Source organism: Protopterus annectens, chromosome 2.part0, assembly GCF_019279795.1.
Source record: "Protopterus annectens isolate FY-2018-M chromosome 2.part0, PAN1.0, whole genome shotgun sequence".
Taxonomy (NCBI): Eukaryota; Metazoa; Chordata; order Ceratodontiformes; family Protopteridae; genus Protopterus; species Protopterus annectens.
The window spans coordinates 774,313,305-774,385,393 of NC_056728.1; the positions used below are offsets into that span (position 1 = coordinate 774,313,305).

A 72,089-nucleotide genomic window follows, 5' to 3' on the forward strand; every position below is an offset into this window, starting at 1 on the left:
CAGCTGTGCTATGGTGAGAACTGAATTCACTAAATGGTAAAGTTTCAGTCTTCCTCTTTCACAAAACAGCTGATTTGCCGTAGTGGTATGTTGCTTTGACTTTTGCATGGGGTCCCCTGGGTTCAAGTCGTGGCAGTGAAATGTATGGTGGTAATGCAGCATTTTATTCTAGCAACTTTCAACATTATACAAGCAATGTTTAAAATGTGTCCCTGTTGTTTGCCCTTTGGCCCCCCCCCCCCCCAATAAATTTCGACTTTTTCCAGATTTCTTGTGCTGCAAAGTTCAGAGATACAGCTGAGTGTCGAGTAGATTTTACAAGGAGCTGAGAGCTGCAGGGGAGCAAAAGTTTAGTGCTGATTATGTTTAGTCTGCTTACATTAATAGCACAACAGATAGTGTACTTGCTTTAGATGCTGAAGGCTGTGGGTTCAACTCCCGCAGTAGGTAAATGCATTGCTGGTGTTGTAAAGGGGGTGGATACTGCAGTCCTTTTGGCAAAGATACCTAGTAACTATGAACCTGTTAACAGTTTGCTATCCATTCTCTATTGCGGTATTACTAGCTTTTCATTTTACTGCATGCAACAAAGGCAATTTATTCTTCAAGGGTAACGGGCACTTTATTTGTAGATTAAACAATGACATATAAAGTGTTTGCTAGCAGCAACCTCTATTAGTTACAAATTTCTTCAATGTGGATTTTACTACAGAGATTGTGTATTTTTTACTGATACTGGTGGACTTGAGTAGACTTTATGATGAAAATGTTCTGAATTGGGCAATTTTGTCATTGGTGGATGCTTTTTGTTTCTTTGTTTACTGGAAACATTTTCAAAACAATAAATTTAAAATGCCCTTTAACAACTGTATTGTACAAGGAATATAATGTAATACAGTCAGGAAGGTGTATCAAAGAGCATGTGTATGTTATGTTCGAGGGGCCTATGATTTTGAAGACAGCCCAGAGTTAATATTTGCAATTGGCAAAGTGTATTTTCTCTGAAAGTGGGTTTGTGCTGTTTCAATGCATGTGAGTTTCAAGGGCAGAGAAGTATTAATGTCAGTCTATTTTCATTGAGACTGCATTGCTTTAACAGATATGTATTAGGGTTTGTGCTGTAAAATGCAAAATAACTTTCAAATGAAATCCTAAATCATCGCAGAAGTAAAGCAGTATGCACATTAGTGTTTATGGTAAATGGGGCAAAATAACCAAGGAATGGGACATTGGAATGGCTGCAGGGGGGGGAGGCTCCATTTGACCATGATTTTGTGAGGGGGGGGTAGCAAACTCAGACAGCCCGGTTGAACTATACCTCTCAGTTGTCCATATCTTTGCAGAATTAATAGATATTTGCTGCTTATTTTTGGTTTGTTTCTCAAAATTTGTGGTTTTCTAGCAAATCATTTAGGAATGAAGCCATTAAATGACAGACATTGAGTTTCAGATGTCATAACCTTCAGAAAAATGCATGCTAATGCAAGACTGTCTAAGTTTATACAAGAGCATTTTTAGTAGTGTTTCTGTTCCCAATATATTTGGCCTTGTTCAGATTTCCTGCATTAAGAGGTTGAGAGGTGCAAATCACTTTGTAGATTAGGAATATCCAAACATCTCAATTGTCCCCAATTCTGGCTCAAAATGTTGCTCTCCCTAATAATGCCTCCTCCAAAATGGCAATTTTGAAAGAAAATGTGGAGGGTTTACAATTATAACTGTAATGATCAGTTGTAGATTACCTTTATTTCAGAAATGCATGTGGATGCTCTTATTTTCTGCTTCAAGTTAACTGTTAATATTAAAAGGTGTCCTTTTTGACAGGTATTTTGCATCACATTTTGGTCTGTTTTTCATAAAATTGTGGTTTCTGGCAAATTAGTGGCAAGTCATTAAAGATTGAAGTTAGAAAATAATGGCAGACATTTGAGTTTCAGATTTTATACCCTTCAGAAAATTTGTACTAATGCAAGATCTACCTGTTCTATTAAGTTAATAAGAGCAATATTTAAAAATTGGCCTTATTTTTGGGCCTGTGTCCCACTTCTAGTTCTATGTATGGCTTTGTCCGGATTTCTTGCTCTGAAGTTGAGAGGTAGGAGTGTCAGAGCCTTCAAATTATGACATACTTATTGCACCCCAGCCCCCATTGTAGTGGCTCGATGTGTCCAAGGAAGGCAAGAAGCAGTTATGCAGTATGTGCAGAGTATTCCCCCATCCAAGGTAGATCACAAATATGACCGTGGCTTTTCATCTGTCCTTGATTTTGCAAAATGTTCTGGTTTTCTATCAGATTTTTATACTGTTGATTTATGCTTCTTATTATTCAGGAACTGCATGCTATCACAGTGCCCTGTTGCTCTGTTTAAGTAGCCATGGTTTAATGAACATCAGGTAAGCTTGTCGGAGATTGTAAGATGCAAGTAAGCTTTAGTAAGCATATTGTTAAAGAATTGCTAGCATTGAAAGCCTTTTCGTTGCCATGCAGAGAATATTTACATAGCTAGATAATGTATAAGCCTTGGGTATTGAAATGCATATGACAGTATTTGTAATAAAAGGACAGGATTACAGTATTTTCAGAAGCTCATTACATTTTATTGGAGACCAGTGTCTTATAGCAGTGTCTGTGTGTTAGTACACTTGTAGTTGGGTGGCTTTAATGGCATATGGTAAATAAGCATTGCTACCTTACTTAAAAGCCAAGCCCTGCAACAACTAGCTCCACAATGAAGTCAAAACACAATAGCTCTGGTGGGTAAATATACTCTGTAGTAATCAAAAAAAGGCAAATGTTTGAAATTACTACAGCTTATGTGCAAACACAATAGGTAGTGATGAAACAATGCTCTGCTAAAAATGCTTTAATGCTCCACATTGCTGAGCTGCAATCACTAGCTACCAGGATTTCACCCACTTCAGATCAAGCACGGTGCCGTTCAGTGCAACCTTCCCAGAACTAATTCAAGTCTGACCAGAATTATTTGGTGTGTGTATAAGAGGGAGGTAGCATACCCCTCAGCTGTCCAGATTTTTGCCCCATATTCCTCTTAAAAAGGATTGAAGTTGCTAAATAATGAGACATTTCAGTTTTAGATGTCATGTCATTTAGAAAAATGCATACTAACACAAATCCTGTTACTCTTGCAATTTTCTGAGAGCCATATTTATAATTTGTCCCTATTTATTTTAGGCTTTGTCAAGATTTCTTGCACTAAGGGTGAAGCCTTGAGGGGTGTGGTATCTTTGTAAGAGAGAGAGAAAGTGAGATGCCCAAGTTAGAGGTAGCAGGTGGAATTTTCAAGTGCATTTTCAAGGAACTGTGAGTTTTAAGGGAAGCAAAGTTCACTGCTGCTCATGCCAAGTCTATTTACAATGTGCAACCATTTTGTTGAGCAAATGGTATCTCTATTGTGGTATAAAGTTTTAAAGCTATGTTAGTAGCACCACAAGTAGAATACTTGCATCTTAATGTAAAGGCTTGAGGTTCTATTCCTACAGCATATACATTTGTATGCTGCAGTCCTCAGGATGTCCTCCTTTGGATGAGATGCCTAACTATGAACCTGTTTTTCAGCTTGTCATCCATTTTCTATTGCAATATACCAGCTTACCATTTTTTAATTTAACATAGGCAATTTATTCTTTGGACGGCAGCAGGCACTGAATTTGTAGAAACACTGAAATATACAAGTGTTGCTGTATAATACAAGGGATATAATTCAATTATATATTATAATTAATACAATCAGGTAAATCAAATAACTTTTGCATGGCCCTAACGGTGCAAGGAGCCTATTGCTTGAAAACAGTTCAAAGGTAAATAACCTGCCACTGGCCAGATGCATTTTCTTTGAATGTGGGTTTCAATGCCGTTTCATTGAATGTGAGTTTCAAAACTAGAGAAGCTTTAATGCCAAGTCTGTTTTCATTGCAAGACTATTGCTTTGTTTAGGTTTAGTAAATGTCTCAGTGTTTGGGCTATAATGTTTGAAATAAAAGTTGTAAATTTAAATCCAACTGCCTGTAATCATTGTAGAACTAAAGCATAACACAGTATGCACACAGATTTGAATAGTGTCTACAGTAAATGGGGAGAAATAGCCAAGAAATGGGACACTGGAATGGCTGTGTGGGCGGGGCTTGGGTGGGTGGACTTGGGCGGGGCTGTGTTGGCAGGGGGCGGGGTGAGCTATGTGGGTGGGGCTCTGGGTTTGCACCCCCCTGCAAAAAATCCTGCGGGCTCCCTTGATATATATATATATATATATATATATATATATATATATATATATATATATATATATATATATACACACACACAAATAACTGCGGTGGTGGTGCTGCGGTAGCATTGTTGCCTCACAGTAAGACGTTGTCCTGTTCAATTCTCAGCTAGAGCGTCTTCTGTGTGGAGACATTTGTGAATGGGTGTATCTTCATTGAAGGTTGTGCGTCAAAGCTGGCAACTTGGCACGTAAAAATCTTCTGCCAATCATTAGCAGACCGGAGTTCCACCGTGGCGACCCCTAACCGGGAAAAGCCGAAAGACACAACAACATACATATATAAATACATTTTCCCTACTGTTGAATGAATGTGATGCATGATATGTTGGAGAAAACATCACACATGCTTGCATCTCAAATGGCTTAGTGGTGACTTATTATGCCAATGGTGTATACCATCCTGGGTTTGAGTCATGCAAGGGCTGATTATTTTGTTGCTGGGCAGAACAAGGGCTGTTGGATACAGAGTGATTAAGGCACTTTTAGGCAGTTGTAAGTGGGTTTGCACTGCGGTAAGCAATTCTAACTTCTGGTTAGATATGCTTACAGACAGTTAGCCTGAAAGTGCTTAATCTGTGTAGGCACTGCTTAGCGCCATGCAAACAGGCTTAAACCCACTTATTACTGCTTAAAATTGCTTACTTCCACATATCCCTGTGCTAATTTCTTTAAAAGAAAAGAAAAAAGGGGTAATAGGAAAGTAGTGAAAAAGGGGGCACAAAGAGGGAAAGACAATAGGGAAAGTAGCAAGGGATGTGCAGAACAAGTGTAGGGAAGGTCCATAGCTGTCCATTTCTTCTACAGCAACAGTTGTGCATATATACTAAATTTGGAGGTAGATTTGGACACTCAAACCCCTGAGAGAGGGGTGAGGGCAACAATAATGTGTTGTGAAGCCAATTAGACCAGATTACGTGTCCAGTGGACACGTGTGCAAAATGGACAGCTATGTATGGGCCAAAATTTTTTGGGGGGAACAGATTGCCCTTTTTTTTTAAGGTGAGAGTGGGATGTTGGGGAAGGATAGCAGGTATATTTGTGGAGGTAGGTTGGGTAGGAAGACAAGACAGACAAGACAGCATACAGGGGCGGTATATGACACATGTGGGGGGTAAACACCTTGGACGGAGAGGAGTGTTTGGAAATCAAAGGCCCATGAGCCCCCAAATGGAAACAATGGGACTGAGGTCCCCACCCATGGGCAGTCACCACTGCAACTTCACGGCCCCAAAGGTGGCTGTGCTGGGAGCTGAGTAGGAGAGGCAGGCTGACCCTATAAATGTGACATGCAGCCGTCAAGCTGGGGTAGAAGATCTCCAAACTCCCTTCAGAGCTTGCTACGCACCAATCCCTGGACCTGACTTCAGGTGACAGGATCCTGTCTGTGCCCACTCCCTGGGGGAGGAACAAGCTCCATCCCCTGAGGCGGTTCCACCCAAAAGTGGTGCAGGACCAGTGGATGAGGAGGTCTCTTGGTGGGTCCCAGACATGCTGGGGCCCAGTGCCCCGACCAGATGAGGTGGGAGAGGTGGGTCCGCTAGGACCAGCCTTCCCAAATGTGCTATGGTGTTGCAGTTTTAGACCATATGTAGGTTAGTAATAGTCAGCAAAATCCTGTATTAGTTATAACAGCATGCATAGATTTTCCCATTAACCCAAAACACCAGATTTGGAACAGTTGCATAGCAAACAGAACACATGCATATATGGAACTACAGTGGCCATTGCAACGACATGCACGTTACATTGATAGCAACAGGCCACCGATGATAGTATTTCAGCATGGAACATTAATAGAAACACATTTCAATATTTGTTGAACAATAGGACATATGTCACAATAGGACTTATGTCCCAACAGTAGGTTTGATGTAAACATACCCATTGATTTGTGTGTTTAGATTATTGTTGCAGATATGCTGGGGGAGGAGAGAGATGTCAATTAACAACTTATATATCCTTGCAGTATTCACAACTTTAATGATTTTTGCTCTAATCATTACTCTACAGGTATTCTTACAATACCCTATGGCCTTGGTTTGGGCAGTGGTATGTTTGTACTCAGTGTATATTTCAACTGCCCTATAGCTATACATCTCTTACCTGGTAGACCTATGGAGGGAATGTTTGTTAACACTAGCTGACTGTTTCTACACATATTCCCAGATTCCGAGTTAATATTATGCAAATACCTCTCAATCTCTTAATGCACACACTCTGGACAAAGCTTGACAATATGGGTGTACAAATAGGGAAATATTTTGAATATTGCTCTCATAAACTTGAAGAGTTGCTAGAGTAACAGGATTTGTTTTAATATACGTTTTCTGAAGGGTTTGAGGTCCGAAAATTAAATGTAAGTCATTATTTAGTGACTACAACTCTGAGTTCATCCCACTGATTTGCCAGGGGGACAGAGGAACAGGCAGAAAATATGAGCCAATTATCTGGACATTCTGCAAACATCTGTATAGTTGAGAGGTATGATTATGCATACAGCTTACTACCACTGCCAGGTTTCGGACGATAGCTGTGTCTGCTAAAAGTACAATTTAAGTTTCATCGGAGTGTGCTGTTTGGATATTGCTGTCTATTTCTTTGGTGTTTTCTGTCTAAGTCTCTCTTGGTTATACAATCTGACATTTTAATTACAACAGTCTTATACAGACATTGCTAGACATATTTTTATGTAGCTCAATGTGAGAAACAGTGGTTAACACAACAGTACTATTCTGATATCAGATGTTGGTGAATGCTACATGTCAGGCCATACAATACCAGAGTAAACACTACCAGTCCAGGATTTAAATCTTTATTGCCAGGCAGTTACAGTTTTCATATCTAACAGACCTCTGGGGAGAATGTTTGTTAACACTACCTGACTGTTTCTACACATATTCCCAGATTCCTAGTTAATATTATACACATACCTCTCAATCTCTTAATGCACACACTCTGGACAAAGCTTGATAAAATGGGGGTACAAATAGAGACATATTTTGAATATTGCTGTCATAAACTTGGAGATTTGCTAGAGTGATACGATTTGTTGTAATATACATTTTCTCAAGGTTTTTAGGTCTGAAAATCAAATGTATGTCTTTATTTAGTGACTAAAATTCTGAGATCACCCCACTGATTTGCCAGGGGGACAGAGGAACAGGCAGAAAATATGAGCAAATTATCTGGACATCCTGCAGAAATCTGAACAGTTGAGAGGTATGATTATGCATACAACTTACTACCACTCCCAGGATTCAAACCATGGCTTTGTCTGTTAAAGTTAAAACAATTTAAGTTTCATTAAAGTGTGCTATTTGGATATTGCTGTCAATTTCTTCAGTGTTTTCTAAGTGTCTTTTGGATGTACAATCTGATCTTGTACTTACAACAGTCTTACAGAGACATTCCTAGACATTTTTTATGTAGCACAGTGTGGGTAAAAGTGGTTAACACAACATTACTATTCAAAGAATGCAACTCTAAATTCCATACAATGCCAGAGTAAACAAAACCAGTCCAGGATTTAGAACTTTATTGCCAGGCAGTTACTGTTTTATCTAAGTATGACCTATATGGGACTAGTACTATCATATTGTCTAGTTTATTCAGAACAACCCATACACACTTTTTATACTGCCAGGTGACTTTCTACTGCTTTATGTTTATTTGGTATGACTACTACAAGCAAGATTGCTACTCACCAGCCTTGTGACACAAACTTTGCAACCTACCAGCATGGGCTTCCTGATTCACAACCCACTCAGCTGCAGCTGTAATGAAAATAAAGAAATATTTAGGCATACCTATTCATCACATGCACAGGCTGAACATTAGTAAACAGTTATTGGTATGACTACTTACACACTGCTGGGACATCACCCCTCTGCCTTGTTTCTTGGACCCACTCATCCAAGAGCTCCCTCTTTCTCCACTTCAAGTTGGCATAATGGTGCCAGATTTGCTCACCAGTCTGAGGGATACCAGAGGCACTGGTGAGAGCCCTGGTACTGGCCCTGCAGCAGTCTCTCTTCATGGTTTTGTACCAGGAGTCCTACCATGACCTTGGACTCCTGTATGCCCCAGCACTGTGCCCAGAAGCACATGCCCTCACCAACTCTTGCCATACTGTCTACAGTGGGAAACTGCAACTAGTTATGAGCTGTATTCCTGCATGTGGGGTTTAAATACGGCCAATTTCCAACCCTTTGCTGCGATTGGATGGTTTTGAATATGCTGAGGTAAGCTAAGCTATGGGCAAACCTACTTAGCTAAGGTTGGCAGTGCTTAAAGGGGCAGGTTCAGCACTGCCTACCAATGGGCAAATCCACTTAACTGGGCTACTCGCTGCTTAGCAGTCATATTTACACAATGCTTACACCTGGTAAGCAGAACTGTGCAATGCTTAGCATTGCTTATTTTTTATTTTATAGACTATCTGCTGTATGACATTGATTCATCATTCATTACATATTATAAATTTGTTTACTGTCCCTGACATCCCCCAATATGCTTTCATTACATTTATTCATGTGTGACTATACTGTATGGGGCACTTGTGTTTATATGGGGGTTTCACAACTTTATTAAACTGACACCTCACATCTGGACCTACTACAGTACTCTGGTTGACAAATATATGGTATTTAGTAGCTAATTATAAAAAAAATGTCTGTGTACTGCTTTCACATGTAAAATGCAAATTGGTTACAGTAGGGATCTAACTGGAATGTCTGTTTACCAAGCATATGCACTAATCACTACACTATTACAATACTGCTTATACAGGATGTCACTTGCTATTTAACTTATTGTGCTGTTTAAGCTGGACTAAGCATCGCTAAGCAACGAGCATACCCATGCAGCTATGTTTAAACTTTATTGCATGTTTCAAAAAAAATATTTGTTATGTTATTTTATTTGTACCCTTCAGAATATCCATGCTAATGCTGAACCTGTTATTCTATCTACTTTCTGGTTTGTGGGAAGGTTGTCCATTTTGGCTTTGTCCACATTCCTTACTCTGACGGGTTGGGAGGTGTGCGCTATGTACTTATGCTAAATGTGTTACTCAAACGACATTTGTCTTGGTAGGGATGATTGTCCCTTATGGCTTTGACCAGATTTGTTATCCTGATGGTTTAGAGGGGTTAAGAGCATACTTGCTCATTTTAAATTGCCAAAAGGCAATTCTGGAGTGCAAGGGGCATGTATATTGTGAGAGCTCTGCTCTCAAACACCCCCCCTGTGCTAGTACACTTAACCATGTCCATTTTACAGCATGGCAATGTGCTTTTATACATATACAAGGTGTGCTGCCATGCTGAACAGGAATGGTCCCTGCCATGCAGGAATAACTTATTCCTGCATGTCAGCTTGCTGAATCGGGGTGATTATCTCATGGAAAGTTTTCAGAAAGTAACATGGACTGAGGTTCACAGATGGAAGAAAGGTTTAAACAAATAGTGGCAATAACAGTACAACTCCTATTATGGACCCATTACCAGCTATCCCTGTATAGGTAAGATGGAATGACCCTCTCACCCAAGGCTAATGAACTTGCTGCTATCATTTTAGTGTTTGAGAAGTGATGCCTAGAAACTTGCTGAGTAAGGACTGGCTTGATAGTTGGAACCAGTGAGTTTATTTCTGCATTTCTACCTACTTGACATGTTAAAAACTCAAAGAATGTAGACAGGGCCAATTAAACTTTCAAATTAGACATAGCTAGGGTCGCTTTAGCTGTTTAGACTAATTATCTTTTTTAAGAAACCCAGCTTCTCAAAGTTATTTTTGTGTGTGTGTGTGTGTGTGTGTGTGTGTGTGTGTGTGTGTGTGTGTGTGTGTGTGTGTGTGTGTGTGTGTGCGTGTGTGCGTGCGTGTGTGTGTGTGTGTGTGTGTGTGTGCGTGTGTGTGTGTGTGTGTGTGTGTGTGTGTGTGTGTGTGTGTGTGTGTGTGCATCTATCATTAGAATGTTTAGTGCTTTCACGTTGTACATTCCCTGTGGTAGACGATTGTTCTGCATGGTATGTTAAAAAAATCATCCCAACGTCTTGCAGCTGAAATATCTTACTGGTAACTTGTTGTGGAAGACTTGCACATGTTGGTTATTTTGTTGCAAGGCAGATCAGTTCAGCTGTGGAGGAAGGGATAATGGCAATAATTACAAGCGATCCCTGTTTTGGGCCCATTCACTCCCATTAACAGTGCCTTTGGTCAGAGACACAAATAACTGCGGTGGTGGTGCTGCAGTAGCGTTGTTGCCTCACAGTAAGACATCCAGTTCAATTCTCAGATAGAGCGTCTTCTGTGTGGAGACATTTGTGAATGGGCATATCTTCGTTGAAGGTTGTGCATCAAAGCTGGCAACTTGGCAAGTAAAAATCTTCTGCCAATCATTAGCAGACCAGAGTTCCACTGTGGCGACCCCTAACCGGGAAAAGCCAAAAGACACAACAACATACATATATAAATACATTTTCCCTACTGTTGAATGAATGTGATGCATGCTATGTTGGAGAAAACATCACACATGCTTGCATCTCAAATGGCTTCTTGGTGACTTATTATGCCTATGGTGTATACCATCCTGGGTTTGAGTCTTGCAAGGACTGATTATTTTGTTGCTGGGCAGAACAAGGGCTGTTGGATACAGAGTGATTAAGGCACTTTTAGGCAGTTGCAAGTGGGTTTGCACTCCAGTAAGCAATGCTAACTTCTGGTTAGATATGCTTACAGACAGTTAGCCTGAAAGTGCTTAATCTGTGTAGGCACTAATTAGCGTCATGCAAACAGGCTTAAACCCACTTATTACTGCTTAAAATTGCTTACTTCCACATATCCCTGTGCTAATTTCTTTAAAAGAAAAGAAAAAAGGGGTAATAGGAAAGTAGTGAAAATTGGGGCACAAAGAGGGAAAGACAATAGGGAAAGTAGCTAGGGATGTGCAGAACAAGTGTAGGGAAGGTCCATAGCTGTCCATTTCTTCTACGGCAACAGTTGTGCATATATACTGAATTTGGAGGTAGATTTGGACACTCAAACCCCTGAGAGAGAGGTGAGGACAACAATAATGTGTTGTGAAGCCATTTAGACCAGATTACATGTCCAGTGGACACGTGTGCAAAATGGACAGCTATGTATGGGCCAAACTTTTTTGGGGGGAACAGATTGCCCTTTTTTTTAAGGTGAGAGTGGGATGTTGGGGAAGGATAGCAGGTATATTTGGGGAGGTAGGTTGGGTAAGAAGACAAGACAGACAAGACAGCATACAGGGGTGGTATATGACACATGTGGGGGGTAAACACCTTGGATGGGGAGGAGTGTTTGGAAATCAAAGGCCCATGAGACACCAAATGGAAACAATGGGACTGAGGTCCCCACCCATGGGCAGTCACCATTGCAACTTCACGGCCCCGAAGGTGGTTGTGCTGGGGGCTGAATAGGAGAGGCAGGCTGACCCTATAAATGTGGCATGCAGCCCTCAAGCTGGGGTAGCAGATCTCCAAACTCCCTTCAGAGCTTGCTACGCACCAATCCCTGGACCTGACTTCAGGTGACAGGATCCTGTCTGTGCCCACTCCTTGGGGGAGGAACAAGCTCCATCCCCTGAGGCAGTTCCACCTGAAAATGGTGCAGGACCAGTGGATGATGAAGTCTCTTGGTGGGTCCCAGACATGCTTGAGGCCCAGTGCCCTGACCAGATGAGGTGGGAGAGGTGGGTCCGCTAGGACCAGCCTTCCCAAATGTGCTATGGTGTTGCAGTTTTAGAACATATGTAGGTTAGTAATAGTCAGCAAAATCTTGTATTAGTTATAACAGCATGCATAGATTTTCCCATTAACCCAAAACACCAGATTTGGAACAGTTGTATAGCAAACAGAACACATGCATATATGGAACTACAGTGGCCATTGCAACGACATGCACGTTACATAGATAGCAACAAGCCACCAATGATAGTATTTCAGCATGGAACATTAATAGAAACACATTTCAATATTTGTTGAACAATAGGACATATGTCACAATAGGACTTACGTCCCAACAGTAGGTTTGATGTAAACATACCCATTGATTTGTATGTTTAGATTATTGTTGCAGATATGCTGGGGGAGGAGAGAGAGATGTCAATTAACAACTTATATATCCTTGCAGTATTCACAACTTTAATGATTTTTGCTCTAATCATTGCTCTACAGGTATTCTTACAATACACTATGGCCTTGGTTTGGGCAGTGGTATGTTTGTATTCAGTGTATATTTCAACTGCCTTATAGCTAAATTCTACATCTCTTACCTGGTAGACCTATGGAGGGAATGTTTGTTTACACTACCTGACTGTTTCTACACATATTCCCAGATTCCTAGTTAATATTATACACATACCTCTCAATCTCTTAATGCACACACTCTGGACAAAGCTTGATAAAATGGGGGTACAAATAGAGACATATTTTGAATATTGCTGTCATAAACTTGGAGAGTTGCTAGAGTGACACAATTTGTTTTAATATACATTTTCTCAAGGTTTTTAGGTCTGAAAATCAAATGTATGTCTTTATTTAGTGACTAAAATTCTGAGATCACCCCACTGATTTGCCAGGGGGACAGAGGAACAGGCAGAAAATATGAGCAAATTATCTGGACATCCTGCAAAAATCTGAACAGTTGAGAGGTATGATTATGCATACAACTTACTACCACTCCCAGGATTCAAACCGTGGCTTTGTCTGTTAAAGTTACAACAATTTAAGTTTCATTAAAGTGTGCTATTTGGATATTGCTGTCAATTTCTTCAGTGTTTTCTAAGTGTCTTTTGGATGTACAATCTGATCTTGTACTTACAACAGTCTTACAGAGACATTCCTAGACATTTTTTATGTAGCACAGTGCGAGTAACAGTGGTTAACACAACATTACTATTCAGAGAATGCAACACTAAATGCCATACAATGCCAGAGTAAACAAAACCAGTCCAGGATTTAGAACTTTATTTCCAGGCAGTTACTGTTTTATCTAAATATGACCTATATGGGACTAGTACTATCATATTGTCTAGTTTATTCAGTACAACCCATACACACTTTTTATACTGCCAGGTGACTTTCTACTGCTTTATGTTTATTTGGTATGACTACTACAAGCAAGATTGCTACTCACCAGCCTTGTGACACAGCCTTTGCAACCTACCAGCATGGGCTTCCTGATTCACAACCCACTCAGCTGCAGCTGTAATGAAAATAAAGAAATATTTAGGCATACCTATTCATCACATGCACAGGCTGAACATTAGTAAACAGTTATTGGTATGACTACTTACACACTGCTGGGACATCACCCCTCTGCCTTGTTTCTTGGACCCACTCATCCAAGAGCTCCCTCTTTCTCCGCTTCAAGTTGGCATAATGGTGCCAGATCTGCTCACCAGTCTGAGGGATACCAGAGGCACTGGTGAGAGCCCTGGTACTGGCCCTGCAGCAGTCTCTCTTCATGGTTTTGTACCAGGAGTCCTACCATGACCTTGGACTCCTGTATGCCCCAGCACTGTGCCCAGAAGCACATGCCCTCACCAACTCTTGCCATACTTTCTACAGTGGGAAACTGCAACTAGGTATGAGATGTATTCCTGCATGTGGGGTTTAAATACGGCCAATTTCCAACCCTTTGCTGTGATTGGATGGTTTTGAATATGCTGAGGTAAGCTAAGCTATGGGCAAACCTACTTAGCTAAGGTTGGCAGTGCTTAAAGGGGCAGGTTCAGCACTGCCTACCAATGGGCAAATCCACTTAACTGGGCTACTCGCTGCTTAGCAGTTATATTTACACAATGCTTACACCTGGTAAGCAGAACTGTTCAATGCTTAGCATTGCTTATTTTTTATTTTATAGACTATCTGCTGTATGACATTGATTCATCATTCATTACATGTTATAAATTTGTTTACTGTCCCTGACATCCCCCAATGTGCTTTCATTACATTTATTCATGTGTGACTATACTGTATGGGGCACTTGTGTTTATATGGGGGTTTCACAACTTTATTAAACTGACACCTCACATCTGGACCTACTACAGTACTCTGGTTAACAAATATATGGTATTTAGTAGCTAATTATAAAAAAAATGTCTGTGTACTGCTTTCACATGTAAAATGCTAATTTTTTACAGTAGGGATCTAACTGGAATGTCTGTTTACCAAGCATATGCACTAATCACTACACTATTACAATACTGCTTATACAGGATGTCTCTTGCTATTTAACTTCTTGTGCTGTTTAAGCTGGACTAAGCATAGCTAAGCAACGAGCATACCCATGCAGCTATGTTTAAACTTTATTGCATGTTTCAAAAAAAATATTTGTTATGTTATTTATTTGTACCCTTCAGAATATCCATGCTAATGCTGAACCTGTTATTCTATCAACTTTCTGGTTTGTGGGAAGGTTGTCCCTTTTGGCTTTGTCCACATTCCTTACTCTGACGGGTTGGGAGGTGTGCGCTATGTACTTATGCTAAATGTGTTACTCTAACAACATTTGTCTTGGTAGGGATGATTGTCCCTTATGGCTTTGACCAGATTTGTTATCCTGATGGTTTAGAGGGGTTAAGAGCATACTTGCTCGTTTTAAATTGCCAAAAGGCAATTCTGGAGTGCAAGTGGCATGTATATTGTGAGAGCTCTGCTCTCAAACACACCCCCTATGCTAGTACACTTAACCATGTCCATTTTACAGCATGGCAGCGTGCTTTTATACATATACAAGGCGTGCTGCCATGCTGAACAGGAATGGTCCCTGCCATGCAGGAATAACTTATTCCTGCATGTCTGCTTGCTGAATCGGGGGGATTATCTCATGGAAAGTTTTCAGAAAGTACCATGGACTGAGGTTCACAGATGGAAGAAAGGTTTAAACAAATAGTGGTAATAACAGTACATCTCCCATTATGGACCCATTACCAGCTATCCCTGTATAGGTAAGATGGAATGACCCTCTCACCCAAGGCTAATGAACTTGCTGCTATCATTTTAGTGTTTGAGAAGTGATGCCTAGAAACTTGCTGAGTAAGGACTGGCTTGATGGTTGGAACCAGTGAGTTTATTTCTGCATTTCTACCTACTTGACATGTTAAAAACTCAAAGAATGTAGGCAAGGCCAATTAACCTTTCAAATTAGACATAGCTAGGGTCGCTTTAGCTGGTTAGACTAATTCTCTTTTTTAAGAAACCCAGCTTCTCAAAGTTATTTGTGTGTGTGTGTGTGTGTGTGTGTGTGTGTGTGTGTGTGTGTGTGTGTGTGTGTGTGTGTGTGTGTGTGTGTGTGTGTGTGTGTGTGTGTGTGTGTGTATATATGTATTTCTTGCATTTTAACTGTACTGTACAACTTCTTTTTGTAAACATTTCTTTGATTTATTTACCTTTATTTTGTTTTATTATTTATTAATTGATTAATGGGTACTTACTTTGAATGGTGACTAGCTGCTGGTATCCTCTTCTGGTTTCCTCTCGAAGAATCTTCACCAAAACTACTTTCACTGATAATGGTGTATTCCTCTTTCTCTACTATTGTTCAAACTCAGAGTTGGTATGTATAAATTTGGGGGATGTGACGGTTTCCCTTCACATCGAAGGTGCAGAACAGTTTGCCCCAACCCCCCTTCCCTACAAAAGAGAGTTCTGCAGAGGTTCAGTGAAAGTAATTTTGGTGTACATTATTTGATTTTTTACTGCTTGGGTGACTCCACATGAATCACTACTTCTGACTGACCAGACTGCTCTGTTCTACATTACCATTTGTGTTTATAATCATTGTCATATCTCTCAAAACTGGAACAGTTGTTCTTCAGTCAGATAATCTTGAGGGGTGGCTGTGGCCTACATTGTACCAGAGCAAAAATCTGCACTAATGGGGAGAATTATCAGCCTTCCCTGGAAAGTATTTTGTGGGTCTGCATGTAATTTTTACTCAAAGTACTCTTACTGTGAAAAGGATGCACTGGAAGGCAATGAATTCAAAGGGAAGTGAGAAAGGGTCATGGGTAACTAGACCAAAAAAAACTGATCTGGCAGGTGTTCAATGCAAAACCTATTCTTGGGTATGGATTATGTAGGCCAATGGCCAGGGCAACAGTGCATATATCCAGCATGCTGCCAAGGACAAGTTTATATAGTGTGCTCTTCAGTTATTCATTTGTGTGTACATTTTATTTTTTTATTTGCTTTGTGCCAGGGTTATAAATCATGACACCATACCTGCCTACATGCCATCAGATTATTTTAAGTGATACAGCAGATCTGAGGAACATAACCCCATTCCAGGATGTGACTTGTGTATCTCAAGCATTTGTCTTCTCAACTGATGGGGAATGATTATTTTGTCAGGTTTGAACATTAGGCCTTAGACACATCTACTTCTTTCTTGAAAGAAAACAAGGCTGTCATTTCTTTTCTTATAACTGAATTTTGCTTAAACTAACCTTTTAAAGTAATGATTTTTTTCAGTAGCTGCATTTTGAATTTGGTATCTATATACTTCTGGCATTTGTTATTATTTCTTCTGTTATTGGTAACTGTGGAGTTAAATAATTTTTAATTCTTCTACTAGTTCATTATGCTTCTTTAGTAAATATTCTCTACTCAGAGTATCTGTGTGTAATCACTTACCTGGTCTATATAAAACATTCAGATCATACTTCTGTTAAATAAGTAGCATATTCTGTAATCTAACAGAGAATCAAATTACTAATACATTTTTGAAAGTAAATTATAAAAGAAAAGCACTTAAAAATTAAGCATTGATGAGTTTTCCCTGGACCAGTATGTGAGGATATTAGATATTGTTATCTCTGCTAGCATGACTGGCTGAAATTTTGTAAATAATTGCAAATTACCCTGTTTCACATATGCCAACATGACTAGCTATATTTTTGAATATGTTTATGTCTTTTGATAGTCACTCTGATTTATGCAAGATGTTTGAATGTCTGGCTGACCAAATGTTCGTGTTTTTTTAAAGATAATTCTGAATGTATGTTATGCCAGAGTCAGCTGACCTAGATGTGATGTCATTGTGTGCCACAGATAGGAGAATAGAATCTTCACTACAGCTGTTTGGTTACTTTTCAAACTCTGATACGAGAGAGTAGAATTCTCATAGCAGCTTCCTGTTACTTTTAAAAAAAATCAGCTATAAAAGCAGGTTCTGTGTCAGTTAATGAGTAGTTCAGTTATTCAGTTTGGTTCCAGAGCTGCTCAGCCATAGTAGTCCAATTGTTTTCAGAGTAATTGGCTTAGTTGATCCAGCCACTGAGGACAGACAACAGCCTGGAGTGTGGACATAATTCCTCATTTTGCCTTGCAGAAGTAAGAATGTAGTCTTGCCTTGCAGAAGTAAGAATATAATCTTGCCTTGCTAAGTTATTTAGATTAGACAGGAACATTTAACTTTCAGACAGTTAGGGAACTACAGCTTATTAGTTAGAGGTTTTCTAAAATTAATGTGAGATCTACCCTACATTATTATTTCATGTTTTCTGTGTGTGAAACTCTGATGTTTATTGGAATCAGTTATTCAGTATTTGTATGTTTTAAATCCTTATATTTATTATTAAATGTTTTACTACCTCTCATTGTGGCCAGTTATTTAGTGGATATTTTAATAATTTGAGAGTATTTATGGTTATTGTGATAACACCAGGGCTACTCCAAAAAAACTTTACTGCTTGGGATACATGCTACCATTTCTTTCAATATCTATTTTACCCAATATAATTTAACACCCAATTTTAAGGGTATTGTGGTATCTGACTGGTGTCAGCCATTACCTTGTAATTTGGGCAAAAGAACACAGCAGATAAATCTGCATCAGTCTTTCCAAAGAGTGTGTGCATGTGTCGATATCAGATATTTAAGAGTGAGTGTGTCAGATACCTAGAACTGGGACACAGTGGTCTGCAGTGGTTAGTATGGATACTCATTTGGGGACCTGGAGTGAAACATATAGTCCAATCCCAGATTTGGAGCCTATTTCTGGTGTACTCTTGGGAGAATTTGTGTATTTCTATCCTGCTTTTAGTGACACCCGTTACTGGAGACAGTGGTGAGGATTGAGACTCCTTATTTACTGCCTCATGGGTAAAGAGGGCTTGACACACAGTAATATTAAGTTATAATTGTTTAAAAGAACTTCCAGTGTGTCACTGGTTGATTCTTTCAACATTAAGTAAATAACACACTCCCTTACCAATCTCTGCATACCTGCAGAAAGTTGTTGATCTTATAATGGCAGTTTATATAAAGAAAGACATCATTGTTCATTTGCAACCACCATGTGTTGTTTATCATTCACCTAAGATTCCAACAACTGAGACAGATGTTAACTCAGATTAGCATCTCATATGAAAAAGTATACCTCACAACTGCAAACTCCCTTAGAGTTGTGCTACAGTTTCAGTACATCATGACAGCTGTTCCATTGCTGGACCAATGCCTCGTGTACCATGAGGATTGCTGCGTGCCTAGGTTAACATCATGTACACCACACTGCTGTCCTGTTACTGGCTGAATGCCTTGTGTACCACAAAGTTTGCTCCATGGCTGAGTGAACATCATCTATGCCACACAAACACCTTGTGTACCATGAGGCTCTATCAGGAACATCACATACACAACACAGCTCTCCCGTTATTCGGAGAAAGCCTTATGTACCATGAGGATTGCTCCATGGCTGTGTTAAGGTCATTATACCATAACAGCTATCCCATGGTTGTGTGAATTTCTCTATAAAATAAGGACAAATTTGTGACTGGATAGAGGTTTCATGAGGACTATCCCATGGCTGCATAAGGACTCTGTATACCATGAAGACTGACTTATGACAAGCTGAATATTCTATATGTCTTTATTTAGGAATGTATCATGGCGATTGAAGGGTCTATATGTCATGTGAAAGGGATAGTCCGAGAACTGGGTGGCAGTCAGACTTGGGTTCCATTCTACAAACCTTTGGTACCTAAGAGCAATCAACTGTCAAACATTATACAATATACTTTTCTATGCATTCAGTATTGCACCTATATGAACTTCATATGTTTCAAAACAGCATTAATGAAACTGAATATTAGTAATGTATTTTAAGGTACCATTTTAATCAAACTTCAGTTGCTTTGAAAGTTTTAATATGTATGCCTTTGATTTTAGGGCCGTTTCTAAATAACACCATTCTATTATACATAGCCATATGATAAGCACTAGCTGAGCTTAATGATTCTGTTTGTTTCCAGTGCTGCAAACAAAAGTTAAGCACCTTAAGGTCTGAGGTGCAACCACCATAATTACCAAGAAAGAAATCATTCAGCTGTAAGTTTGATTAGGGTCAATTAGTTATTGCTGATGAAGTGAAACAGACATTTGACATAACAGATTTAATGGCAACAAGCTTTTTACCTTGTTTACCTGGTTTTATATGTGGTTTATACAAATTTATTTCACAGTGATATGGAAGCATTTATTTATATTATACCAGGTGATATGAACATTGGCTATAGATGATGGTCACTGTTGATGTGACCCCTGACTCCATGTGCAAAAAATGGGGTTATGGATGGATATCTATAAGTAACTAACTATACACACACACACACACACACACACACACACACACACACACACACACACACACACACACACACACACACACACACACATATGTATATATAGTGAGATACAGATAGTGAATCTGAATTTTTAATTGCTTAGTAGGTTGTGTTTGTTTTATTGTGTGAGTATGGTGAAGTTCTGACACAGCAAGCTGGGGTGCATTTACGAGTTGCATTTCAAACTGGTGAAGAACTGACACATATGACAAAAGTTAATTCAATATCTTGTCAGATACCTTTTATTCGATATCATAATGGTTGCATAACATGCAGTTGGTTGCATGTACACAATGTGCAGTTTTGCATTTGACCTAACACAAAAGCAGGTGTCCATATGACTAGATTTTTTTCCACATATATGATGGTGATTTTTTTGAACTGACATGTAATACATATAAAAATAAAATATACTGCCAATTACTAGAACTCATTGTACATACATTAGCTACCTACTAGCTTACAAAAATACCAAAGTCAGCATTTAAATGGAAAAATATAATTAAACTGCTTATTTTATTGCTTAATGAAAAGAACAAGTCAAGTTTCCATAACTGCAATGGAAACATTTTGAGCAATGCATTTGCGTCAAAAGTCTCAGGCTAAGATACATTTCCATAGTATAAATTGCACACAGCTACTAGTCACTATAGGAAAAGCACACGTAAGCTGAAACAGACTATTATATGGAAAGAGCTATATTGTTAACATGAGACCAAAATGTATTTAATTCTGAGAGCATGAAAGCTGAAAAATACTATGTATTCCTAAATAATGGATGTATTTAAAATTAAGAAATTAGCAAGCACTGGTTAGTTCTTTTTCAGATAGTTCTGTCAGCAGCATATTTTTCAGACTTTCTGGCAGGTCACATCTTGTTTCTGTAAGAGAATAAACCTTTGAATTATTTTTATTTAACCATTTCCATAGGTAGAGCAACCGGCAGTCACAGATCCAGGGATTAAGAGATAGGTCTATGCCTTGCTGAAATTCTAATCCAAGCTTTTCCAAATGGTCAAAGAGCCCCTCGGGTATAGAAGATAGATAGTTTTCATTTACTTGAAGTGTATCTAAGTTTTTTTGTTTTTTAAAAAGTTCTGAAGGTAATTGTTTCAACTTATTTTTTTCCAGAAATAAGTACTTCAAGTTATGTAGGTGAGCAAAGATACCAGAATGCAATGAATGCAAGTGATTTTCTTGGAGACTTAATCGTTCTAAGCTCAGCAAGTCATCAAAAAGACCATATGGTAACTTTTCAAGCTTATTTTCTGACATGTCAAGGGTTTTTAGGTTATGTAAACTAGAGAAAATGTTGGCTGTAACAGCCCTTATAATATTATTAGAGAGATCTAAGGATTCTAAAGATTTGAGATTGGTGAACCACTCAGATCTGATGTGTTGCAACTGGTTCCCTTTCAGAGTTAGAAAAGTCAAGTTGAATAAAGTGCTAAATAAGTCCATTGGGAGGTCATGGAGAAAGTTATTAAACAAACTCAAGGTTTTGAGTTCACTGAGATTCCTAAACACACCGGACGGTATACTTTTCAACTTGTTATCAGAGAGATGAAGTTCTTGCAGCTGCAAAAATCCAGAGAAGTCATTTTGCTCCAGCTTGGTTATGTTGGTGAATTCAACCGTGATAAAGACTGCATTTTTGGGCATGTTCTGTGGCATGCTTGTTATTGTTTCAGAGATACAGTTCACAGAAGTGTTGTTGTTTGTGTAGCAAGTACATCCTTCTGGGCAATCATAAGCTACACAGCAATAAAACAAGGCATATGTAATCCAGATGATGTGCAAATATTCCATGATTTTGTGCCTATAAAAGAAATCCAAAACATGCATTTACATATTCCATATTTATCAGATCATTTATGTCAATGCAACACATTTTTTATGGTACAACAATGTAGTGTATCAGCAATACAGTAGTTAGTAACAGATGCAGAGCAGCTGTTTGTTTATCCACACCACCCTGCACCATCACTGAATGGTTATTCTAAAACAGTAGTGCAATGCCTTTATTTACACAAATGCACAGGACACAAAATTTATCAAAACTCTGTGACATTTTGGTTACTATGTTTTAATTAACAGAACAGAAAATGACAAATTTTACTCTGCCTGGTGTCACAAATGTGAGGTTTCTCTTTATAACCAGAAATAACCCAGAGACTGCCCATGCTATATAGACTTCCCCATACATGTCAAACAGAGCGCCTCACTGGCCCTGTTCAAGAGGAATCTTGATGAGTGGATGGGAAATAGAAAATTCACCCCAGGGATCACTCCAGTGGTTCTACTCGACAGAGACACTGGGAACTAAGGTCAGATGGCACGATGCCAGGGTAATCCTATGGGCTAGGCTTGTAAAGGCTCCAGGGCTATTAACCTAGTACACACCCTAAACAAGAGTTCAGAAGTGAACGTATGTCATCAACAAGGCACAGGGTCTGGAATTTTTATTTATTTATTTTATTATTTGTTTGATTAATAGATATAGGGGCCGCCCTTTTCAACCACAATCTACATCTGATCTTCAGCAATTAATTCCAGGTAATAATACAATGCAGAGTGAAATGTCATACACAAGAAAGTCAAATTATGCAACAAAGATTAATGGTGTACAATACAACACAGGCATATAATAAAGTGAATAGTACAATTAGTAGCTATATAGTCAGTACTAAAGATTAAGCAAAATACAACTGCTAAACAACCAATTCAGCTATTAAACATTATATTTAAAATACTGTATATTGTATATTAAATGGAACAGTAAGGTCCTTCTGGGAACTAATTTCAGTTTTGGAAGTATGTTTGTACTGACCTTAGCCCTGTCATTAACCAATTACACAGAAAAAGACAGGGAAAGTGATGATGGCATGTTCTCCGATTATGACTATATTAAAGTGACCTACAATGTCAGGGATAGTAATCCTAGAATACCATCAATATTCGGCATACCCAAAATACACAAATCCATTTAAGACCCCCCCATTATGACCCATAGTAACCACAGCAGGTTCTAAGACTGAGCCCCTAGTGAAATATGTTGATGTTTTCCAATGAGGGAGGAACTTCTGTTAAGTGACTCAGCATTTTCTTGTGGTTTTGGCTAAAAACCAATTTTGTACCTGATGTTCTTTTTGTTACTATTGACATTATAGATTGCTTTTTGGTTTACCTCATGATTTGGGTATGGTCTGGATTCTGGAAACTATGGTTATGGCCTACCACTTTGGATAAGGTTGAAACTGGCTTCATATATAAATACATGGAAATGGTATTAACCAATAATTTTGTCTTTTATGAAGGCAAATATTATAAACAGCTTAAAGGTGTGGTGATGTGGGTTGCACCCCTTCTCCATTTTTGCCAACTTGGTGCTGTGGTTTTAGGAAACCAACTTTGTTTTTAATTCACCTTACTCATCCAGGATACAGACATATTTGAGGTACCTTGATGACATTTTTATTTTATTGAAAGGTGAAGTACAAGAATTGTTATCGTTTATAGATTTTATTAATCATCCCACTGATTTTTCACACTTTACACATCAAAGTGATTTTAACAGGATAAATTTTCTTGTTTACATTTCCAAAAATACCACTGGTGAAAGATATGAGTCAATTATATATAGAAAAGAAACTTTTTTTAATAGTTATTTTTGTTTTGCTAGCCAGCACCTTATCTGGGAAAAAAATAATATAGTTAAAGGGCAATAACTTGTACCTCTAATTATATTATCTGTATTACTTTTGAATTTATCTATATTTTAACATTTGTGTTTTTTAAACATATACTCCTTGATTTTGTATTTGTATTTTAAATTATATATTAATGCTTTTGTATACTGCATATTCCATACTGTACTTATGTTATATTCTGTTAACTGCTTTTGGAGCTTTTCTCCCTGTGCCTCCACTGAAAATGGGCTCTACTTGGCCCAGTGGACTTCCCCGGTCATCAAACTAGAAATTAACTAAATAAATTAAACTGAATAGAATTATTTCTGATGACTTGATTTTTAAGGAAGAAACTGTTAAGCTGGGTAACTTGTTTAACAGCCATGGTTACCCGTCTGTTATGTTGAAGGAATTAAGTGACTGGGTTTGGGAACATAAAATTTCAAGATATATACCACTTTTACATCAGCTTGGTGATAAACCATCTTGTGGAGTGGTTGCTAATCACATTAATAAGAATGTTAATTTTTCTAGAGCATTGATAATGCAATATAACATACATATACAACTATTACAAAGGATTATTTGCGGACATTGGGACACAGTTTGTGGTGCATTCAACTTGTTGTATGAATTAGGCCCAAGACCAAGATATGTGTTCAAGAATAAATAACAGGAATTTAAAAATTATTCTTGAGAGAAATTATGGAGGAAATGAGATTTCCACAAGAAATTTGGGTATGAAATCTAGTGGTGCCTGCAAGCATTGCAGGTACATATTTCAAGGTACACATTTTTCAGTCCCTGGTTATTTGATGCTCATTTCCCTCAGGGGTAGGTGCAATTACAATACAAGAGGTATAGTTTATATTGCATTTTGTGCCTCTTGTCCTGCATTTCATATTTGGAAGACCAAGAGTCGATTAAAAACCAGGATATATTAGCACATTTATGCTATGCATAGTAAGAATGCCTCTAATGCCTTATACAGACACTCTATTATATGTGGAATATATAGAAAATTTTCTTTTACTGTTTTGGAAAAGGTTCCTCATCCCATCAGAGGAGGTGATTGGGGGTTATTATTGGAAATAAGAATTATATTGCCAGCTTCTTTCAAATGGTGCATTTAGGCCAGGTATTAATGACCTGATCTCTATTGGCTGTGTGTTAAAAACTAAGGCAAACAGGTTATAAACTGAATTGGGTCTATGTTTACCGATCAAACAGAACATTCATTGAATGCTCATTCTTCGTACAATCACCATCGAAATTGCCATTCTTTGAAAGGCCAAATGATCATATAGAAGTTCATCAAATGTTCATAGTTGGCCAACATAAAGGGAACAGAATGGGTATGTACTTACCAGTAAGTAGAGATAAGGAAACCTGCCCTTTCTCCACTGTAGTGTGATTCTGGAGTTGGTATATATAATTAGCTGGGGGTCCCCCACAAGAGGAGGATTCGTTGTACACTAGACCCTCCTTTTGTGAGAGGCTACGCCCCTAGACCCCCACTAATTATATATACAAACTCTGAGATCACACTACAGTGGGGAAAGGGCAGGTTTCATTATCCCTACATTGCCGCTAAGTAGGTACTATATTCCTTTTCCTTTATGTTGGCCAATTATGATCCTTCATTGTAATTTTTTATGATCATTTGGCATTTAGAAGAAAGGAAATTTCAATGATCTATGTACGATGAATGGCCTTTCAATGACTGCTCTGTTTGATTGGTAAACATAGACCCAATTGAATTATAATGAATATTATGTTGTATATTTAACAACATATATAACGCCTACTTTTTTCATGTATACATATTATTCCTTACACTTTTTTCACTAATATAGTATTTTCTTCTTTTTTATTTATTAAATTCTGCCTTATTTTTTTGAATAATACATTTGTATATTTCAGAATAATGAATTTGCATTTTTGAGGTCTGACTTTGTATTTCTTAGATTATATATCCTTATTGTAACTATTGACAACAGATTTTAATATATGTTTTACACCTTTAAGGTTTGTATTTGGTTTTGGTATCACATTTACTATTTACATAACAGGAAATTGTTTTTAATTACTCTGATGAAGTTTTGATCCTTTTAGGAATGAAAGCTCTTGGTAATTAAATGTTGTTTGTGTCACCTCATGAGTGGCATTCTATTTTTATTATTTGCTCATTGTTGCAATATGCCTGTCTGGGTTTGTTCTTTTTTATTTGTTATTTTTAAATAGAAGCATTACTCCTCCACTGACTCTGGGCCTTATCCCATTTTCATTAATGATTTTTTAAACAGAGTGTAGGTAGTTAGAGGGGCAAAAGTTATCCTTAATAACCCATATATCCAAAGTGGATTATTTACTGTTAATACTTCATACATTAATGCAACCCATAGTTGTCACTTTGTCAAGGTATGGCATTGTTTGGTAGTTTATAGCTTGCAGTTATTAGAGTTAGAAGGGAGGGGGTATTTATTTGTAGAGAAGGTTTTGAATTTGAGTGAACAGCTCCACAGCTCAGAAGATTGTACCTGAGATAGCTGAGATAGAATAGTCATCTTTAAAGAGATTTTCTAATGTTAAATGGGCTTTTATACCAATGCAGCATGTACGTTTAAATTAAAAACTGCTTTTCATTTTTATACTAGGATTGAGGAAAGGGAATTTGATCAAGAATAAAATGTGAAATGGCTAAAGTGTTCATGGTATTTGCAATAGGGAAGTGGTTCATAAGACATACCAAGAGTGTTAAACAGAGGATAAAAAGAGTAAGCAGTGGGCAAAGTCTGTTCATGTTTGCAAGAATGGAGATAATGGATTAATTAGCAGTACAGAGATAGTAAAAAACTGAGTTGCTTCCCAATTCCAAGAAGAGTAGGAGAGGGATTATCAGTTTAGCTGACACTTCCCATGTGAGAAGTAGAGATGGCAGTAAGGTGGCACTGGCAGGGAAGTTTATGGTCAGGAGGTAGTAGTCAGCGGGACTGGACTGGGACAAAAATAAAGGCAGAGTAGGCATTAGAAATGTGATCATTCTGAACAGTTAGAGGAAATTTGCTAGCGAATATGGGTGAAGGGATTGTAGGGGAAGTTTCCTAAGACTGTACAGTGAACATGTGAGTAGGTGATATAAACTAGACAGAGAAAGGGGAGTGAAATAATGTTTCCAAGGTTAGCAGTATAACTGCCTGAGTGCCACTTAGCTTGTAATAGTAGTGAAACTAGTAGGAAGAGGAAGAAAAGTTGCCAGAGGGTGTCAACAATGCCAAAAGAGTACCAGTCTAAATGTCTCTTAGGCTGTAGAGGGAAAAGGAGATTTTGAGAGAATCAGATTAATAATATATAGGAGAATTGAAAATAAGTTAAAGGTGTAATAAACTAGCTGCAGCAATGGGAAGAGATGGAGAATTTAACAAAGAATGAGGTTGACCTGTCTGACACCTAGGTCTGAAGTGTAACATCCTACCTGCCACCTAGACTATACAGTACAGTACAGAGAAGGGGACGTAGGGGAGTGACCTATCCGCCTAATAGGTCACGTTACAAGAAAATATGCCCATCATCTGCATTAGCATTACCATTAAAACACAAAACTGTCTTGTCCTAATAACAACAGGAAGGAGTGATGAGCTGTAACAGCACCTGTGCTTAGTGCTAGATATAGACATATGCATGCTTATGTATAGGATATGCTTATAGACATGGGCATATGCATGCTTATGTATAGGATATGCTTATAGACATGGGCATATGCATGCTTATGTTAATGATATGCTTATAGACATGGACCTATGCATACTTATGTTTATGATATGCTTATAGGCATGAGCATATGTATACTTATGTTCATGATACACTTATAGACATGTGAATATGTATGCTTATGTTTATGATATGCTTATAGGCATGGGCATATGTATGCTTATGTTTATGATATGCTTAAAGTCATGGACATGTGCATGCTTGTGTTTATGATATGTTTAGAGACATGGACCTATGCATGCTTATGTTTATGATATGCTTATAGACATGGGAATGTGCATGCTTATGTTTATTATATGCTTATAAACATGGACATATGCATGCTTATGTTTATGATATGCTTATAGACGTGGGCATATGCATGCTTATGTTTATGATATGCTTATAGACATGGACATATGCATGCTTATGTTTATGATATGCTTATAGATATGGGCATATGCATGCTTAGGCTTATGATATGCTTATAGACATGGACATATGCATGTTTATGTTTATGATATGAGACATATACTATTGCCTTAATAAGCTGTGAGTCTATCTAGTGAGTCTGTGTATTACAATGGAGGAAGATGAGCCCTCAACTTTCCATCCTATCTCTTTGGGAATTTCAAGTTCCTTAAAAGGCTTGACATTCTCAGCCTTTTAAACACATTCTGGAGACAAGTTCCACCTATGCCATCCTCTTCCCTAAAATATATACCGTCATATCTAACTTAAACATTATCCCCTTGATTTGTTGGTCGTACTGTTCCCTCCCAGATGTATCCTACCACAGGTGTTATGCTATGCAAACAGCAAGTTATAGTGAAGGTTTTACATCTCAGGCTATGCCTACAGTCTGTAGAAGTCCTTCTTCAGATTCATCTGTCCTCATCTAATACTGTTTCCTATCAGTGGTGTGATATGCAAAGGCAGCAATCTAGCATTACATGCCTAATTTGAGGTTGGAGACAAATATATTGAATTAGGCCAGACCCAGAGATCAGGTGGTGCTTCACTTGGCTGGATCTTTCTACTGATTGATCCAGTCTGCAAGATTAAAAAAATTAGGCATGGAATGCAGGATTGCTGAGGTCCTCAATACTTTACTCTGTAACTGTGACTCGACCCCCCTAAAAACCCTCCCACTTAACCAGGCTGTAGCATATTTTAACAAAACATTTCTACAACACCTAGACACTGTCGCTCCATTGTGCAAAATCAAGGTTAGAACCTCTACAAACCCCTGGCTCAGTAAAGAAACCAAACAAATCCTCAAGTCCAGAGACACTGCCTGGCTTTACTATCAAAGAACCAAAGAAACACAAAGCTTGACTAATTACCAAGAACTGTGCAACTGTGCAAAAAATGCATTAGGCTGGACAAAAAAATCCTACTACATCATATTGCAAACTAAATACCAACACAACCCCCAAAAATTTTGGAAAAATGTAAATCAGCTACTAAAATCCACCCAAAAGGCTACTCCCAAACCAACCACCCCTGACACTAAAGTTCCCATCGAAACACAATTCAACTCCCACTTTGTGAAGTCAATTCTATCCTTAGTATCACAGGACAGTTCCTACCTCACTATCCCTCCCAACCATATCTCTCAACCTGGAAACATCAACTACTTGGGCAAGGCCCATGAAAAATAGGTACAAATCTGTATGCCGATTAACATAAAATTAGCATACATAATTATGTAACTCGCCCACTCCACTGGAATTATAGGATTCCAACTTTTAAACGCAAACTAAACAGACAACCAAAATATGGTACTAGAGTCCCCCTTCAGCCATTTCAATGTCCCATTACCTGGCTATTTCACCCCATTTACCATAAACACTAATGGGCATTCTGCTTTACTTCTACATTGATTATTTGGATTATATTTTTACATTTTATAGCACAATGCACAAACATTAATAGATATCTACTAAACTAAGCAATACTGTCTCACAACGAAAATAAACATAGTATTAAAACTTCTCTGCCCTTGAAACTAACATTCATTGAAACAGCATTGAAACCCACACCACATCCAAAGAAAATGCATCTGGCCAGTGGTGGATAAAGATTACCTTTGGGCTGTTTTCAAATCATAGGCCCTTTGCCCACAAAACAAGAAACATACATGGGTTCTTTGATACACCTTCCTGACTTTATTAAATTATATTCCTTGTACAATGCAGCACACTTGTTAGACTTAGAGCACATTTTAAATTTACTGTTTGAACATTTTTCCAGTAGGCAATGAAACAAAATGAACCAATGACAAAACTGCCCAATTCAGAACATTTCCATCATAAAAGTCTACTTCCAAGTCTTGAACCCAGGAGGACCCTGAGCAGTATAGTCAGAGCAACATACCACTATGCCAAATCAGCAGTTTCCTGAACTTAAATGGCTATCATTTAGTGAATTCAGTTATCACATCTTACTATAGCTCTCAATCTCTTAGCACAAAAAACCTGGACAACACCAATAATGGGGAATACATAATTCAGTTCTCAGTTCTCACCATAGCTCTCAACCTGTTTGCACAAAAAAACCTGGACAAAGCCAATAATAGGGGAATACATTACTGCCCTAAAATAGGGACAACTTTCAAATACTGAAATTATAAACTTAGAAAATTGCTAGAATAAAAGGTTTTGTGTTACCATTTATTTTCTGAAGAATATGAAGTCTGAAATTCAAATGCCTGTCATTATTTACTGAATTCAATCCTTCACTGATTTGCCACAAAACCACAGATTTTTATGAGGAACAAAACAAATAGGAGGCATAAATCCAGAGCTTTCACAAGGGGTGGTGGGTAGGGACTTTAGGCTATTGTCACTTGTACCAAAGGTTCAAGGTTTAAGCCTGAGTACTTCCTCTAGCTACCAGATATATTCAGCTAGGGCATTACACACACACACACACACACACACACACACACACACACACACACACACACACACACACACACACGCACACACACACACTCCCATTTATGATTCATTTTAAGTCTTGTCGATCTTGTAGTACATAAACATAATATCAGTGGTCTCAAGTAATTTGTTACTAAAAGTGTTCTTAAACTTACAAATTTGTAAGAAGCAGAAAATGCATGTATTCACAACAATGTGTAAAAAACCCCTGAAGCAACAACTTCTCTTAATGGAAAACAGGAGAACTAGTCATCATTACTGATGGAGCATAAAGTAAGCAAGACTGTAGCAGTCTAGTGTTTCCAGTCTAATTATTCCATTGTAGCTGCTTTCTCTGTTTATGCTAATTAACATATTTACTGACATCTGTCTCATTAATTCATTGCCAAGTATGAAAGTGAATTAGTAATGCTTCATTAGAAATAACAACCTGGTTCATCAAAAACTGATTTATCAAAAGATGAATTACACAAAAACAATTTCAGATGAATATGCACTTTTTGGAATGCTTTGAAATATAAACTAAGATTAAGATCATTAGCACTGAAGTATAGCAACAAGGTACACTGTAAGAATACATGTTTTAAAACAGGCATTGCAGGAAAAAATATTCATAAACGTTCAGTTTTGAATTATTTCTGAGGAAAACCCAGGTAAAAATGTTGATTGTTGCCTTCTATTTCAGTTTGTGGCATGTAGTCCTAAACCTATTTTTTTTCTTGACTTTAGTCTGATACTTTTGAAAAATATGCATGCCCACACACACACACACACACACACACACACACACACACACACACACACACACACACGCACACACGCACACACGCACACACACACGGGTTTCCTTACTTGCTTACAGGTCTGCAATAATCCATTCAGTGCTGCTGTTTCTGTTTGCATAATCCATTCAGTGCTGCCATTCCTGTTCCTGCTCGCATTTGTAAATCCTCTATTCAGTGCTGCCGTTCCTGCTCGCATTTGTAAATCCTCTCCATTTAGTGCTCTGGATTGAGTTGCTTGCTTGCAGGTCTGCTGTCCGTAATCCATTCAGTGCTGCTGCTGTTATTTCTTCCATTCTTGATCGCATTTGAACAGAAAGTTCAGCGTGTGTGATGTGAGCTCCAAGGAATTCAATTCCGACAAGCTGGTAGCCCTGATGGAGCTGACATAATCGTGCATGTGATGATGTCACCTCCATCAGTGCAAAATTTAAAAAAACAAAGAATAAAATCGGAAATGAAGGGGTGCCACTCGGGAATTGTGGCACCCCTTCATTTGAACCCCAAAACTCGATAAAAACTGAGTAATTCTGGGTGGTTGGGAGGTATGCCCCCAACACAAATAACACTAATACAAGCTTTACCCTCAAAACAGTTTCCACCACTTCAATCAAAAGCATGATCTCCAAACTAAAAACCTCATCAACAGCAGCCGACCTACTCCCCAGCTATATCTTGAAAATCTCAGTAGATGCTATTGTTATCCCAAGCTCCACTCTCATAAACAGATCAATTGTTGAAAACTATGTGCCCAAACTCTGGAAAATATCCTATGTTACACCCATACATAAAGGTGGGACCTCCACTGAACTTAATAACTACAGACCCATTGTTTTACTCTCCCCCTGGCCAAAATCCTAGAAAAATGTATCCATACCCAGGTGCTAAAATATCTCCTAGACAGCAACATCCTGTCACCTACTCAGCATGGTTTCAGACCTGCCCATAGTACCACTACAGCCCTCCTTTACTTCACAGAAACAATAAACCATCTCAAAAACGATGGCCTGCAGGTGTCAACTCTTTTTTTGGATATGTCAAAAGCATCTGACACAGTCTCACACCAAATCCTGCTAAACAAACTAAACCAATATCACCTATCAAATTCCACTCTTACCTGGTTCCAAAGCTACTTAACTGACAGGTACCAAGCTGTGAAATGGGAAAATTCTCTCTCTCCTCAGCTGCCCATAACTATAGGAGTCCCACAGGGTTCTATCTTAGGACCACTACTATTCACAGTCTTCACAAATGACCTCCATATCTCCACACAGCATGCATCTATCATTCAGTATGCAGATGATGCTACCTTAATCTGTGCTGCACAAAACATTCCCACCTGCCTGCAAACAACTTAACTAGCATTCTCTGACATTGAAAACTACCTTACCAAAGCCCAAGTTATCCTCAATCCAAAGAAAACTCAGCTTATGATTATAACCAGTTCTAACAAAAACACAGATAACAGTCAGTTCACTATCTACTCCACAAATGTTACTCAAATCGCTATAGTGGCACAGGCTATGCTATTGGGAATAACCATAGACTCCCACCTAAAATTTGATAGTCATCTCAACTTAACTATTAAAAAAGTACATGCCAAACTGGGATCACTCTACAGAATCAAACCAATTCTTACCAACAACACAAGATCAGCCATTACTCGCTCCCAACTTCTATTCACCCTACTCTATGCATCTCCCATTCTGACTAATCTCAACAAAACTGAACTAAGCAAAATGGAAGCCTGCTATAACAGAATTGCCCTCTTTGCTGCAAATTGTTCATATAGAACTCATCGCTGTACTGCTTTCAGACAGCTCCACTGGCTTGAACTATCCAACCTCCTAACCTACAATCAGCTCTGCCTCTGTCATTCTATCTATTACCTCCCCAATAAGTGTCCTGCACTCAGAATCCTAGTAAAACATCACTCAGCCAAAAGGTTTCTTAGATCATCAAGCAAACTGCTAATAGAAGTCACCAACAGCTGCAATACTTTTAGAGACACAGTATATAGTAGTTCAGTGGCTAAAAAATGGAACTCTCTCCCCACTAGCATATAAAATACATCGTCCAAAGCCTCCTTTAAAAACCTCATTAGGCAACATCTCAAGCAAAGTTGGCCATGCCATGGTTGCTCCCCAAGCTAGTGAAAGCGGGTAAGATACACATACTAAACATAGAGTACTTGATAATAGTTTTCACTTTTACTCACAAACACTGGATTATGTACAATGTATGTACTATACCTGTGTACTATGTATGTATTCTACCTATGTTCCAAATTTCAACTGTACACCACAAATCTATTAATTACCTTTATTTTTAAATTAATATTTGCTTGTTTGTTCTCTCCACTGTAACTGCTGATGTGCTGTCATACCACTAAAAACACATCTATTGTAATTTGTGTATATGCTGATCATGTCTAAATATCTAAATGTATCTGTAATTTTTCTGTGTGGAGCTTTTCTCCCCGGGCCTCTGCTGAAAAAGGACCTTTTCGGCTCAGTCAGACACCCCCGGTTAACAAACGTAAAATAAATAAATAAATAAAGTTACTCATTCAAAGTACATTTGAAGTTATTAGTCTATGAAAGTATCCTGCATATTATAATCAGAAGTGCAGTTAGGGTGGGGCAAAGGGAGAAGCCACTATAAATGCAAAATGTCAGGGGCACAATTGGGAGATGCTGATTAGTCAGTACTGTAGCACCTCTATTCATTTCTGTACTGATTTCAGAAGGTATATAAATGTACTTCAGCAGTTCAGTTGGTCAATAGTAAGTTGAAGCAAGAGGTTTGCTACAGTGTTTAAAATCAAAGTAATTGTTTAAGTTATATCTGAGTCTCAGGTGGAGAAGAACAGACTTTTTTTGCTCAACAAGTTACAGACGAAGGGGACACCAGATCAGGAATGGCACCAAGTTACAGCTGAAGGGGGGAGCTGGATCGGGAATGGCACCAAGTTACAGCTGAAGGGAGCACCAGATTGGGAATGGCACCAAGTTACAGCTGAAGGAGGGAGCTGGATCGGGAATGGCACCAAGTTACAGCTGAAGGGAGCACCAGATTGGGAATGGCACCAAGTTACAGCTGACAGGGGAACCAGATAGGGAATGGCACCGGGTGCTAGATGACCAGTACCAACCCTAACCGAATTCCTACTCCTCATGTTATTTCTAGCATACCTTTCGAGTCTCTCTTTGATGTTAAGATTCTTCAAACAAATAAAGGTTGGCTTAACTACCTAACTTGTCTTTTAATAACTTCTCATACAAAATTATTTCCCAGTGCCTGTGTATAAGTGGCATAATAATCTCACTTTCTTGATCATAACAAAACTATTTTCATATCTTGTACCTTCATTCTTGCTGTTGTAACTGGAATGACTAAAATCTAATCCAGTCCTCAAAATAGGGCAGTGTCGATTACATCTATTATTTATAATTTCATTTTTAGTATCTTCCAGCATATTAAGAGGGTAGGTCATAACGAAAAACAGAGTAACCAGTTTTTCAATCTCTTTATTGAAATTGTTGTCATCAGAAATTATTCTGGATAGCCTCACCATTTGTCACTTAACCAAGCTCCTTTTTGTTTGTATGGATGACAGCTGTTGTGATGCAAGTACCCATTATAGAAAGTAGGTTTTATATAAATTGTAGACTGAAATCTACTTAACTCTAAATCCTTAAACAATGTGATGTCTAAATAATTGATGTTGGGTTTCGAAAAATGATAAGTAAACTTTAAAAATTGGTAGTAGAATTAATATGTGTAATAAATTATGTTAATTCATCATAATTTCCTTTCCATATAATAAAAATGTCATCCAAAAAGCAAAAGTAGGTAATAATATGAGCAAAAAAGCTAGAACTGAATATATGCTCTTGTTCCCAGTAACACATAACTGCATCTGCATATAGGGGAGCACACATGGCAATCATGGCTACACCACTTCTCCTGTCTAAAATATTCCCTTTCAAAGAATACAAAATTATTACTTAAAACAATCTCAATAAATAAATTAATAATATTGATGTTTCTGTTGGATAAACTTTCACAGTCACATAAAATATCATTGAACCACATTAAACTTATTTGGTGTGGGATGCAGGAAAATAAATCCACTACATCAATAGTTGCTAAGTACTACTCAGGGTGGAAAAAATATTACTTTAATTGCCATAGGAAGTCCCAGGAATCCCTAAGTATGTGTGGGTATTTATTCCTGAATTGTTTAGCTAACTTATCAACATAAATTGACAATGGGTGAGTTTTTGATCCTCCTGCCGCTACTACAGAATGGAAAAGGGGGTTGCTTGCATCTTTGTGAACTTTAGGGATCCCAAAATGACTAGGGGCAAGGGGTTGTTTAACTAAACAAAATGTTTAGTTTATAGTCTATAATTTCTCGGGCAATTAAGTCATCCAAAATCAAGTCAATTTTCCTATAGGCAATTATTATTTCATTTTTAGATATTCTACTGTACTGCTCATCTTTGTTGAGAGGAGAAAACATTCTCCAGTATAATCAATACTATTCATCAAAATTATTCCCCTGCCTTTATCCGGCTTCATAATATGTAAGTTGGCATTAGTACTAAGCTTATTTAATAAACTATACTCCTCCTTAGACATGTTATATGACCAATCTCTTTTGGTGTGTAAAGTGCTTACCTGATGTCTCTGATACAATATTTTTCAAATAGGGGTAACAGTGGATGAAGCAGGGGATTAAAAGTATTCTTTCTATCCAGGTAGTGGTGATGGGAACACTCATTGGAGGGTGCCTTGTGGTCAGACCCATAAAATAAGACTAAATTTAATTTCTTAACATAACAGTTTAAACCTGATAAAAAGCTCACCTAAATCAGTATGGGTTCTATGCACAAAGGATAAGCCTTTAATAAATATGTTAAAAAATCTGTTATCTAAACCAATGTCATTGTAATTAAATATGTTAAGCCCTCAAATGGTATTTTTTGCATTTGTTAAGTAAAGTTATTTTAATTTATTATCTGTTTTCTACTCATTTCTGGCTCTGTGAGGCTTGGAGGTCAGTCTACATTGTGGTTTCAAGTTTATACACTGCACTGGCTGTCCCTGCTTTTATCAGTTCAAAGAAGTAGATGCCAAACAGGAGCACACCCAGCATGGAGCCCAGGGGTACTACACTGGTGACCTGTTTCCTGTTGGAGGTGGTCTCACTGATCCTGATTTCTTGGATCCTATCTGTGAGCCATTCAGCAATCCAGCAAGTTATGTAGGGATTTATGCCTAGTTCTAAGAATTTGTCAATAATGCCTGAGTGGGCTATTGTATCAAATGCCTTGGCCAGGTCATAGTAGGCAGTATGCACCATTTTCTCCTCATCCAGCACCTTGGTGACCCTATCAAAGAAGTCTACCAGGTTGCATGGGCAAGACCTTCCTTTAACAAAGACAAATCAGAATGGGTCCAGCATCTGTAGGTTGCCAATGTCCTTGTTGATCATTTCCATGATTATTTGTTCCATGGCTTTGTATATTAGACTTATAAGACAGATGGGTCTGTAGTTTTCAGGGTCAGTTGATGGTCCATCCTTATGAAGAGGGGTGAGCACTGCAGCCCTCCATTCACTTGGCATGTAACCTGTTTTGAGACTGTAGTTAAAGAAGAGTGTCTCAACTGCTGCTAGGTTATGTTTTAGGCTATTTAGGAGACAACCAGGAATATTGTTGTGGCCCATTGAAGCAGTGTTTTTGGCTTTAGTGAGTGCTGCCAGCACCTGCTCCATATTGATAATTGGGCGGAGGATATGTTAGAAGGGATTTCACAAGGGGTAGTGTGGAGAAGTTGGAGGTTGAAATTAGAGCTAAATTTAACAGCCAGTAGATTCACTATGTCACCCTGGGTCAGTGAAGGTTGTGTCATTTATGGCCAGTTCTGCACACTGCTGAGTGTTACCTTTATGGTTTCTCAGATAACTGAAAAAGCCCTTGTGATTATCCTTAGACTGGGAGTCTATCCTGCCATCATAATTTACCTTGTTGCACTTTATTAGACCTCTTAGTTTCTTATTTAGTTGAATCAGAGAGCGTGTGTCTCTATGACAGCTGTTCTCTGATTTTGGCCATGACTTTTTTCTTTTGTTAAATACCCTGCTAAGGTAATGATTCCACCAGTGAGGTTTGTTTTTGGTGTAAGATTTGAGCTTAGTTCTGGTAGCACAGCAGTCTGTTGCATGTTTGTACAGGGTTTTTTTGAATAATTCAGCATAGGTAGCTTTGTTCTCTGAAATTGAGGAGCCATTAATTTTAATAAACTATTACTTACTAGAATGTAGTTTGCATTAGAATAGTTCTTGTTACTGGTTTACTTGGGTTTTCTGGGTTGATTTTTATTTCAAAGGAAATGGCTTTATCATCCAGCCTCACTAATGAGAATGTGACACAGGTGAGGGTACAATGGTCTCCCATGTTTGGTGAGTACTAGATCCAGTTTGTTTGATGCTTTGGTTAGAGAACGCACTACCTGGTCTAGGGTGTTCAGGTTGATAAAGCCCTGGAAAATTGTGCCTGTGAGTTAGAGGCAGTGTACATTCCCCAGTCTATAGACAGATAGTTAAAGTCTCCCTTGAATAAGGTATTAGGTTGGGTGGTGAGCACCTCTAGTAGGTCTAGGTAAGAGTTGTGAACTTTGTTGGTCATAGAGAGTGACCTGTAGCTAGCCAGGACATGGTAAGGAACTTTGTCTATGGAGACTTGGACATGGATGAACTCAAGGGCACCATCCACTTTAACTAAGCTGAAGTTGTATTTAAGATAAAAAAGAAAGCTCTTTATTGTTTAAGCTTATAGATTTAATAGTGCTACTTTTACCCTTTTTTCAGATTTTCTGTTTGTCAAGTCCATAGCATTCTAAATGTGGATATATCTGAGAATAGCACTATGGAGGAAAACTGCTCACCACTCAGTACCTGATCACCACGTAAAGAAGTGTAGCCCATCACATGCTAAGCAAACTGGCGAACCATGCAACATAGTCAAGTGAACTGGCATGCAATCCCCTACCTGTAGTACCAAGTCTATAAAAACTGAAAGCCAGCACCAAGCTTATAATTACAGACTTAAATTCAGCTTTTTGTCTGTGTTATGTAATACCATACAAAATTCAGCTAGAATCTTGCCCAATAAGTGTTTTTCTTTCTCTAGTTCTTGTAAGGACATTTGAAAGTTCAGTCATGTTTTGTGTCATTTCCCACAGAGTGGAACACTTCAAGCTCTTCATTATGAAATATCAATACTGACAAAGTCTTTTTGCCATAAAAGTCCTGTTACCTTTTTAATATTTTTATGACTCCAGTACTTTTGCTTTATGGACTATTTTGGGTATCCCTTTCCTATAACTATGTACATTTTTACTTTGATTAAAGAAGTTCTGGTAAGGTTGTTACACATTACAAGCACTGGATGTGGGATATTAGATGCTTTGGAATGTGCATTGAGCACAGCTTCAGTATGGCTTTGTGTATTGACCATGAATGGAAGTCTGTGTTTCAAGGTTTGCTTCAGATTTTTTTGTATAGTTCATAGAAGATTAGTAGGCTACTGTATTAAAAGGCCTTCCAAGCCTAGCCAGTATAACCCAATTTTACCCAATATGTGCCACTAGGGGCAAGAAGATGGCATAGATTTGTGCATATGCCTCAAAATTTTATAGATTGCTCCTGTCCATAAGAGACAAAGGCAGTACCCCAGGTATGAATTTATGATTCCCTATCCACTGATCAAAACTGCATTTGAAGAGGAATGTCCATTGCCAGTAGTTACACCATAAGCTCCACACAGCAGGCAAATCCTGGTAGTTGAGTGCTGTAAAATCTTTATTCATATAATCCACAAAACAAGGTTAAGCGCTTTCTTCCCCTGTATGACACTTCGGAGACATCATTAGAACCAAATGAAACAGTCCCCTACCTTAGAAACAACTCATTTATACCTACAAAAAAAAACAATAAATCAATTAACCAATTAATGAAAAAAATCAGTTGTCTCTAATAAAACATTTTAGAACATTTTAAAGACATTTCAAAAACGTATGAAAGCACCTGAAACATAATACACATAAAACCACAGTAAAAAAGTACAATAAAAATACTGGGTGCTGTGAATATTAAAAAGTTAAAGCCCTTTTCCTTAAAATGGGTACCAGGGAAATAAAATCATTTAAACCTGGTACTTCCAAGGCATTTAATTTAATAATCCAGTAAAATTCTCTCGTCAACTTGTAATTCCCACCAACCACCTCTAAAGTTGTGTGGCACAACTTCCAAAATCCCAAATTTAAAGGTCATATCTCCCGGGCAAACTAAAGTGTGCCTATAAAGGGCATTATTAGTGTTATTCTTACTGATAGCATATACATGCTCATAAATCCGGGTCTTGAAGTTCCTGGTTGTTTTGCCCACATAAAAATTTTCATGTTTGGCATATGGAAATGTATATTACACCTCTGGTGTTGCAATTGCCTTTTTGTAGACAAATACCTCTGTTGTAACCATTGGGGTGTACAATATCCTTATCCAAAACAAAGGGGCATTGATTGCAGTGTCCTCATCTAGTGGTTCCTTTAATGAGTAAAAGTCTAGGTAATACAACTTGCTCCATTAAACTTTTGAAATTGTTGCCTGCTTTGTAGATAAACGTTGGTGATTGACCTAAGAGTCAAAAAATATCATGGTTCCACTTGAATATATTCCAGTTCCTATGAATAATGTCTTAAGTGTTTTTTTCACCACCCCCAAAGGGAATAACCAGACTTGTGTTATAAACCGCCTTTTTTGTAAAGCTATCTGGGCATTTTTGGATCAATTCACCACTACCTAACAAAGGTTTGTATTTGGTTCCCCAACCTTCCTTCATTTCTTCTGCTATTTTATCAAGGATAGTCTGGGGATAACCCCTCACCCTAAACAATTCCTAGATGTTAATTAGTTCTTCCAAAAAAATCTCCTTGGTAGAACACATCCTTCCTGCCCTAACCAACTGACCCATGTAAAAGTGACTACTTTGGAAATCCAAATAACTGTTGCAAAAAGTTTTCTTTCTGAAATTTTTTGAAACAAACCTATGATTTGTAAAATCCTTAAGGGTAGTGACATGCAAATAGTCTATCATGTCCTTTGAGTGTTTGGTTGTAAAATTAAAGTAGGGACAAACCTGGTTGATGTAATCCATAAATTATTTTAAATTGACGGAGTCGTACTTCCATAAAATAAATACATCATCCAAAAAACGATGATATGTAAACAAAAAAGGTTTGTAAATACTAGTAAAAATGTATTTCTTTTCCCACCATAAAGTGAATAGAAAACAGGAATAGGCAAAAAACTTTTTTAGAAGGAGCTCATATGCAAAGAAACAACCACAGAGGGAATTTCAGAGGGGCTACAGGAACAACAACAACAACAGGTAGAACATATGGGGGGTGATACTAACAATATGATTAGGTATGAAGGCAAATGTGCATCCCTGGATGGTTTCAAGATTTATAATTATACAGATCTAAGTGTGAACACAGTCTTTTTTTCTTTATTTAGGAAAGGTTTCAAATTTGTACCCACTTTTAAGTTGGACACAGTGGATGCCATCACCGAGTTAAAACTTTACACCAGGAAATTAAATTTTAAGGCCCTTTTCAAAGACCAAGATAGGCAAGGTTATGACGGTAATGGAAAATTTAAAAAGAAAAGTTGTTATAACCCACCCCTTCACCCCTTCATTTCAGCTTTTGAAAAAGCATGTGAAGTGGAGATTTACAAAGAGTTTAAGCAACTTAAAAATGTTAAATGTTTTAATTTAACTAAGGATGAACTCACACTTCTCAACCAATGTAGAACCAATAAAACACTTAGAATTATGAAGCCTGAAAAGGGGGGGGTGTTGTGTTATTTAACCCCATTGATTACACAAATCAGCTCACCATGATGTTTTCTGAAACAGACAAGTACCAAATAACATCCATTTTATTAGTATTTACAAACCTTTTTGGTTTACATATCATCGTTTCATAGGTTCATAGGTTCATACTAGGCTATCTGCCCTAGGGCATTTACAAGCCTAGCCAGAGTGTGTTTGGCTTTCACCACCCATTTTAAATGAATTTTGCTATGCCCTTTTTTGAGGTTAGTATACTGTGCCTCTATCTAACAGTGGCACAATATACTAACCTCGAAAAAGGGCATAGCAAAATTCAACACATTGGATGATGTATTTATTTTATGGAAGAACGACTCAGTTGATTTAAAAGAATTTATGGATTACATCAGCCAGGTTTATCCCTACTTTAATTTCACAGCCAAACACTCAAAGGACATGATAGACTACTTGGATGTCACTATCCTTAAGAATTTTACAAATCATAGGTTCGTTTCAAAAATTTTCAGAAAGGAAACTTTTTCCAAGTTATTTGGATTTCCAAAGTAGTCAACCGACTGACACAAAAAGAAATATATACAAGGACCAGTTGGTTAGGGCAGGAAGGATGTGTTCTACCAAGGAGATTTTTTGGAAGAACTAATTAACATCAAGGAATTGTTTAGGGTGAGGGGTTATCCCCAAACTATTCTTGATAAAATAGCAGAAGAAATGAAGGAAGGTTGGGAAACCAAATACAAACCCTTGTTAGGTAGTGGTGAATTGATCCAGAAAAGCCCAAATAGCTTTACAAAAAAGGCGGATTATAACACAAGTATGGTTATTCCCTTCGGGGTTGGTGAAAAAACATTTAGAGACATTATTCATAGGAATTGGAATATATTCAAGGGGAACCTTGATATTTTTTGACTCTTAGGTCAATCACCAAATTTTATCTACAAAGCAGGCAAAAATTTCAAAAGTTTAATGGAGTAAGTTGTTTTACCTAGACCTTTACTCATTAAAGGAACTACTAGATGTGGACACTGCAATCAATGCCCCTTTGTTTTTGATTAGGATATTTTACACCCCAAAGGTTACAACAGAGGTATTTGTCTACAAAAAGGCAATTGCAACACCAGAGGTGTAATATACATTTCCATATGCCAAACGTGAAAATTTTTATGTGGGCGAAACAACCAGGGACATCAAGACCCGGATTTATGAGCACTTATATGCCATCAGTAAGAATAACACTAATAATGCCCTTTACAGGCACACTTTAGTTTGCCCGGGAGATACGACCTTTAAATTTGGGATTTTGGAAGTTGTGCCACAGAACTTTAGAGGTGGTTGGTGGGAATTACAAGTTGACTTGAGAGGATTTTACTGGATTATTAAATTAAATGCCTTGGAAATACCAGGTTTAAATGATTTTATTTCCCTGGTACCCATTTTAAGGAAAATAGTTTTAACTTTTTAATATTCACATTAACACCCAGTATTTTTATTGTGCTTTTTTACTGTGGTTTTATGTGTATTATGTTTCAGGTGCTTTCATACTTTTTGAAATGTCTTTAAAATGTTCTCAAAATGTTCTAAAATGTTTTATTAGAGACAACTGATTTTTTAATTAATTGGTTAATTGATTTATTGTTTTTTTTTAGGTATAAATGAGTTGTTTCAAGGTAGGGGACTGTTTCATTTGGTTCTGATGATGTTCCCGAAGTGTCATTCAGGGTAAGAAAGCGGTTAACCTTGTTTTGTGGATTATATGACTAAAGATTTTACAGGACTCAACTACCAGGATTTGCCTGCTGTGTGGAGCTTATGGTGTAACTACTGGCTATGGATATTCTTTTATTTTTTCTTGGTAACTTGTTTGATGTGATTTACAAACGGATTTCTTTGCATTTGAAGAGGGCCAGAGAAGGGCTCTACATAATGCGAATAGGAAGCCTGTTCCAAAGAAGGGGCAATCTCTGTGGCACATATCTGTCTCTCCAGCATATTTTGTTTATGTTTACATCTCTCACAGATTTCAAATGCACTATGAACTATGACATAATCAGCATAAAAAATGAACTAATGCATCCTCATCTGTAGACTGTAAACATATTCATCATATGTCTGTCCAACTCCCCACTGCACAGTTTCTACCTATTCTTTCAATCCTTGCAGAAGTAGAGCAATACCAATCTATTCTTTCACCATGCTTTGATGCTCTTCCTCACTAATTGTATGTATTTTTCCTGTAAAAACACCACTTGTTTCAACCAGCTACCTGCCTACCAATATCACTTGCATTACATGTACTTTGTGGGTGCATAAACTAAAAAAAAAACATTAAGGTCATACATAAAACTACAGAAAACCATCTTTATGCTTGTTAACACCCACCAAGGTGTGATTATCATTTGAATACAACTCTCATCTTTCCACTTGTTTTTGATTTCTTAAATCCATTCCATTCCCTCCCTATACATGTGTGCTGGCTTTGTTCATATTCTGCTTAGCTCTGTAGTGTAAACTCCTCCCTAAGTGATTTCTGCATCAGTAAACTCTCATCTACAGTGAGGTGCATCCTATATTTTTGTCTTATTTTTCTCTGATCCTACTGGACCATCAGCCTACCCCCCTAACGCGCACACACACACACACTGCTGTGCTGGCCCATTATTTCTTCTTGTTCAACATATATTGTGTTTTAAATTAGAATTACAACAATGCATAGCCCTTTTCTTTTGAGAGAAGTAGAACCACTATAAATGACATTTCTAATAGTGAAAGATATAAATCCAAGACTCATACCTTCATGGGTAATAAAAGCATGTCTTCATTTATTAAATAAATAAAAAAAATGTTTGCACTGAGATATACTATTAGGAAGGTTTAAACTAGTGATTACTTGCCTCCTAAACTTTATGTGTAAACTACATTTTCTCTTTAGACCATTCAATAAACTGTAAAAATTACCCAAGAGGTCAGTGGTCACATTATGCCCTTTACTTGGTAATTTTAATATGTTGTAATAGTTAATGATTAATGTTTGTGTTCTGGTATGCTGACATACTGTACTTTCTAGAAGTACATTCAACAAACTGAATATTAGCCAATCTGGGCTTCTGCCTCCCCCTTCCATGGTTGAACCTTTGCATTCTGGCTGATAGATTCACAGGTCACTGACATCATAGAATGACACTCTCAGTTTGCACTGTCAGACCGGATATCTTCAGCTGAAGTGTTTTTTTTTTTTTTTTTTGTTACTTTGCAAAAATATAAAATGTTCTCATGTTAAGCAAGACATGCTGGCAATGAAATTAAATGTGTTGAACTAAGAACTAACGTTTTAAAGTAAGCAAATGGATGATTCAAACAAAATGAAATTGATCATTTCAAATCATAGTTCTTTTTCTACAAATGTTCAACTACAAAACATTTTCAGCAGTACAATTAGAGGATTGCTATGAGCTGTGAATAAGCTTCATTGCATAATCCATAGGTCTGAAAGCTATAGTCTCCACATGCATGTTATAGGGCTCAACCAGACTCCCATTCTCAAGTCACCCCAGAAGAAGAGACATTTGTGTCTAGTGTGTCATATCTGGTCACCCCAGAAGAAGAGATGTGTCATCTAGTGTGTCTTACCTGGTTAACAAAAGTACAAATAAAAATAATACTGGAATACAAATGAGTCAGTCTGAACACATTGTGAAAATTTAACTGGCATAAATCAGATTCTATATCTGTCTGGATTTTCAGTTTTCAGAAGACGCTGTATAGCATCTACATTTTGTAGTCCACCAGTCACCTTGCTTTGCATAATAACAATAGAAAGATTAAAAGTTTTAACTTTAAAGCAGCATCTGATGTGGATTTCTGAAGCAGATTTCTGTGTAAAAAAACTTTGAAGCTGGGTGCCATGAATTTCTCAAGCCTACTTTTGTAGATCTGATTAAATTATGCAATGGTTAGAGCAACAATTATGTCATAATTTAAAGATTTTAGTTTATATTCAGTTACAAATTTTATTTTATATTAGTACCTTTTATCAGTTGGACATACATAAATAAAGTTTCCAAGGCACCCCTGAAAGAAGGACTGCTTATGCAGGTCGCACAAGCATTAAAAGAAAAAAAGAAATGAATGCCAAATTTCTGCACCCATTTTAAGGCAGAAGTATATGAAGAAAAGGTGAGCATAATTCTTTTTAACTTTTTTTCAATTGCAGTGAATGAACTTTGGTTACATAATACATTATAATAGTGGTTTAGAATGGGTTCAGTTTATCAAGCTGAGGAAATGACCAACTGATCACAGTTCTGTCTCCCAGATGTAACTGCAATTAATATAATAGTACATACGCTGTGTAGCTCTTATGTTGTGATATAGTCAATTTGAATATTATTTTGTTAATGGCTGAGAAAGGGCCACCTGATCAGTCATACTACTCGCCTAAATACTGCAATAAAATAACAAAATGATGTGACAGCACCTTACAAAAAAAACGTTAAAAAAAGCATATCTGTATATATTTAAAGATTTCAATGCTGTTACAAAAGTCCATACATTCTATAAAAGTGGCTATGCCATTTTAGGACAGTTGGGATAAAACAGTATTTCTAAATACATGTATAAGTATATAATATAATTTGCTTACAAGGAAAAGAAAATATGCCTTATAAGTGTGCCTTTATAAAATCACAACATCTTACCTTTCTGTATGTCTTGGTAAAACTAACTGTCCGGCAAGAAGCACAGATGTATTTTCCAATTGCCTTTGCAGTAACAGACACTCAGACACACATATGCACACACATATATATATATGCACTGACACCACACCCACTTACTCACATGAACACCTTTCTAGCTGTTTTCTCTAGTGAAAAAAAATCACTGGACAGACAACACTGACGGTAAACAAAGAAATTGCTTATATGTGTTCTTACTTCACAGTCTGTCCCATATTACTCAGATATTTACTTATTGCTTCATAAAAATAAATAAATTATTCCAATTGTTGGAGTGTACAGACCACCAAAGTCAAGTGCAGATGACCTAGAGGAATTCATACATTTCTTACATGAAACACAGGAGGGAAGAAAATATTAGCTGGGGACTTAAATTTACCCGAAACAGACTGGAATAATATTGATTCAAGAACGTTAGTAAAAAAATTATTCACAGAGTATATTCAGGAACAACAAATGCTTCAGACTGTAAAAAAACCTACCAGGGGACGGACTATACTAGATATTGTTTGTGTTCCCAACAAAATTACTGTAACTTCAAGCCAAGTTTTGATGTGCAGTGATCATGGGGTCATAAAGGTTAATTTGTTGTTAGATAATTCTGCCAAAATGAAATCTAAGCCAATGCACAGAAGGTTAATTACAGATTATAGGGAAGCAAAACAGTTACTATATAAAACTAACTGGAGTGAGGTGTTCAGTGGAAAAACTGCAGATGGAATATGGAAAGTTTTGAAAGAGAAATTGTTTGAGTGCAAAAAGTTAAAAAAAAAAATTAACATCAGGATCTAGGCACGCAACATCAGGGGGGTATATTTCCATCAGAAAAAGATACCTGATTAAGGTGAGAGACAAAAAATATATAAGAAATGGAAGAGAGGTCAAACTACAACTTTGAAAACTGAAATAAACGAGCTGGACAAACAGATTAAGCATGGTGTTAGACAAGATTAAGAAAAATTTGAAGAAAATGTACATAAAGATATTGAGCATAATAGGAAACCTTTTTAAATATACATAAGATATGGAAGGAGTAAAGATACACAAATTGATAAACTGTGTGCAGATTCTAAAATTTATTCTCAGACACAACAGATTATAGATATATTTACAAAATCTTATGCAAAACAGTTTTGCTCCACAAAAGGGGTGGTAAGTTGTCCTAATGACATCCAGGTAACCCCAGATAATGGAATCAAATTAGATTATATTGAAAAAGGACTGTGCAAACTGGATTCAAACAAAGCACAGGGAGGAGACGGAATAAGTAACAATGACATGAGAACACTTAAGCAACAATTTACATTGCCATTACATCTATTATTCACCAGTTCATATAAATATGGGGAGATTCGTCAAGATTGGAGACATGCACTTATTAAACCTGTATTTAAGGGAAAGGGGAGTAGGACAAACCTAGAATCATATAGACCCTTAAGTCTACTTTTATGTTGTGGGAAAATAATTGAGAAGGTAATACTGGATAAGTTATTGTCAGAACTGGATAGGTTGGGACTTGAAGCCATATATCAGCATGCGTATGTTGAAAATAAATCTATTACCACCTGTAACATGATGTTCTATAACAATATAATAACAGCTATGAATGACAAATGTGCTGTGATGTGATTTATATAGATTTAACTTCAGCATTTGACAGGGTCATGCACAAAACACTGATCAATAAATTAGTACAACTAGGTATTGATGTACTGTTGATAAGATGGATAGCTGCATGGCTTACATATAGGACATGGCAAGTATCACACACCAAGTGGACAGGTGAAATCCCTGGTTACAGTCAAGGTGTCCCACAGGGCTCTGTACTAGGCCCTTACTTGTTTAGATTGTATCTTTCAGACCTTACTTTTTCATCTGAGGTGTTCTACAGTCTATATGTTGATGACCTGAAATTGGGTAAACTGATTACAGGTGTTACAGATAAGGCATGTCTGCAAAATAATTTAACTAAATTGACCATTTGGGCACAGGAGAATAATATGTTGATAAATACATCAAAAACTAAGTATATGAGATTTGGGAGACATAAATTGAAATGTGAATATTTAATACAGCACACAGAGATTGAAACTGTAGACTCATTTAAGGACCTAGGTATATGGGTAGATTCAACTATGAGTTTTTCTAATCATATCAACCAATTGGCTAATGATAGTTATAGAACTATAGGTTGTATAAAAAGATTGATAAAGTCTAGGAAATCAAACATAATGAATTCATTGTTTGTTAGTTACATTAGACCGAAACTTGAGTATGGAATAACAATATGGAAACCCTATAGGAAAACAAGCATGAATAAACTGGAAAGAGTACAGCAGAAATATACTAAGGGCATCCATGGATGTGAAAATCTAAGTTATTATGAAAGACTAAAATATCTAAACTTGTACAGTGTCTCTTACATATATTTAACAGGAGATCTTATTCAGGTATATAGGGCATTTAGGGACAACTACCTCTGGGAATGTTTGGGGTTATCAAAAAGTACTAGAGAATCATCAGATAATCTATGTAGAAGATTCTGTAGGAATGAGAAGTGTACTAACTGGTTCTCTGATGGAGTAGCTGATGCTTGGAACAGACTACCAAATTACATTAAAGCAAGTACTAGTTTAGATATTTTTAAGAACAGCCTGGACATTTATTATGGGAACAAGTGTTTTGGCATATTGGCAAGCTAGAAGGGCTTTAATGCCTGTGCTTGAAACATTTGTATGTATGTATGTATGTATGTATGTATGTATGTATGTATGTATATAGATGGTAACAGATACACAGAATATTGATGTGAATCAGTTGATTTCAACATTTCCTATGCCATTACATTCTGAATAAACAAAAAATCAAAGTATAAATCAAAAACAGTCCTAGGAGGAATATTCTTATACTCCAAAAGTGGCCATCAAGTACCCATAACAGGGAGGCTTTATTTATTTACTGTTAATCCTAACCTGTGCACATTGCTAATGCATAATTTATTGCTAAACCTAACCTGTATGCATTGTTAATTAATTCTTTATTGCTAACCTGTTCTCTGTACATTGTTCATGTATTGTTTTACAATTAACCATTGCCTGCACACATTGTTTATGCCTCATTCATTGCCCACTAATCCTAACCTCTATGCATTTACTTTTATTTTATTTTACATTTGTTTACCAGGAAAGTCCGACTGGAGACACATCCTGTTTCAGCAGAGGCCCGGGGAGAAAAGCTCCACATTGAACATACAGAAATACAATACATCAGTAGGGGTTCCTATTAGATGACCAAATGTGTCTTGGTTGAATTTAAAACAACGAAAAGGCAAAATAGCGAAGTGGCTTTTAAGCGAATTCTTTCCCAGGGAAAGAATTTTCTTGGCCGCTTCTGTTACTTTGCCATTTTCGGCACTGTAGTGTGATCTCGGAGTTGGTATATTTACGTGGGGGCAAAGACTTTATGTATTATTTAAATTTTTTTTCTTTTCTTTCTTTTTTTTTTTTGGAACATCGATTTTTTTCCCTTGGAAAAAAATGCTGCTCTGGGCTTTCGATATTGTAAGCTTTCGTTTACATGGGGTTGATTAATCATCGTTCGCTTTTTTAAGTGTTTGATGATATAATATAGACCCCATCAGTAGTATACATAGGACAAAAAGTTAAAAATAACTAGCTTAGACACAGTTTGGACAAGCAGCTATACATAAAGGCTAATTAATGGATTACTAAGTTTAGATAATACACAATAAGTTTTAACCAAATCAATAACAATCAAAAGATTAAACAATAACTAGAGAGGAAATTACATCATTACAAGAAAAGTTCTGCATATTTTGCTTATGGTCCTAGGCTGCTTTCTGTTGTGAGGTTATGTAATGTCTTGTGATTACTGAGATGTGCAGGACCCATGTATGCCTACTGGGAGAAGATGCCAGGTCTTAGAACATCCCTGTAGTATCATTCCATCTGATTGCATTGGAATACACAGTCCTGATATTTCCTGTAAACAGGTTACTTACTGCATTCCATACCCTTTTTGCAGAGACACTGTTCAGAAAACTTATGGTGATTTGCATCCTGAGCAGTCAAACCTAAAGGTATCCAGTACCCAGTATCTTGCTACATACAAGGGTCCAATATCTCTTGTGTGTGATAAAGGTACCTCAAAATACTGCTAGCAGAGTGAAATACTCAAGGTGTGATTATAATCAGAATATTTTCATCTGTTTTCTGTCAGAAGGTTGAGAGTGAATTGTACACCTGGTTTAATTAAACGTTTACAAATTAGACAATTTTGAATTAATGTTTGCTTTGTCCAGCTGTTGTTCCTACGTAATTATATCCACATATAAATTGTAGGGTTCACTTCATCAAGTTTCTCATGAAAGAGGTCATTATGGTGTGATGTATCTGAAAGCAGAACCATTAATTGTTTGCCAGCAGATGGCATGAGTCTTTTAGGAAACAGAAAGATAATAGAGTAGTCTCTTCAGATATGGGAATCATTTGCAACAAATTAGTTATCTTTCTTTTTTATCTATGAGGGCCACCAAAGACCTATATTTTGAATCAAGATGACCCCAAATTGTAAAGTTTAGCCCATGAATGCGTACAATCCCTGTACTTTGTAATGTTTAGCCCATGAAAGTGTGTGATCCCTGTACTCTTACACAAGTGTTTTATCACCAGATATGCATGAGTAATGCAATTCCAGTTGTTATCAATGACACAACATTTTCCCATCCCAGCATATTGTCAAGTGTGGTGTGTTGACCCACAGACTTGCTTCCACTGTGGGCTACAACAATGAGTTGGTCTGAGTAAATTATGCAAGGTAATGGCAGAAGTATACAGCCTGACATCTACAGAACCTGCACCTTTTTCTATAAGTGGTGCTGTTAACACCTTATTTGGTCATTTCCACCACTTCCCATTCCTTATGAATTTCTTATCAGTTTCAGTGCACTGATATTCTTATAATAGAAGGATGTAATTATACCTTCAAATATTCAGGAGTATATTTGCACCAGCATAATGGAAAAAATAAGCCCCTGGATTTACTAATTGTCCATGCAGGACTAGTCTAGTCCTGCACGAATGCGGCTGCTTAAGAGCAGGACGGCAGTGCACCATGCATAGTAATGAAGGCACGCTGCCTGAGCTCCCAGGCTTACACGGAGTGTGTACGACTGCAGAGGGCATGTCTGAGAGCAGAGCTCTCAGAATAAACATGCCCCTTCAATGCTGAACAGCAGAAAGTGGAAATAAATGAGCGAGACCACTCATAAGTATCCACATATCCCCACCAACAGTCCCCCATGTGTACAACAGCAACAGGAAATAAAAATCAGCAGAAGAAACCCCTGTATTGTTGTCTAAAATTCTGAGTACAGCTAACCATAGGTGCGTGGGTGTGCACATTGTCTAGCTATGGCTAAAGCAGCCTAAAAGGCTGAAGAGGATAACAAGGACGATATATGCATTTAAAGCTTCTCAGCAATAGTGTAGTGGGCAGAGCGTTTGCCTAACGAGCAGGCATTCCCAGTTCAAGTCCCAGTGCAGCACAATGTATTTTACACGGCAAAGCATGGCATAAACAATATTTTATTGCAAAACCCACTAAATAACATACATTTTTATGAACTGGAGTACTGCAGGAAATGCACATGTGAAGATTCAGTATTAAAATGAAAAAAAGGCAGGGTGTAAGCACAAATAAGCAGTAGTAAACATATGTAAGCACTAGTAAGCATGTGCAAGTGCGTTTGAACGGGGGTAAGCACTGCTGACACAAATAAGGCAAAGGAGAAGCTAACTGGGTGTAAGAAACTGTGACTGGAAGTTAGCAGTGCTTACCTCCACGCAAACCCGCTTACAACTGCTTTAAAGTGCCTTAATCACTCTGTATCCAATGGCAGGTGTTCTGGCCAGCAACAAAATAAACAGCCCCTGCAAGGCTCAAACCCAGGACCTTGCACACCATACACAAAATGATTTACCATTAAGCCATGCCAGACATGCATAACTCATATGTTGTCAGAAACATAACCCCAGCCCAGTCATGCAACAGTACACAGAATGTATACCGACATCTAGATGTATGTGTGTGTGTGTGTGTGTGTGTGTGTGTGTGTGTGTAAATATATTACTATCTAATCAGATAAAACATATCTATACATGTAGTTATATATATGTATATATATATATATATATATATATATATATATATATATATATAAATACCAGAATTATATACATATATATACAAATATATGAACATGCAAATGGCGACATCTACACATATATATGTCAACACCTATACGTCCACATATACACAGCAAGTTACATATATGTACGCAGATATATAGCTCTGTAGGCATATACAAACATAGGTATAAATATGTAAGCAAATTTATATACCCATATAGGTATATATGGCCAGACATCTGTAGATAGCAATGCTAGATTAACAGAAACATATATGTCCACATGCACCGTTAATGGGCCTGAGAGGCCCAAAACATTATGCGTCCCATACAAATTGGCATACCCCCCAGCCAAACACGTATGCTCTGCAATACCCCACCAAGTTCATGTTATTGTAAGTGCATTATGTACATAGGGATTTAAATTAGTCTCCTGTTATGTTTCACATGTTGATATCACATTCCCCATCTCCTCCACCCACTAGGCCAGCCGACCAGTACATGCCCATCCAACCCAGGCCATCCTCAACCCATACATTCATTACCCACAGTTCTGCTCTCCTCCCACTGCACACACGCAGCCACCATCCCTTCCCTGGTTACTGCTACAACACCACCACACATTGGCCGCCCTCCACACCCCCCCGGGACCCATCCTGTATGTTGTCCCGACCCAAGTATCCTAGGTCTGCCATATGCTGTAGTTCATGCACATAGCCATGGGTATCTTTGCAGCTCTGTTTTATGATGGAAGTTGAATATCCAATTTTTGGGTTGTCCAGCATGGGACAAATGTTTCCCTGGTACCAACAATAGAATGGACGTGTGACTTTGTTTACACTAATGGTATTATTTGTAGGTATCGCAAAGCATAAGTGGCACACAAGGTTAGCCAGTATGCACACGAAATATAGTATCCAGCAATACCAGTCTACATTATGGAACATGTAGCTAAATATGCAGATGTATGTGTGTGTATATTTACCCATAACTAAATAGATATATACCTCTCCCTCTCCGTAGTACATATGTATACATATATATATATATATACATACATATCACATATAGATATATACATACGCAGACAACCATACATCCACATGTCGTTAGATATATATATATACAGCTATGATATGATACAGCACATAAGAATGACATATGATCGCAGGCCATGCCAATAGGGGTGAGGGGCCCAATCAACATATGTGTAAAACATACTATTACCCCCCCCCCAGATAGACAGGGGAAACATACAAACAAACACATAAACAATGTAAACAATCCACTGCTCCCCAAACCACAGGCAGGATACAACCAGAGAGGGGAACACTGTAGACCCGCTAAGTCTAATTTTGAAACAGAGACAGGAGCGTCCCTTGTGGGAAACCCCAAAAATTGTCTTGTGATTGGAGGCCCATCCGTGCAATGTCTTTTCAAGGCAGGCCGTGTATGTACTCGGACTACAAGGGTGGAAAAGCCTGATGACCCATGGGTTGAGACAACGTACGAGATGGGTCCTGAGAAGTGGAGAGTGGGCAGTGTGTAGTGATGTGTTTAGACCCGACTTGCTCCCGGAGTAAGGATGAGTGCTGTAGAGGAGGTACAGGGGGGGGGACTATGGGTATGAAATTATGGGCTGAGGCGTACAGGTGTTGGCTAGAGCAGTTCTATATTGACCATCCTGGGGATGTAAGCAATAGTGTGCACTGGGCAGAGCTGCCACCTAATGAGCAGCCACTCCCGGTACAAGTCCCACTGCAGCACAGTCTATTTTACATGTCAAAGTATGCTATAACCAGATGTGTTGTTGCAAATCCCACTAAATAACACCAAAGAACACATGGTTGCAACACCCCACTGTAGGCATGTAAGCGATCTACTTGGCATCACAAGGTATTATTGTTGTCCTCACCCCCACCCAGGGGTGTGAGTGTCCAAACCTACCTCCAAATGCAGTGTATATACACAGCTGTTGCTGTAGAACAAATAGCCAGCTGTGGACCTTCCCGTCAGACTTCTTGCACATCCCTGGATATTTCCCCTACTATCTTCCCTCTGTGTGCCCCAGTAACACCACTTACCTATCAACCCCTTTTTCATTACTATTAATGTTCACAGTTACAAGTAGGTGATACCCTCTTCCCCAACCATATTGGCAGAATCTGGAACCCCCTACCCACATGTATTACATCAGCTGTTCCACACGATACATGTAAATAACACATGAAGGAACACCTCAAGCATACTTGGATCACCACCTGGTGAATTCGCCCCTCAACTTACACTCTATACCCCTACATCAACTAGTGAAACCGACACCTCCTGTCCTGCCTCGCATACAAATCCCAGTATCCTACAAACCTTCCCTATTGCTCCCCTACCAATCATTCCAACGGCCTACTATATAGTTACAATGTCCCTCCTCTACCTACCTACCTACTCCTTCAATATTCTCTTCTACTCTACCACACAGGTATGGCATAACTAAACCTAACCCGAATACCTGAGTGTAACCTATCCAGAACTGTTAAACTGGAATCTAACTTCATCTTAAACTGACCTTTGTCAACAGTCATACCTGACATGTAAACGTGACCTAAGCATGTATAATACCAACATGTTAACGTAAACTAAGCATGAAGAATGTGGTATGTAACTATGTTAAGTCTGTTACTCTCTATGAATGTGTACACCTCAGTATTACTTGTAATGTGTAACTGGGGTTTACTGTGGAGCTCCACTCCCTGGGCCACCGCTGACAATGGAGAAGCATCCATTCGGATTGTCCTGGTCAACAAATGTGAACTAAATACATGAAGTAGCATGGGAGTATGTGGGAGCAAGAGGGTTTAAGCCTGTTTGGACGGCAGTAAGCAATGCCCACACCGGTTAAGCAATGGAGAGGCCAACTCAGTGTTAGACGCCGTAACCGGAGGTCAGCAATGCTGAGCCTCACACAAACCAGTGCATACCCGCCTACACTACAGTGCCTTAGGTACTCTGTAGCCAACAACTCTCATCCTGCCCATTAACAAAAAAATCTGCACTCTCAGGTTTCAACCCCCCAACACTGCACACTATAGTCTAAGTGAGTTACCACTAAGCCATGTTATATACCCATTCAGCTGCTATCACAAACATATCATCCAGCACAGTCATTCAACAGTATAGGAACTGTATGTAAATATGTAGATTAATACCAGCAAATGTGTACATCGCACAACCACAGTATTACGAGCAGTCTATGTGTATCAAAGAACAGTGTCTGTCCAATCAAACTGTGAGAATAGTAGTCTTGCATAATACTGAAGAGAATAATAAAAAGCGGTGCACATCATGGAGGCGTGTGGGCGTGCTTCTTGCACAGAATGTCACACCTGGGGCATTGGTTCTGCAGAACCGGGAGATGAGGCTGGCCCAGTGTGTGAGCAAACCGCTGTTTCTCAACCCCCTGGCAGGATGCTACCAGTGGGAGAAACAGTGTAGACCAGCTAAGTCTACTCGTGACATAACAACAGGTCCGTCCCTGGTGGGACGAACCAAACTTGTGAGTCACATAGACGTTTCCACCAGTATGGGAGGAGGTTCAAGGGAAGGCTCATATGTACGTGGACTAAATGGATGAAGAGCCTGCAGAAGCTTGGGTTGAGACAGTATAATGGAGGATTACTGACACGTGCAAAAAGGGAAATGTGTGGAGGTGTGGTATGGCTGGGCTAGCAACTGGAGAATTGATGGATGCTGTGTACGTTGAGCTCGGGGGCTGGGAGAAGGAAACATGGGTATAACATTATGGTAGAAATATGCAAATGAAGCCGAACAGCCATAGTGTAGTGGGTAGAGCATCCGACCAATGAGAAGGCATTCCCGGTTTGAGTTCCACTGTAGCGCAGTCTATTTTACATGGCAAAGCATGTTATAATCAATATTTTTGTTGCAAAACCCACTAAATAGCTTATATATATGAACTGGAGTACTGCAAGAAATGCGCACGTGATGTATCAGTGTCAGATGGAATAAGGCACTAGTAAGCAGGTGTAAGCACAAATAGGCAATAGTAAGCATATGTATGCACTAGTAAGTGGGCTTAAGGCCTTACAACTGCTCTAAAGTGGCTTAATCACTGTGTATCCAACAGGCCTTTGTCAGCCCAGCAATGAAATACACAGCCATGCAGGTCACGAACCCAGAACCCTATACATCATAGTCCCAGTAGCTATCCACCAAGCCATAACAGAAGTACAGATGAATGGGGTAGTAGTAAACATGTCCTCACCATAGTATAACCAAACTGAACCTGTGAAAGGCATCAGTATACAGTTATATATATGTGCCATAACTGACTACAGAACATACATATGTGAACTGGAGTACTGCAGTAAGTCCAGATGTAAGGTTATTGTAATAAAATGTAGAAGTTCCCAGGACCCCATATAGTGTACATACACATGTGTCAAGGATACTTGACACATATATAAAAAATGATAAAGGGGAAATCAATGCCAAAAGGCAAATATCATGCAAATATAATAATATGATAATAATAAGAGTAGCACAGCACTGGCTCCCCGACTACTGGCAGGATACTACCAATGGGAGAAACAGTGTCAGTTTGCTAAGTCTACTCTTAAACAAACGCACATTCATCCCTGGTGGGAAAACACCAAACTTCTGCTAAAAACAGTCCTCAGGGTAACTTACCATGCCTCAAAGGCAAGCAAAGACAGTAACGTATGTTCACGGAATAATGTGTGGGAAGCCTTAAGATCCATGGGTTGGGGCAACATATGCGAAGGGTCCCAAGAAGTGGAAAGTGGGAAATGTGTAGTGGTGTGGTTAGATTTGGCTGGAACCTGTAGGAAGGATGACTGATGTGGAGGGGGAATGGGGATGATGGGTACAACATTATGGACCGAGGCATGCCGCGGTTGGATGCACCCGTTCTAATGTGACCAGCCCATGGATGTCAGCGAGAAAGGAGGGGGGGGCACAGGGAAGGTACTGGAACATACCATTTCCCATGGCAAACCACATTATGGGTAATATGTATGTTGCATAACCCACGGAATAACATATATATATATATATATATATATATATATATATATATATATATATATATATATATATATATATATGCACTGGAGTACTGTGGCTATATATATATATATATATATATATATATATATATATATATACATATATATATATATATATATATATATATATATATATATATATATATATATATATATATACACACAAACAGGAGTACTGCAGGAAATGCACATGTGAGGTATCAGTATCATAATGCATAAAGCAGTAGTTAGGTTAAGCAGCAATAAGTTGTTGTAAGCATATGTCAGCACTAGTAAGTGGGTTTACGTTTACAGGTTCAGCAAATCTGACGCAAACTATCTGTAGGCATATGTAACCAGAGGTTTGTGTTTGCGTGATGGCAAGTACTGCGTACACAAAGTAAGCAATGTCGAGGCTAACCTGGTGTAACTGGATTTTACCTGCAGTTGGCAATGCTTATCGTCATGCAAACACGCTCACAACTGCTTACAAGTGCCTTAATCACCCTGTATCCCACCACCCTTGTTCAATCCTGCAACAAAAGTGACAACCTTTGCACGGCCCAAACCCAGGACCCTGAATACCACAATCATAGTGAATTAACACTACACCATGTCGGATATACATACATCCTATGTATTCCCAGATATATCATGCAGCACAGTCAATCTGCATAAGGGGAACTGTACTAATATCATAACACTCAACCTCTTATTGCAAACATTCTGGAAACAGTGTGACCAAAGTGGGGTACAAATTGGGAAAAATGTGAAATATTGTTCATATACATGTAAAACATTGCTAGTTAAACAGTGATCTGTTGTAATACACATAATCTGAACAACATGATGTCTGCAACTGTAATGTATTGGCATTCCTGACTGACCACATGCCTGATATCATCCACATCAATTGGTCAGCCGAAGGTGGGACAGGCCAATATTGTGAGCCAATCATGCATGGACATATGGACAGTTATAGATCTGTAAATGTAGAGAGATACACAGGTACATATAAATGTATGACTCACACATACATCATATCACATCAATGGTATATAGGTAGATGGATAAATATGTCCACATATAGATATATATATATATATATATATATATATATATATATATATATATATATATATAGATAGATAGATATATATATATATATATATATATATATATATATATATATATATATATATATATATATACATAGATAGATAGATAGATAGACATGTGAATTGCAGCACCAAATAGAAATAACAGTCATAACCCCCACCACAAAATAACTGTCCTTATGCACAGTTGATGGGATGTGGGCTCAAATGAGGGGTACCTGGTGATGACTGCTATGTCCCCCCCACCACAGCTGTAACAGATATGCTGTGCAATGTAATATTCAGCACATGCAGTTATTGACCCCAGAACCCTCTGCAACACAGCTACAACAGTCTAACAGTAAGCCACTACAACTGTATAAAGTCAGGGCAATATGTGAAACATATCATCCAGTCCAGTCATGCAACTGTACAGAGAATGTAGCAACATATCTATATATGTATATATATATATAGCATTCTAACACTATATACATATATATTGCTATATATGAACATATATACATGCTAATGGCTACATCGGTGCATATATGTGTCTACACCTATATGTCTACATATACACAGCAAGTTACATATGTGTATGCAAATATACATCTATGTAGGTATATAGGGACATAGTTACATATATGTCAGCAGATATATATATCTATATCGGTATACATGGCCATACATCTGTAGAGAGCAATGGCAGATTAACAAACACACATATGACCACATGCACCATTACTGGGGTTGAGAGGCCCCACACACTATATGTCTTGTACAACTAGGCCAAACACATCCACCTCAAAATACACTACCAAGTGTTGCAGATCCCCTAACCAGGACCTGACACGATATGGGCACAGGAAGTTAACAGTACAATATCCAACCTGTATGATGTCAGGCTGGCATTGTTGACATATCATGCAGTACAGTCTGCCTTCCATAGGCAATGTAAAATGTGGTAGCTATCAACATCCCCAGGATACAGATACACAGACACAGATATGCAGATATATATATATATATATATATATATATATATATATATATATATATACATATATATGGATATACATGTGACTACACATACACACGCAGATATATGTATAGTAGGATACATATGTAGATGGTGCACACAATATGGAACAGTCACTATGCCTACAGTTAACTCCTGAACAACTGGACACTGTATGGGCCACCCATACAAATGACAATCGTTGCCTGCAACATATACCCACAGAGAGGTCATAGGGAAAACACCACACACAGGTTTGCAGAAATGGAATACCTTTCATTGTGTACTATTACAGTTATACATGCCATGTCATATAGCTGCCCAGACACTGGCATCCATATAAACAGAGGAATGCAACCGTGAAACAGTTATACTAATACAGTAGTCTGGAAAGGGTGGGAGGATGACATAATGGTTAAGGTGCTTACTTTAAAGACACTAGGTGCAGGGTTTGATTCTCACATGGGGTAAATGGCTAGGCTTCAAGTGGCCCAAAAGATCAGTTAGCCTAGTACTAATCTAATCTAAAAATATAAAAACTGTCGCTGGCCAGGCCAAGCCCTTAAATTTGTATAGTAGTGAGGACAGACTGGGCCACAGGATACCAAACAATCAACAGTATGTAATGCAGATGTATAGTGCAGCAGCCTCTATCTACACTCTGTACAACAGCAGTGGGTGGTAAAGACATCATGTGACCAAATGTGTTGTAACTGTGATGTAACAAGGCATAACTGACACAATCACATGCACACTGATAAACAGAACAGTCTGTCTGGCAGGAGGCAGTAGGCTTGCAGTAATCGAATATATGTAAGTGATGTAAATATAAGTGAAGTATACGGCACTTTACATCCACATACCTTAAGGCAGCTCACCCTGATACCCCCACATATTTAACAGCCTAGATCATTTATGGTGCTTCCCCCCCCAGACTCAGTAATACAGGGCCATATACCACTGTTACATACACTGGCCTCTGGAGTGCATAAGAGTACACATGTATTGTGTAGGTAATGCTCTCACATATATGGCCTCAGCCCCACCATATGTGTGGGGGATACAACAGAAGTGGACTGATGGCAGAAATGGCAGTGTGGTATACTCACAGCCCACTATGGAACATCCCCCCACAGCATGTCCTATGTGTAAAGCTTGATATCTAGGCCATGTACTGATAACACTCAATACACACACTGCCAGTGGAATATCAGACACAGGGCCTGTGTGGTGGACAGACAACACATGATAGGCACACCTCCGGCCACTAAGTGGATAGGCCCACAGTTGAGAGCTATGCAGACAGACTGCATTCCAAGGTAAAGTAGTATGTACACACACACCCTGTAACACCAGTACCATACAAAGCATAACACAACTCTACTCACACTCTGTCTGTAGTTCTGGAACCTCCTACAAATATGTAGCTGCCCTGAGTATGCCCGTTCTCCTGCAGAAGGTATTGCTACCTGCTGTCTGTAACACTGATGTCCCCACACACATAGGACTGTACAAACATCCACAGAATGTCCAGGTTATGTCATCAAATATAACCCCTACTGTACATAACATGTGAAGCAGTCTGAGATCTCACTGGCTTGTTTAGCGGATATGATTACACTAATTATGGTGTACAGCACATACACACCACATCATGCATGACATATGTACACAGGTTGGCAGAGTTGTGGCTAGCAGCACATACCCAGGGCCAATAATGACATGTTGCTGTGATAACCTCATACATTTACTGTTGTAACAGGGTTTGTGGCAACATATGTTGTATGAGGGATAAGACACCAGTAACTGTCATGGCTTTCACCATCTACAGACTGCAATCCTCACACTACCGTCTGCAGTCCACAGATAGATGCTCCATTGGTAACACATGAAACCAAAGGCACAACACACTGCCCTGTCTGCAGATGACCCTGCAGATGGGGATTCCACATAAACATGGAACTGACATTGCAGGTATGGAGACATGTAGGAAAGACATATCCACAAATACACTGTTAAACCAACAGTACACCACATGCTGTATAGCAGCACTTACAGTCTGTAGGCAGGTCAGGCACATCCCCCTCCTGTGTGTTGCCCTGTTTCCACAGTGTATGTTGTTAGAGGTAAATTCCCAATCCATCACAGATTCTGGTTACCAACCAACAGATCTAGTTCCTGCTCACAGTGAATGACAAGGGCCAACACTAACATGATGTTGCTAGATATTGGTGTGTGTTTCCATGCAATTGGCTATGGGAATGTTACCACAGCTGTTCCACATGCAATCAGCTAAGGGGAGGGCTGCGATTTGTGCAGAGGCCATCAGCTGATCATGAGCATCACTTAAAATGCACATGCTGCTGCCTAAGCAAAGCAGGTGTAGGTCTCCACATCCACCAGAGAGGGAGTGGGAGAGGCAGACAGAGGCAAAGACATGTCAGGGAGGGGTGCAAGAGTAAAATTGCAGCTTGTTAGTGTCACACACCTACCAGCACAGGGTATCAAACCCCTGACAACTATGTACTGCTATCACATTTTAATGCAGTTATTGGATGTGCCACATGGGTTACCTGTTGTGGAGCCCTCAGAACATATCTGCAATGGTGAGTGACACCTGCAACAGGAATATGGTAGCTATATGGTAGGTGACATACACGTGCCTGTCAGCATGAACAGGTGCCAGCATCAACACAGCCACAGTCTCACAGGGACACGCACACATCGACACACTTGGCAGGGCCAGGGGTACAACTCATCAGTAGCAGGATTGCCACAACATATCACTGTGCAGGTATCACATGCCCAACACGGGTCATACGGAGGTTGTATGGGCAAAGGGTATGAGGAAGTGTCTGACATCAGACAGCATGCTTCAGTATGCCCATGTGGGTTGTAGTGAGTGTGGCTGTGAACATACGCACCATACAACACACAGACAAACACACAGGGTGCCAGTACTGACATGCATGGGTGCATGTCTGTATGGGTGTGTGGTGGTCGACTGTGGCAGCAGACTATACAAGGGTAGGCGATGGGTATACCTTGGCATCAGGCCACATGACAATGGTCTGCATTGTGTCTCAGGGCTGTAGTTTCTGCACTTGCCCACACAGGTGGGTATTGTATCCCCCATCCAGTCAGCTAGGTGACTATTGTGTGTGGCCAATGCTGTGCATCACTTGCCATGTATGTGTTCCTTACTCCATGACATGGACAGTGTCTGGGATGTGCACACCTCCCACATGCATGTACAGTGACATGTGGAACTGTACCTGGTGTGTCTGGCCCATGTTGTGAATACAGATTACCATCATATGTGCCAGTCTTGCCCACCTGTGGCGGGGACCGGTAATGTGCACCAGGTTTACTCTGCATCTACATTGATAGCATGCCGACAACATTCTCTGGTGTCAATGGCATCTGTCAATACAGGGCATGTTGTCAGGCATGGTATGTCCATTGTGGGACACATGTGATAGCACCACAGGTGGTGCAGGTGTCCATTGTGGAATATGGGGGAGGTACACTGTCAGCATGTACGTGCATATTGGACAGATGGACAGGGTGACATGCCCTCTGTAGCCCACTGATATCACTCCATAGTTACTATCAGTGGCCAATATGCAGTGTACTACCCACATATTGGTTGTTGCCTAGGCATGTGTGTGTGTATGGGACATGGGTTGAGAGTGTGCTCTGAGTAATACTGGGGTTGCTAAATGTAATTGCCTGGCCTTGATGTCACATGTATGGGTATGGCTTTGCACCCCAGCCTCTCAGCTATTTCACATCTGTTATCCCTGTACAGTGGACATTGTGCTATATAGTAGGGCCTCCATATAAGACATATGCAAAACCTGCTCCTCAATGGCCACAGGTGTCAGACACTCACAACCACCTCTACACAGGATATGAGTTACAAACACAAACACACACACCTGTCATGTCTGGAAGTAGAACCCCTACCTAGCTTGTTTATTACACCTCAGCACTACAAAGCTATAGTACGCCAAGCACATTACTGAAGTACTCCTTCCCCAAAGGTGTATTTCATAATGAACGACATCAGCACGATTGCCAAAGCAGGCCATTTGAAATGTACTGTGGGTGACTACCCTATAATGCATTGCTCCCTACACAGACAGTGAGACACACACAAAACATCCACAACCGACATGTGCGGGTATAGAACCCCTGGCAGAGGTCTATACCACACTACAGCATGGAGCTGATACAGGACACACCATGGGGATTACTAGAAAGCTCCTTCCCCAAAGCTGTATTTCGCAATGAATGACATCAGCAGGATTGTCAAAGTGGGTCATTTGAAAATTACTGCGTTTGACTGGCCTATAATGCATTGCTCCATATACAGATATGGACACACACAAAACATCCAGAACTGCCATGGGTGGGGATGAAACTCAGCTACATTTCTAAATCACAGTCCAGTGGTATGCAGTTACAGAATGGGCTACGGAGATTACTGGGCTACAACCTTCCCAGAGGTGCATTTCTAGGTGGGTGACATCAGCAGCCTTGTCAAAGTCGAATATAGGAATTGTAAGGAGTGTGGCTACCTTAAAAAGCATTGCTCTTCCCACAGACAGACATGCACAAACACACACACACACACACACACTTGCCACATCTGGGGTTAGAACACCTACCTAGGTGACTTTCTCACACTACAGCATTACCCAATTACAGGACGTGCTATGGAAATTACTGGGCTACATCCTTCCCAGAGGTGTATTTCCAGGTGGGTGACATCAGTAGCCTTGCCAAAGTCGAGTATAGGAACTGTAAGGAGTGTGGCTACCCTAAAAAGCTTTGCTCTCCACACAGACAGAGCTGCACACTAACACACACACTTGCCACGTCTGGAGCTAGAACACCTACCTAGCTACTTTCTCACACTACAGCAGTACGCAGTTACAGGATGTGCTATGGAGATTACTGGGCTACAATCTTTCCAGAGGTGTATTTCTAGGTGGGTGACATCAGCAGCCTTGCCAAATTCAAGTATAGGAATTGTAAGGAGTGTGGCTACCCTAAAAAGCATTGCTCTCCACACAGACAGACTGACACGTACACTAACACACGCAGTTGCCACGTCTGGGATTTGAGCATCTACCTAGCTACTTTCTCACACTACAGCAGTACAAAGTTACAGGACAAGCTATGAAGATTACTGGGCTAAAACCTTCTCAGAGGTGTATTTCTAGGTGGGTGACATCAGCAGCATTGCCAAAGTCGAGTATAGGAATTGTAAGGAGTGTGGCTACCCTGAAAAGCATTGCTCTCCACACAGACAGAGGCAGACAGACATGCACACTAACACACACACACACACACACACACACACACACACACACACACACACACACACACACACACACACACACAAACAAACAGTTGCAACATCTGGGGTAAGAACACCTACCTAGCTACTTTCTCACACTACAGCAGTACGCAGTTACAGGACACATGTCAGAGATTAATGGGGTACAACCTTCCCAGAGGTGTATTTCTAGGTGGGTGACATCAGCAGCCTTGCCACATTCGAGTATAGAAATTGTAAGGGGTGTGGCTACCCTAAAAAGCATTGATCTCTACACAGACAGAGACAGACAGACACGCACACTAGCGCACATACAGTTGCCACAGCTGGGGTTAGAACACCTACCTAGTTTCTTTATCACACTACAGCAGTACAGGACGCACTACGGCGATTGCTGGGCTACACTTTTCCGAAGGGTGCATTTTAAAGTGGATGACCTCAGTGGGTTTTTCATAGTAGGGCTATGGGGAGGGCAGTGTGTGTGCATGGGCCAAAACCCATTCATCTAGAGGTTGACACACCACATGCGGGCACAAGCAATGTTTTATTCCACAAGTATTTGTATACAATTGTTAGATGACTACTTCCTTGTACAGTCATGTTACACAGTTAGCACTTGCACCACATAGTCCGTAATGCTGACAGATAATGGTGGCTAATGTCTACAGTGAGTGACATCTGAGCATCATGTGGTTGTAGCCATTTGGCTGTGTGCTGGGTGGGACAAGCCTCATAATGGTTGGCTCCTTGTCACAGTCACTCTCTTCCACACATCTATGTATGTGTACGTTTGGTTTATTATAGTGTATTGTCATTGGATATATGCCTGTATTCCTATCCACTGTGTGTGCAAAGCATGAGTGGTGCATACTGAGGAGTGTCTGCACTAACATCTGCGACTGCCAAATATGTCTGGTTCACTGTTGTTTGCAGACATGGGCTTCATTTGTTTAAGTGTGTGAGCATGCCCAGTATGCCCTACTGTATAGAATGTGTGGATCAATTCCAGGTAATTTGTACTCCAGTGCAGATCTTTGTGTTGTACATCTACAGGTAGCAAAGTATTTCTGCAGGGTATCCATTGATCATTTGGCAATATGGGGACAAACTGTGCAGGAGATAGTGTGTGCTGTAGGTGATTGTGTCTGTGCTGCTTCAGCTGCAAGGTATTTCTGTTAGCAGAGATATTCAGACATGTAGACCATTTTACACAGTGATGTTTTCTGTCTTCATGTACTGTCAGGTGGACATTCCTGCTCACAGTGCTGTCTTGGGGGACAAGGGTGACTGCAGCTGTGTCCGGTATTGTGGGCAGACACCTACGTATCCATGGTAAGTTATGCCATTCTGGAGGGGAGCTGCAAACACTTGCTGCTGGGTCTATGTATCCAGTTCAGCACCTTGGTACAGTGTTGGCAGAGGATCCCATACTTGTACACCCATTGACATGACAGTATGGGCTTATCTTGCTGTGGCAATGCCTCACAGCTGTACAGATTTGCACAGGTTACCCAGAGGCAGGGGCCATGGCTCAGGACATTAACCCTATTGTGGTGTACGGGCAGGTGTGTAGCCACCCATTTATGTGTTTGCAGCCAGGGATAGTGTGGGCTCACAGCTTGGTGTCAGACCCTGCACATTCCATGCTGCCCATGCTCCCACCCCCCCTCCTGTTATGATAATCTCTTCCATACATTATGCATACATTCTCTGATACTTTCCCTAAGGGTATCACCCCATCACAGGTGTGTGTTACTGTTGGTCCACAGTTCATGCAGTGGGACATGGTGGACATGTTACTGTGGTTTGTCCACATGGCCTTGCATATGGTTTATTTGGAGTGTGTTATGTTGTTATTTGGGTGTCCATGACATAATATGCATTGGCAGTATGTGTGAGACACAGGCCTATGGCAGAGGCCTCTGGGGCATTAGGTGTTGCTGTAGGCCACACGTGGCAGGCCGTTGCATTCTGTCAGGCCTACAGTCTCAGACCACCATACAGTATATTCCCCTGGGGTGAGAGAGTAGGTGTGATAGGTGTTCATGCATATACCTTCTATCAGTCTTGATCAGGTGGTGTGGATGCTGGCAGGGTGCTGCATACAGCTAGGGACCCACCTGCATGGGACACCTGCATGGGACAACTGCACTGCATGCTGCATTCTTCCACTATTGCCATATACAGGTGGGGTCATACTGTACCCATTCCCCACAGCAGGGATATGACCAGAGACATACCTGTGGGTGGTGTTTGCACGAGCTGGATGCATGTGTGCTATGGACACTACTTGTATCTGGCACACAGATATGTATGGGGAATTCCAGTTATGCTGGCATGTGCAGGTACATCAGCTGTTTCCCAATACATCAGTCCTACCTCCTTTGTGATCTGCAAGCATTCGGGCAGACATCACCGGTAAACCCTACTACAGGTCCAGTTACTGTGATGCATACCTGTATTATAATTCCAAGGGAGTCTCCCTTTCACAGTGATACAATATATACTGTATGTCTGGGGTACTTTCCCCTGCGTACTGCTTGTATATCTAGCCCAACAGCCATGACATGTCAGTCTTTCAGATTGTGACACATATTACCACCATACATTTACAATAGCTTACTGCTAGCAATTGTTATACTGGAGAGGATTGTCCTTGGCACTGCAGTTGTGAGAGCTTGTCCCTGTCATCAGCTGTAGTGGGCAATGGTCACCAGGTCTTACCTCAACATGCATACATACTGACCACTCTCAAATAATATGAAACATGCACCATTCTAACACACACAGACCTGCGTATTGTGCAAATGCTACAACCTATCCTGTTACCTTGGCCACCCCTGGGCATCTCTACTCCACTCGTATTATACCTACTCATACATGTTACTACATTTCTACAAAGGATTGTGGGGGTACACACCTGACTGTTTCTACATGTCTACACAAGACTGGGGGGCACACCTGACTGTTACTACATTTCTACGCTGGATTGGGGTAGGGGCACACCTGACTGTTTCTACATGTCTACATGGGAGTTGGGGGGCACACCTGACTGTTATTACATTGTTATGTAGGATGGGGGGCACAAGTGACACTTGTACACATTTTCTGTGACTGCACTGGTATGTCATGTACTCCATTCCATTCTGTATTGATAACTATCATGATGTCTAGAGGCACACTAGTGTACTACAGATTGTGGCTTTGGTTGCCCTACATATTATTGTCTGATGTCCTACCCTTCAGAGCTAACACCCCACTGCCTGCCCTGCTGTGGTCTGTCTGTGTAGGCCTGGGGGTGGGGTTAACCATAGCCATCATTCTGGGGCCATGGCACAGGCCCTGTTAGGGTTTGTGTCCACCTGTCCTGCTGGCTGCGACTGTTGTTAGGTATGTGAACCATCCTGATTGGCATGTGTGGGTCATATGGACACACATTTCACTCAGCACATTTCCTGCAGTGGTTTTTGTCACCCTGTGTAGTACTGGCTACTATGGTGACTCTAGTATGTGTTACACATGTCAGAGTGTCACTATGGATGTCTACTGTCTGCTGCCATAATATTCAGCCACCCACTTCCCTTGCATGCTCATATCCATACCATAGCTACAGGTGACAACACATTCTACTCCATTTAGCAATTGGTAGGTTGATTGACTTACCTTGTGGGTGTGCCAGACTTGTGGATGGTGCTGGAGGGCTGCCTATGTCGGATGCACATAGTATACTCCCTATACATGGTTGAGCACAGGTGGTGTCATATTTGGCATCCCTTTTACTGTATGTGTGAGTTAGAGAGAGATGTCATTCCCTGGGACCCTAATGTGTCAGTGTATGTGCTATGCGTTGCCTCTTTGCCAAGGCCAGGGCATACTGGGCATGCCTCATTCTGCCTACTGGGGCAGGCTCAGTTTCTTCCTCCAACAGCTCACTCTGTGCCTGTGCAGGCCTTGGCATTAGTGGAGGGCTGTGTGGCCCTGCCACATGCTGTTCCTGCTGCAGCTGTTTCCGCAGGATCATATTGTGTAGCATAGTACATACCATAACAATTTGGGTAGATGTAGCTGGTGAATACTGCAAGGCTCCACCAGATGTGTCCAGACACTGGTACTATGACCTGAGCATACCAGGCACATGCTTTATTATATGTCTGGCCTGTGCGTGTGCCTCATTATGGCATTCTTGTTCAAGTGTGTGTGCATTTCTGATGGGTGTCATCAGCAACGGCTCCAGTGTGTGTACCCAGCATCCCCCACTAGGTGACCATAGGGGATGTCCCCATTGGCAAATCTTTGGTACAGCTGCATCAGATAACATATGTAGGAGTCGTCATAGCTTCCAGGGCAGCCAGCACACACATTCATTATAATGCCCTGGGCATCACATACGACCTGGCTGTTGATGGAGGGGATGCCCCTGCAGTTGACATAGGCCCTACCCTGCTCACCGGGTGGTGCTTTGATGCATATTTCCATGCAGTCTATACCACCCACTACCCCAGGTTATTCTGCTATTTGGTGGAAGAGACGCATATTGCTGGTCAACACCTCACGGGCGTTGAGGAAATATACATGCTCACTGGCATATGCTGACATGGCATCCAGGAACTGGTGGAATACTCTGGATGCTAATGCCTGTGAGATCCCCATGATATCCCCAGCTGTGCTTTGGGAGGTACCTGTTGTTAGTATACCTAGGCCTAAACATACCTTGGTATCCACTGGGATGGGTTCCCCTCAGTCAGTTTGGTGAGTCAGGTGTGGCCTGCACAGCTCAACTACTTGCTGTAGAAGGTCTCAGTCCACCCTATAGCGCTCCACTATCTCCAGCTCATGTAGCCCCTGGTAGGTTATCCTGGGTCTGTACACTCTTCTATGTTTCCTCATTGTGGGTTGTTTGGCAGCATGCACATCCTCACCACCCTCAGCCTCTTGCACATGCTGTTCTATGTTGCCTGCTGCAGCCCTTCTCATTTTGTGGGTTTGTTTGTTAAAATTTTACCGCTTGTATACACCAGTGGTGTAGAGTGTGGGAAAAACCAGTGGAGAAGGTGTTTGCTTAGTTTATAGTAGTGTTGTGGGCTGGGCTGCTGCCTGTGTAATTGGCTGCTTCTGATACATTTCACCTGCCAGATATGCTAGTTCCCCTTGATTACCTTCCTACTGCTGTTTTCCCTTCCCATTGCCCTTTTGTTTTGGCCTAGAGCCGCACCACCCAAACAGAGTACTCTGATGTGCACACTGCTGCTGTTTCCTGGTTTAACTTCTTTTTTCTTCCTGTAAAACCTGGTGCGCAGTGCGCACACCTGCCTACACTTTGTAAAGAGTGCTAGGCAGGTTTAGACACACCCCCTAGCTTAGTTGTGCTAAGATAGGAGCATACCCGAGCCACAGGGCTCCAATCTGCTTACAGTATGCCTGACACACCCACCCATGATGTCACCTACCTCCTAGTCTTGCACTCAGCTATTCATACTCTTACACTGTTGGGACCTGCCTCACATGCTGGGGAAAACTGGGATTTACTATCTTTCCCCTCATTTACATAGGATTGCCTGCTAATGCATAGTTACATGTGTCACACTGTGCCTCCCCCCTTAGCAACCACTATTCACTGGCCAGGTTGTCATTTGCTTGCCATTGACTTGCATGGCAGAATACTGATTTTAGTTAGACTGCTTTTTTTAGGTTTATTTTCTTATTTTCCCACCGATCCCGTTTGTGTGCCACTGCCCTATGCTCAAACAGCCGTGATCGGCGGAAGTAATATGAAAGTTGTATTTTGTATATTTTGCATTGTTTGCAATGCCAGTGGCCTTATACTTGGCCATTGGCATGCTTCCTCAATGATATGCAGCCTTTATTTGGTGCTGTCATGTCTCCGTTTTGGATTTTGCAGAACCGTACTCGGTTACTAACCGAGTACATTTCTACAAATTACACTAGTCCTGCGTGGCCTGATTCCAGCTTCCTTGATAGCAGATTTACCTCATTTGCATGGTTTTCATCTGCAAATGGGATAATTTGCATACCGGGGCTGGGAACATGCAGGACTAGTGCAATAGCGCTCGTGCACCTCAAACGGGCATATATGTGGATTTCTCGGCCACCATATTGCTAACATTACTTCTTACACTAATCATGCATGCCGTGCAAGGTTTTGTGAATCCAGAGGATGTTGTCATGGGTTATTGCACTTCTCAACTGCTACGGTTATGATTTTTACCTCAGGTTTACCCTTGTCGCTCCTCCTTGATTTGCTGATGTTACTCATAAAGTCAGACTTGTTTATGGGTACATAACATTATTAAATAAAAATAAGCCTATCCAAAAATTCCCATCACTAACACTGTAGGCTCTAATATACAAAGACCTTCTATTGTGAAAAATAAAAAAAACTACTCCCTTTTCTATTCTTCTGCTATGATTTTTAAAGCTCAGAGGTTTAGAAATATGCATTATACTGCATTGTTTTCTTTGTTTTATAACAGCAACCATTTCTGTCTTTTTCTTGTTATGGTTTTTTTTAATAGAACAACAATTCTTTTAATTGAACAAAAAAAAACACAGAAAGCAACATCTTTGTGAACAAAAATGGAAAAGGTGTTGACAGAGCTATGTACAATTTCTGAAATAAACTTATCTCACAATTTAAAATTGTAATCACATTTTTACAGCATGAAGCGAACAATAATAAACTTCTGCCCTGGTTACCTTTTTGCCATAAAATATTTATTGAATTTAGTTGTCTTCTTTCTACCATACTCTTGTATTTGTTTGGTAGTTTTTGATCCTGATGTGCTATAGAAGAGGTCTAACATGTCATAAGTAGTTGTTGAACTGTGGAGACAGTCACTAGAAAATATTAAAACTCAAGATGCTACGTGTGACTTTCCAAACATTTAAAAAGCATCAAGAAATCAAGTGAAGGGGGGAAGGATACAGTTTGAGATGAAATAAGATTCAGTGGTGAGTAAGAATAAGAATAATGTGGGGTATGGGGCGGATTCATGTTTCCTCTGTGCCATTAGATAAGACAAAAGGAGATGTAAGCACAGCTGTGTCAGATAGAACTTTACTAAAGGAATGATGCTATAGTATCTGCATAGTTTTTATCATGCCACTGGAAAGCACAGGCATTTATGTACATTTCGTAAAGCACAGGCATTCATTTGTGTACAATTTGTAAAGCACAGGCATTCGTGTACAGTTCGTAAAGCACAGGCATTCGTGTACAGTTCATAAAGCACAGGCATTCGTGTACAGGTTGTAAAGCACAGGCATGCATGTACAGTTCATAAAGCACAGGCGTTCGTGTACAGTTCGTAAAGCACAGGCATTCATTCGTGTGCAGTTCATAAAGCACAGGCATTCGTGTACAGTTCGTAAAGCACAGGCATTCGTGTACAGTTCATAAAGCACAGGCATTCGTGTACAGGTTGTAAAGCACAGGCATGCATGTACAGTTCATAAAGCACAGGCGTTCGTGTACAGTACGTAAAGCACAGGCATTCGTTCGTGTACAGTTCATAAAGCACAGGCATTCATGTAAAGTTCATAAAGCAC

At 39.4% G+C, this 72,089-nt stretch overlaps 1 protein-coding gene across 1 annotated transcript; it reads right to left on the reverse strand.

Moving 5' to 3' along the window:
- Window positions 1-20,159: 20,159 nt before the first annotated feature.
- Window positions 20,160-45,826, reverse strand: LOC122793737 (leucine-rich alpha-2-glycoprotein-like). Its single transcript, XM_044061937.1, has 2 exons — window positions 45,731-45,826; window positions 20,160-21,763 (listed from the first exon to the last, which is right to left on the reverse strand). Exon 2 carries the CDS (start codon window positions 21,751-21,753, stop codon window positions 20,743-20,745), a length of 1,011 nt encoding a protein of 336 aa, XP_043917872.1. The 5' UTR covers window positions 21,754-21,763; window positions 45,731-45,826; the 3' UTR covers window positions 20,160-20,742.
- Window positions 45,827-72,089: the final 26,263 nt, after the last annotated feature.

What these genes read in the sequence shown, in the direction of transcription:
- LOC122793737 (XM_044061937.1), bottom strand. Translation starts at nt 21,753, where the DNA reads ATGGAATATTTGCACATCATCTGGATTACATATGCCTTGTTTTATTGC.